This window comes from Bubalus bubalis, chromosome 9 (assembly GCF_019923935.1).
Source record: "Bubalus bubalis isolate 160015118507 breed Murrah chromosome 9, NDDB_SH_1, whole genome shotgun sequence".
NCBI classification, from domain to species: Eukaryota; Metazoa; Chordata; class Mammalia; order Artiodactyla; family Bovidae; genus Bubalus; species Bubalus bubalis.
This window is the reverse complement of record NC_059165.1, coordinates 58,073,325-58,142,875: the sequence shown is the minus strand read 5'-3', so window position 1 is coordinate 58,142,875 and position 69,551 is coordinate 58,073,325. Positions and strand designations below refer to the sequence as shown.

Genomic DNA, 69,551 nt, shown 5'->3' with positions numbered 1-69,551 from the left:
CTGGTGGATACGTCCTTGCCTCAATCCCGTTCATGTCAAAGTGACTGATCCTTGCCCTGTACAGCTCTTCCTCGTCTGCTGGGACCTGGCCTTCGTGGGGTGACCCCCAAGTCCTCGAGCCCAGATGGGCCCCAGGCTACCTCTTCCAACCTGCTGGTTCCTGTGCCCAGTTTTGACAGGTGAGATACTGCCATTCTGTCACCCATGTGCTCCCTGGCCTCCCTCTACCCTCACTTAGGCCAGAACTTGATAGCCTCTGTTACATCTAGGTCCAGCCACCACTGCCCTGGCCCAGGCACAAGCAGGGGCCCAAAGTCCCATGGATGGAAGGATGCCTTCCAGTGGATATCTGCTCGTGGCTCCCGGAACACATTGTGGGATGCCATATCATGGGTAAGGCTTCCCCAGTCCTTTCCTTGACCTTCATCGTGGATGAGAATGATCCTGTATGGAAGTGTAGCCTAGAAACAAGAGCTAGGGCATCAATGTGCCCACACTCAAAATTTGAGTAACCCATGGTGTTGGAGCATATTTGGGGAGCTATTGCTGATCCTGTTCCCCCTGCTCCCCTTGTCTGTAATCCTCCATTTATTCAGTAAAGATTTATTGAACACCTTCATTGAGCCAGGCATTTTTTGCTATGCCTTAGGGACATATCAGAGAACAAGGTAGATATGATTCTTCCCTTCATGATGCTTACAACTAAATATTACTAAATAGCTAACTTTTTATTTATTAATAGATTCTCTGTATATTATTTAATCCTTACAAAGCTTTACAGAGGAAATATAATATTCATTTTATAGATGGGGAAACTCAGGCTCTTAAAGTTTAGGTAACACTCTTAAGAGCACACAGCTATTAAGTAGAAGAACCAGATTTTACTCTGGAGCTCATGCTGTTAGCTACTATGGTCTGTACCTTGGTTGCTGTGTCTAGTATAGCTTGTGAAAGCACTCAGTACACATCCTGGCCTGTAACAGTTACTTAGTAAATATTTGTTGACTCTGATCTATAAAGACAGAGGTTTAGTAACATGAGCTGACAGGAGGTCTATCAGGGCAGAATCTTTGCCTCTCAGGTTCTGTTTTTAAGATACTCTAAATGAAGTTGGCACTCACATCATTCTCATGTCCATCATTTCTCATCCCTCTCACTTTCATGCTGTGTACTTTGGGCAGGAGGTTTGACCTCTCTGAGCCTCAGGTTTCTAATCTTTAATTTGGTGTCATCAGCAGAGCTGAGCTTGGAATGTCTTCACACCAAGGGCACTTCTCGCTGGGGAGCTGTGGCCTGGGGCATAACACATCCTGGAGAGGGGGTGTTTTCCCATTGTGTCAATGATATGAACCCTAGGGTGATCCTGTAGTGAGTCCTTCTATAAACTGGGTCTGGATCTCAGGGGTCCTGATGTCACCCCTGAGCTCTGTCACTACTGCCCATGTGAAAAAGCCTGACCTTGTTTATTCAGTCACTCACTCATGCATCTATTCAACATTTATTTATTAGTGCTGTATCTATTAGGTGCCTGTATCTACTAGATTATATAGATAGATAGATAGATAAGTCTATATCTACTAGACTATATCTATGGTCTATTAGGAATACATAGGTGAGCAAAACAGACATGGTTCCTGCCCTTGTAGTGCTTAGAGATTAACAGGAGAAACAGACCTTGATTGATAATTGCAGAGATGACTGTTTAAGTACCAGTGTGATCTGGGCTCCACAGGGGAAGTTTGGGTGCTTGTGAGAGTGTGTAGTGGGCAAGCGGTCACAGCCAGAAATCAGGAAAGGCTTCTCAAGGGAGTAACATTGGACTGCAGGAGTTGATCGATGGAGAGCTGTGTCCATTATATGCTGTCTTCCCCAGGGCACTCTGGCCGTGTTGGCCCTGCAGCTGGCGAGGCAGATCCACTTCCAGACATCCCTGCCAGCAGGACCTTGGCGAGTGGAGCGCTGCTCTTGGTGCAGTCCGTTGGACCGCTTCCTCTCATCTCCCTTGAGGCACCCTTGTTCCTGTGAGTTCTTGGTCCCAGGGACAGAATGGCTGGGCTGGGAGTTTCTCTGGGCCAGGAAGCATCTCTGGACACACCTCAGGAAAAGAGCCATCAGAGGCTCCTTGCCTTTCCTATCTGCAGTCAGAGGAAGGGGAATGGGAGGAAGTTCTATCCACCCAGGGTGTGGGCCACACCTGTCTCCAGGGTCCTCCCATGTCCTCCCCTCACCTTCCATGGAGGCAGCCGTGCAGGGGTCCAGGAGATTTTAGATTCTAGGTGTGGCTCCCTGCCCAGTTCTCAGCCAGTTAGGTTATTCTCTGGTTAGTCATTCATTAAAAAGTGAATCTTTGTGGTGGTGGCTTAGTTGCTAAGTTGTTTCCAACTTTTGCGACCCCGTGGACTATAGCCCGCCAGGCTTATCTGTCCATGGGATTTTCCAGGCAAGAATACTGGAATGGGTTGCCATTACCTTCTCTAGGGGATCTTCCTGACTCAGGGATCGAGCTCTGGTCTCCTGTATTGCAAGCAGTACCCACCAGCAGTTGCTGGTGGATTCTTTACCAACTGAGCCACCTTATTGAATGGCTATCATGCGCCATGGAACAGAGGCAGTGCAGTGTCATGGTTACAGGTCTAGAGTCGCGCTGTCAGGATTCCAGCCCAGAACTGCTGAAACTAGTTTTGTGTCCCTGAACAAATTACTTAAAAAACAAAATTACTTATTTCTGGCCGTGTTTGGTATTAGTTGCAGTACTCAGTGCCCTAGAGCACGTGGGTTCTTAGTTCCCAGACCAGGGATCAAACATGTGTTCCCTGCATTGGAAGGTGGATTCTTAATCACTGGACCACCAGGGCAATCCCTGGATGAGTCACTTAACTTCCTGTGCTTCCGTTTCTTCACCTGTAAAATGAGGAAATAATAAAACACACCCCATAGGTTTCTTGGAAGGACTAAATGAGTCAATACATGTGGAGGACTTAGAACAGTGCCTGGCATGTAGTAAGCACTCAGTAAGTATCCCTTTAAGTTCTTGCCTTTATTATTATGACTACAATCATTATCAATATTACCATCAAACCAAGTGCTAAGTGCCGGGCTAGAAGAGTGAATAAAGTAGATGCCTCCCTGCGGCTGAAAGAATTCAAGCCAAGGAGAGATTTATGCTTGAGGGATGTGGGTATCAGCAGAAATGTGGGCCTCTTTCCACCCCAGTGGAGGGAAGCCAGCCAAGGAAATGGAGGAGGAGGCATGTGATGGACATATCTCAGGAGTTTCCAGATTCTTCCTTTGGTCCCTAAAATCTCAGGGAGAGCTCAGTCAGCCCCAGTAGGGTGAACCGATCCCCTTCTTTTTTTTTTTTTTTAATTTTATTTATTTGGCTGTATCACATGTGGGCTCTTAGTTCCCCAACCGGGCAAACCGATGCCCCCTGCATTGGAAACACAGAGTCTTAACCCCTGGATGGCCAGGGAAGCCCTGAACTGATCCCCTTCTGATGTGACTGTTCTCACTGGCTCTTTCTAGCACTACGGAGGCACATTCTGCCCAGCCCTGATAGCCCAACTCCCAGGCACACTGGTCTCGGGGAATGCAGGCTGGGCCAGGATGAACCCTCCACTCAGCCTAAAAGCGTCTCTTCACCCAGCTCCTTGAGAGCAGCCAGGCATCAGGATCCCTCTGAGGAAGGTATGGCCCCAGCTACTAAAAGCAGAAGATCTGTGGTGGGGTGGGGTGGGGGTGGGGAATTGGGCAGATGGACTTTTGTTGCTGCATATGCCAGCTAAGGGAATTGTCATTCTTGTGAGTCCTCATGCTTTCTGGGGCAATTTGGAATTATTTTGGTTCTTGGCAGTGGTGCTGGCTGGAAGGCTGGGGGCACTGGGAGAGTGGGAGAAAAAAGAAATAACACCTTCCTCCTTTGCCCTTTCCCTTGCAGATCCCAGTGACATCAGCTGCCTGCATGCCAGCAGTAGCTTCAAGTCCAAGGCAAAGCCGGCCCAACCTCAGCCCACTGACGAAAAGCAGGTATTGTCCAGATGTGGCCACCTGGATCCCCATAACATTTCCCTAGGCAGGCAGCACTCCCAGGGAACTGTCCCATGATGAGTCTATGTTTCTTCCCCAGGAACAAGAGAAATCAAAGAGTCTTTCCCTCGAGGAGGCCGTGACTTCCATTCAGCAGCTCTTCCAGCTCAGTGTTTCCATCGCTTTCAACTTCCTAGGTAACTGGGTGGACCCTGCCTCAAGGAAGGCAGATGGGAAAATGGGAAAGATATGGGGTAGGTCAAATAAGGTCAGGGCAGCAAATGGCCTAATAATAACATAAATAAACATGCTGCTAAGTCACTTCAGTCGTGTCCGACTCTGTGCGACCCCATAGACGGCAGCCCACCAGATTCTCCCCCGTCCCTCGGATTCTCCAGGCAAGAACACTGGAGCGGGTTGCCATTTCCTTCTCCAATGCATGAAAGTGAAAGTGAAATCACTCAGTCGAGTCCGACTCTTAGCAACCCCATGGACTGCAGCCTACCAGGCTCCTCTGTCCATGGGATTTTTCAGGCAAGAGTACTGGAGTGGGGTGCCATTGCCTTCTCCGAAATAAACATGAGAGAGTTTATTTTCTCCAAGGTATGTCGACCAAAGCTGGCATAATGGCTCAGTGGTGTCAGGGACCTATTCTTAGTCCAATAGTTCTGCCATTCTTAAAACAGGCTAAAGGTCCCATTTGCCACATATGCAAATACTATCCAGCTGGAAGGGGAAAGGTGAGAAAACTGAAGAACCACTCCTTCCCAACCTAGAAGTTGCACAGATTATTGTCCAGAATGAAGACTTGAAGTTATATCTAGTCTCAGAGGAGCCTGGGAAATGTAGTCATTAGCTGAACGACCATGTGCTTACCTGGAAATTCTGTTACTGTGTAAGAAGGAGAAAAATCTTGGAATGATACCTTGCATTTTCTGCCACACTTAGGCAAAGACAGTCTCCTGAGGTTTGGTGCAGGCCCTCAAGTGCCCTTACTTACCCACATCTGGAGACCCAGATACCTCTCAACATTTGTCCTATTCACCACTGTGACCTGGCTTGTTTCAGGCCTTCTCATGTGGAGACCCAGACCCCCAGCAGCATCTCTTGGAGTCTAATGAGCCTGTGGGTAAAAGGCTGGGATTCATTCAGTACAGATGTATTAAACAGTCACCTTTGCTAAGCCCTGTTTTAGTTGTTGGAGACACAGTGATTCACAAGACAAAGTCCTTACTCTCATGGAGCTGCTGTGTGAGCTGAGGAAGAGAAAAACAAAAATTGACAAACAAAAAAGAGAATTTCAGTTGATGATAAATCTTATGGAGAAAATTACACAGGAGGATGCATTAGTGACTTGGGCAAGGAGCAGCTCCAATTTGGAAGGCCTTGATCTGACTGAATCACAGATGGAAAGATCCTTGACCTGGCTGACAAAAATAAGCCAGTCTTGTTTCTGTTTGGAGAAAGCTTTCAAGCTGTGGGAATAGCAAGTGCAAAGGTCCTGAGGCAGGATTGAGTTTTGTTTGTTTAAAGGGAAAAAAGGGTGAATGTGGCTGGAGCTCAGGGATCACCAGGAGAGTAGAAAGAGATGAAATTAGAGAAACAGGCAGGGGCCAGATCAGATCAGACCTCTGAGCCACAGTGGGTGAGACAGAAAGCCACTGGAGGGCTTTTGTACTGCAGCAGGAAGCGGGGGCAGTGATGTGATCTGATCTACTTTTTCAAAGATCTCTCTGCCTGTGGGACTTCCCTGGTGGTCTAGTGAGGTAAAGACTCTGCGCTCCCAATTCAGGGAGCCTTCTTTCGATCCCTGGTCAGGGAACTAGATCCTGCATGATGTAAGTACAGCCAAATTAAAAAAAAAAAAAAAAGAAAAAATTTCTGCCTGCTGTGTAGACAGATGTGGATCATAGGAATGCCAGAAGGGAAACAGGAAACTAGCTTGGAGCTGATGGTTAAACAAAATGTGATAGTGACTTGGTCTAGGTTAGAGGCAGAGGAGCCAGTGTGGGGAATGGAGACAGGGTAGGATCCTTCGCCCTCTGGAGTCTCCTCCTCAAGGACAGAGGGCTCTGTGAACCCTTGACAGTGAGTTTTCAGGCAGCCAGGAGGTGACTCATTCACTGCTAGCTGAATGGAACCCAGCTTCCACCTCATTAGCTTTTTGTGATTTTTGATGGGCAGACAGTCTTCTGAGAATTTTCTTGCCCATTCCTTCCTTCATATACATATTCATTTATTCAGCAAGTGCTCAGCACTGTGGCAGAGCACAAAGGGAGTGTAAGCCATAATCATATTTTGCATTTGTATGGAGCTTTCACCCTATGCAGAGTTATTTCTTCTACATTCTTTTTCTGCTTCTGCCTCCGGGATTTTACAGTCTAATTGAAGAGACAGGGCTTGTACTCTCAAAACAGTTTAGTTCCTAGAAAAAGGCTTATATATGAAGTAAGTGCCAGAAGAGTGTTTAAAGCTTGAGTGTGGTCTGAAGATTCTAGAGCAGAAGCAGGTTGGGATGGCCTGATGATGGAGGCAGAAAAAGGCATCCCAGGCAGGAAAAACAGGCTTAGAGTTGAGAGTAGGCCGTGCCCAGCCTCTTCCCTGTTTTCCTTTTTGTTCGGATGATAAAAAGAACATGGGCTTTGGAGCTGGGCTCTCTTATATTATCTCTCACAGTTTTCTCGTAAAGTAGGATTAACAGTATCAGCTCTATCAGTTACCTTACATTGGTGACAAGCAGCCTAAACCCACTTTGGCTAACCTAAGCACAAAAGGAATCTATTGGGATCTATAGCTTCCTGCCAAGGAATCAGAAAGGACAGGAATCAGAGAGGCTCCAGAAATCTAGAGGGCAGTAACTGAGCATCAATGTCTGCAGAGTGCTGCCATCAGAATAACCTGCAGGGGCTGTTCTCCTGTTGCAACAGGAGAGATCAGATTCAAGATTCAGATTCAGATTCCTTAGAGAGGGTCTCATTGGTTGGGAAGAGCAGATGCACTGATTGACAGCACTGCGGGGAGGGCTGTTCCCAAAGGGAAATTAGGATGCTGTTCCCAAGAGAAGGATGGAGTACAGGATGGAAATACTCAGAGGATGGAAATACATACATGCAAAGTGTCTAGCACAAAAAAGAAAGGAAGGAGCCTCTGGGTATCTGACTGAGGATGTGGGGAAGTTCACAGAGGAAGCTGTGTTTACACCCTGTGCTTTCTTACAGGGACAGAGAACATGAAGAATGGGGACTACATGGCAGCCTTTTCTTACTTCCAGAAAGCAGCAGACCGTGGCTACAGCAAAGCACAGTACAATGTGGGCTTGTGTCACGAGCATGGCAGGGGCACCCCCAGGGACCCCAGCAAGGTACCGCACCTCCTCCTGCCCCCAGGCCCATTGCTGTGCTGCATTGCCCATAGTGACCTGCAGAAATGAGCAGAGGGCAGGGCTTGGGAAAGTCCAGCTTCTCTCTCCAAGCCTGGAGGGAAAAATAAATAAGTCTCCAGCTTCTCAGAATTTAAACTCCAAACACAGGAAGGCCAGGGGCCTTGTCTTTCTCCTTTGCAGCTATATCCTCATGACCTAGAATGTTACCTTGATGAATGGATTAATTAATTCTAAAAAGTAGGGTAGGCAAAGATGTTGTACATAAGAATGTTATTTCTTAGAATTGTATATGATGGCCCCAAAAAAAGGAAGCAATTTGAAGTTCCTTCAATAGAGAATTGGTTAGTAACATCTATGTTGGCCTTAAAAATGATGTACTATATCTATATTTATAGGGGAAGGTATTCATGGTGTATTACTTTTTTTAAACTAGCAGCTTTTTAAACAGTTTTATTTATTTTATTTCTTTATTTTTGTCTGTGTTGGGTCTTCATTGTTGCATGGGCTTGCCTCTAGTTGCAGAGACCGGGGGCTGCTCTTTGTTGCAGTACAACAAAGCCATCGTGGTGGCTTCTCTTGTTGCAGAACATGGGCTCTAGGGTGCATGGGCTTCAGTAATTGCAGCTCCAGGACTCTATAGAGTGCAGGCTCAATAGTTGTGGCGCATAGGCTTGGTTGATCTGCTGCATGTAGGATCTTCTCCGACCAGGGATCGAACCTATATTTCTTGCATTGGCAGGTGGATTCTTTATCACTGAACCACCAGGGTGTAGTGTTAAGTGAAAAAAGAATAGGTTACAAAATAGTGTAGTTCTCTCTATCCCTACATACACACACACACACACACACACACACTTAGATATGTGTGTGTGAATACATATATAATGTGTGTATATATGTTAATGTTATAGCATATGGGGGAAGGCTGTACACTAAAATATTAACTGAGAATAATCTTCAGAAGGTAGGATTTCTTGGAATTTTGTTTCTATTTTTGACTTATTTGTATTTTCTGACTAATCTATTGATACAATGATTATATACTATTTAATTAAAATAATTTTTTAAACTTCATTCCAAAAAAAGGCAGCCTACAGAGTTCTCAGTTGACTGGCTATTTTTCCCTTCACCCCAGGCAGCCTTTTATTACCAGTTGGCTGCCAGCCAGGGCCACAACCTGGCTCAGTACCGCTATGCAAGGTGCCTGCTACAAGACCCAGGCTCCTCGTGGGACCCTGAGCGGCAGAGGGCAGTGTCCATGCTGAAGCGGGCTGCAGACTCAGGCTTACGAGAGGTGAGTGCCATTGGTAGGGTCTTTCCTGGGTACTTGGGGGCATGTGGAACTAGGCAGTAACCAGGATACCTTTTTCCTTCCTCCTTGACCACAGGCCCAAGCTTTCCTCGGGGTGCTTTTCACCAAGGAGCCCTACGTGGACGAGCGGAGAGCTGTGAAATATCTTTGGCTTGCAGCCAACAATGGGGTATGAGGTCTCCATATCCAGGCATGATGGGGATCAAATCGGATAGAGGAAGGGATTTGGGAATGGGTACCATGCTTAGAAGAAGGTTGATAGGAGCATTGGGCCGGCTTCAAGCCTTAACTCTCGCTAACTTACTGTGTGCCCCTTGGGCAGTGGTGTGCTGATGTCAGCTCACACCAGCGTACAAGAATTGTCATTAGCTTGAAATCAGCTGTGGGAGGAGCATTAGCACCACAGAATTGCCAAATTCTACATAGCAGGGCTTTTCCCCTTAGAGAGCTAGTTGTTAGACATTTACTAGCATACTACTGAGCTGGTCACTTGTTTTCCTCATCTCTAAGATTGGAGTAATAATGCCTGCCTGACCTGCCTACTGCTTCACAGGGTTGTCGTGAGGATCAGAATCTAACTGAGATAATAAGTGTGAAAGCACTTTGTAGAGCGCACACATAAAAGGTGTACCATCACAAGGAACTTAGTCCAGGGAAGTCAGAAGACACGTGAGGTGAAGACATTGAGCAGTTTGGGGGGTAGAGGATGTCTGGTTGTCTATGAAGTAGGGATTGGCATCCAGGTAGCATGACCCAGAGTCTGTTCCAGAGAGCATTAGCGTAAATAATAAAAGGAAAAAATGTTCAGATAGGTTCAGGAAATAATGAGTTAAACAGATATTTTTAATGCAGGAAATTTCAGAGCTTTATGTCACTGTGAATCACTGAAAAGACATCTGTGGGTCTGCTGTATCCTCAAGTGTCTCTGACCAGTGTATATATTTTTTGAGTTGTATCTTGAAGGACCAGGAGCCCTGAACTGAAGCCAGCAGTGGCCATGTACTAGAATTTCCCTGCATAAGGGCTGCTGCTCTTCTTTGCTTTCTGGCCAACATGGTGATGGCTTCAGTGAACTCTTGGGCATCAGAATACTTCTCCTTTTTCACTCTGTTCACTCTGTGTTGTCCAAAGTATCTGCGGTGGTGGCATGCATGCTCAGTCATGTCTGACTCTTTGTGACCTCATGGACTTGCCTGCCAGGTTCCTCTGTCCATGAGATTTTCCAGGCAAGAATACTGGAGTGGGTTGCCATTTCCTACTCCAGGGGATCTTCCCAACACAGGGATTGAACTCACCTCTCCTGCATTGGTAGACGAATTCTTTACCACTGAGCTACATGGGAAGCCCAAAGTATTTGTAGTAGCCGTCAAAAGGGGACCAATGTCATCAAACAGTACTAGCCTCTGTGCCTGCCTTTCCATGAAATAGCTGCAGAGCCTTCCTAGAGCTGGCGGGCCTCGGGACTGTATGAGGGACAATCCTGGGGACGCCCTGGCCTGTGTTAGTCACCCAGCAGGCCAGGTGGAAAAGTACACAAAGGGATGTTGTATAACATGTACATGCATAACAGCATGGGTGTTTTGACCTGACTGTGTTCTAACCTGGCCTGTAGCCATGAGTCTACCATATTTATTACATAGACTCTGGTCTACATGTTACAGAAACTTTCCAGAAATTTGACTTTAGAAGGCAGAAGAGAAATGGAACCATGATTGGGAGGCTGAATATAATGAAAATATTTATTACAGAGAGGGAGAGATTAACGATGTGGGCAATGACAAGTGTGATAACAATAACACTAATCTAGACACTTTCCATGTAAAGACACATTTAATCTTAACCACAGGGTTAATAAGGTTGGTGCTGTTATTAGTCCCACTTTACAGATGAGGAGACAGGCACAGAGACATAGACTGTCATGTCTGAGGTTACACAGCTGGGAAGTGGTGAAGCCAAGACTGGAATTCAGACATCTGGCTGTACAGACTGGGTTCCTAATCCCTACCTGATACTGCTAGTTCTCAGCAAGAGAGAGAGAGGACCCAGAGCCAAAGGGAAAGGGATAAAAGCATTTTAATCTTTCAAAGGAGGAGGAACACGTTCTCAGTAACATAGGCTTTGTAACCATTTGGGCAGAGATCAGGAAGGCATATAGGGCTTGCAGAAGCCCAGCCTCTACCCTCTACCAGGAGAAACAGCTCCTGGCTCTTTCAGGCAAACCTAGGGGCCTGACTCCTTGTGCTCCCATAGCAGGACTGAGTGCCTCTCGCAGACTTCGCTTCTGGACACTCTCAGTACCATCCTCAGCAAGTTTCCACACTGCTCTGGCTGGAATCGCTCTGGATGGAGGGATCCCTGTTTCCTCTGTTCTGGGCCTCTGGCTCTTCAGAGTTGAGACCCCTCGGTCCAGTGAGGGAGTCGGGGCTGGGCCTGACCCTGCGGGGGTGAAGCGCCAGCCTGCTGACTGCTGTGCCTTCCTCCTGCATTCCTCCCAGCATTTCAGTTCTCAGTCCTTCGTGTGTGTGCATCTGTGTGTCTGTCCATTTCTTCCTTTAGGACTCACAGAGCAGATACCACTTGGGAATTTGCTATGAGAAGGGCCTTGGGGTACAGAAGAGTCTGGGAGAGGCCATGAGATGCTACCAGCAGTCAGCAGCTCTGGGGAACACGGCTGCCCAGGAGAGGCTGCGGGCCCTCTTCTCCATGGAGGCAGCAGGTACAGACGAGAATCACAGTCATCAGGTCCCTCCCTGAGCTCAGTACCCTGCAACAGAGGAGCAGGTGACGATGGCCTTCTGTCTCTCTTACTTCCTGCTCCCGTGGTGGGTATGAGCCCAGCCTTTTGAGTTTGACAGATCAAACCTGACTTTTAACTCCTGCTCTGTCCCTGAACTTGGACTGCATGTTCTTGCACCTCTGTTTCTTCACCTCTGAAAACTCATTAGGTTGTTTGTGCCCTTTAAGAGTGGAGTCTCTGTTTCCCTCAGTCCTGTCGAAGTCCTGTAATCAAATCCCGCCAGCCTTCAAAGTCAGATTTCCTGGGGATCCCCAGTCCCTTTGCCAGTTTGCTGGGCTGGGAAGCCTGATGTAGGGCTCAGAACCTTCACAACAGTGGGAGAACTTCTGTGATAAAGTTATTTTCCAGTTTGTAGGCCACCCACCTGGAGGGTACGGGATTTAATTTTATTGTGATTGTGTCCCCTTCTGCCATCTCATTGCGACTTCTCCTTTGTCTTTGGATGTGGGATATCTTTTCTTGGTGGGTTCCCGCATCCTCCTGTTGATGATTGTTCAACAGCTAGTTATTGGTACTCTCACAGGAGGAGATGAGGGCACCTTCTTCTACTCTGCCATCTTGGAATCAATCTCTGGAGAGTCATTGAGGATTAGATGAGATCACAGCCAAGGGCTTAGCATAGCCTGGCGCATAGTAGGTGTTGAATACGTGGTGGCCTCTCAGATGACTCGTCAGGAGGGACGCTATCCTGAGGCTGCCTCCAGGCCCCGACTTACGGTCTAGGGCTCTGGGAGCCCTGCTCACCCCTGACTCAATTTGGCTGACCTGGTGAACAATGCCAGGGGGGGCAAGTCCTTTAAGAAACCCTTGCTCCAAAGTAGAAATCCAAGAACACAGGGTAAGAGTTGCTCTCCCCTCTCCTCGCAGCCCCAGGGCCCAGCGACCTAGCAGTGAGAGGACTGAAGTCGTTTTCCAGCCCCTCTCTCTGCAGCCTGAACAGGAGCCTGCTGGCAGGAGCCTCTTGCCTGCCACATGCCTCAAGCACAGGGAACCTTGGCCTCCTCTGTAGAAGCGGGCATCTTCGAACCAGCCCTGGAGCCCCCAGCAGGGCCATCCCCCAACACCCCTACCCCTTGGAAAGGAGTCTCGTCAGACTGGGTTTTGGCTAAGGTGAGATAAGATGCGGTCACCAGGACCTCTCACTGGTGCTGGAGGGAGGGGCGGGCAGGAAGGAGGTGAGATGGCAACAAAAATAGGGTGTCAGTATCCCTTTCTGGGGTAGAAATTCCATGGGAGCTTAGGTTTTTGAGCCATTTCAAGTACATGGCTAATAGATGACTCTGATCACTTCTCATAGGCCCACAAATGAGCTGTGGATGCATTCACAGTCATTTCATCTATGCATAAAAGATTCCTTCATTGACCTGGGGAAAACTTTATACTGAAGGGGCCAGAGACCCTGGTCCTTGCCTTGGCCTTTGTCTTTGAGAAATCACTTCCCTTCCCCCTTGCCTGGCCTCAGTTTCCTCAGGCTCAGACTACATAATTTTTTGCCAGCTTCTGATGTGTGTGCCTCTGGTGGTTCACAAGAGGATTTTAGGTAGCATTCAAGCTAATATTTTTTTTATTTTAGTATTTGTATTTTTTATATCATAAAATGTGATTAGCATATTATAGTTTCACAGATATTAAAAAATAGTGAATCAAGTTCGAGAAAAACCTTGTGACATTGCATAAAGGGAGCACAGATCCAAAGGGGTGGTTCCATGAACGCCTACAGCTCAGGAAACGCTGAATCATGTCGCTTTTGTTCATTTCCACTAGATCCATGATTGTCTCCATTTCACCTTTGATTTGGAAGGAAGGAGCTTAGTGTCCAAAGGCCTGATGCAACTGTTTGACTTTTTCAGGCCTTCACACTTCACTCAGCCCTAAAGATGGAGCCTTCGAGTTCTCAGAGAGATACCACAACTTGAATCCCAAAGAAGAGGCCAGTTATCCACCTGCCTCCCCAAAGAACCTTAAGTACCTGACCAGCACAGTCAAGAAGAGGGAAGTGTATAAAGACCCAGGTTCTGGCCACATCCCCTCGAAGCAGTGGCCTGACTCGCTGTGTTGTTTCCTCAACTGTAGACCAAGGGCAGCGGTGTCTGCCCTCCTACCCGCCAGGGCTGAGGTGGGACATTTCACTGCGAAAGGACCTTGGTGCGCACTCAGGCCCCAGGAGGCAGAGTGATGCCCTGTTTCCATGGGTTTGTGAGTCATTAGGCCAGGACTAGAATCCTGCCTCTTGACCCCTGGCCCAGGGCTCTTTTGCACAGTTCTCACTGCAGTTTTATGTGAAAGCCTTATTATTGTCCTGCCGACAGGAGGGAGATTGAGTCCCAGGAGTCTTGGTACCAGAGAGTGTAGATTTCGAGATCCTCGTTTGTGAAAGGTTTGTGCCAGAAATGGATGGGAGTTTAATAAAAGAGATACTGGAGATTATCTCATCACTCTTGCCCTTGAGTATGTTGGGGAAAGCCAGGGAGATGGACAGGGGAAGCTGAAAGCCGAGGCTCCATCCTCATATCTAAACTCTCCATTAACCAATTTAAAGGGTCTTAAAAGCTTCTCCAAGAGAGAGACATAGAAAAAAATGATTTCTGAGTCAACGCTAATGACTCCAATTACTGAATTTGTGCATAGCTGTTCCCCGGCTTCTGGATGTTAGCCCAAGTTCAATAGCAGAGATGTGGTTGAGGGTGCAGGGTGGGAAGGACTGAGGACCAAGCCCCTAGGAACTGTTCAAATGGGAAAGACCACCCAGCATGGCTAGCTCCAAGTGGGGAGGATCTGAGGAGGGGAGTTCTCCACATTTCTCTCTCTGCCTGCCGCACCCCCCCCACCTCTAGTGGTCTCGCCACTGGAGCCCTAAGCTTCCTCCAGCTCCCGCACCTCCCCTGCCCTCTACTCCCTTTCCAGGGCTGCCCTGAATATGGGCCTCACCCCCCTGGTCCCCTCCTGTGGCTTCCTCCCACAGATAGCTCCTTGGAACCAGGGACTTTTTCTTTGGTTTCCAGTATCCTCAGCACTTAGCATGAGGCCCCGTTGTTCAGGTAAGGGCTCAAGACACACACTGGTTAAAGCTCAGGGTTTTAAGCTGTGCAGCGCACTCATCTCTGCCAAAAAAAAAAAAAAGGTCTGTGGTCAGATAAGTTTGGGAAATGCTGCACTAGACATCCCCTTTTTATAGATTCACAATATACATCAGCATATTCAAGGTTCCAAGAAGTCCTGCAGTAAAGAACTTGGTTAACCGAGTGCTCCCCTCATAGAGCTGGGCACAGAGCCCAGCTCCCCTCAGATAGCTGGTAAACCTTCCTGGGGCACCCCCTGTGTAAAGTGTTACTTCCTGCCTTCCCGTGGAGCCACGCTCCCCAGCCTCTTCCCCTCCTTTTGTCACTGGGGGTTCTCTGATTATCAGCTTCTCTGGTCATGCCTGGGGCCAAGGGGCAGTTCAGACAGTCTGGGGACCTTGGGCCTCCTGTAGTGATGGCCAGGTAGGGCTCTCCCTCCCCCTCGGTTGTGACAAATTAAGTGCTAATCCAATCTGGCATGCCAGATACAGAGGGGGGATATTTTTAAGCTCCCGTTGTGGAGAAGGAAGGATGGAGAGTCGTGAGAGGAATGTTGTCAAGGGACCAAAAATCCTCAGCTGTTCAGTCCCTGCGGTCTCTGTACAGCCCCAGGGGATGGGCTTCCTCGCAGCCCCTGGAACTGCTGTGCTTTTGCCATTAAAATTCCGCTATTAATGACTCACTGTCAGTGCCCTGAAAGGAAATGTGAGGGGAGGCTAGGGAGGTGGCCCGGTTAGCAGGGCCAACCTGGGTCCAGATGACCCAGCGTTGGAGCCCTGGTGCCCTCAGCAGTGAGCCCTTTGCCAAGGCTCTGCTGCCTCGGTTTCCTTATCTGGAGATGCTGTTTTCAGAGGGCCCTGCCACTGTGGCTTCCCTGGTGGCTCAGTCAGTAAAGAATTCGCCCACAGGGCAGGAGACCAGGGTTCGATCTCTGGGTTGGGAAGATCCCCTGGATAAGGGAATGGCTACCCACTCCAGTATTCTTGCCTAGAGAATTCCATGGACAGAGGAGCCTGGTGGGCTATATAGTCACGGGGTCACAAAGAGTCAGACCCGACTAACACTTTAACTTTCCACTGACACTGCGGACGCTGTGTGGTTCATTATATTTTCAGTGCAGGGCATTTAGCAAATGTTCAGTAAATTTCATTCAGTGAATGAGTGATTCTATGCATTATCTTCTCTCCACCTGACATCAGCCAGTGCCAAGACTACCCAACACACAGGAATTGCTTTAAAATATTTAAATGAGTCTGTGTACCCCTCCCCCACTGCCGTTCCTAGTGCTACTTCTGACCCTTAGTAATTACTCATAAATACAAAATGTTTGTTGAATGAATGTTTCTGATCATGCCGCCCACCCCTGACCCACTATATTGTACCCACTCGCTCAGCAGGGACTGGAAGATACTGACCTATTTTCTGGGCGCACACTGTGTGCCAGGCTGAGCCTGTGCTGAAACTCTTCCTCTCCCCTTCCTGTCTTGCTGTGTTGGGGATTCGGTTCTCTCCAGAGTCCCAAGGGTGGTAGTTGCCATATCCCTCTCATTTCAGTCAGAGGAGAGGTAGGGTCAGTGAGCTGCCAAGCTGAAGTTGGGTGACAGACAGGGAGGCCGCCCGTCAATCTCGAAACTGCCCCCGGGCTCCAAGTGAGCACTGCGTTGTGGCGCTCCTAGTGCTGGAGAATGGCTGACTATTGATAAAAAAAAACGTCCCCCTGCGCTTTCCAAATTAAGACGACATTTAACAGTGCTCGCTGGCTCACCTGCTCCTTCAGTCTCCCGGGGGACAGAGCCCATCTTGGTGGAAGGTGTTTGAGCATGTCCAAAGCTTCAGCTCTGACATCTCAGCTGATGTCAAGAAGTTTCTGTAACCTTTCCGTTCAGCACACTCAGTTCTGTCAGCATACGCACTGTCTCACTCTCAACTGTTTCTTGGGGGAAAGGGCTGGCATCAGCCCTTGGAGGGGGTGCCAGGTTTGGGCAAGAGCACCAAGGCTCACCAATATACACCCCAGCCCTGATCAAAGGTCGGTTGCCTCAGAAACAGCTCTACCTACGAGTTCTCCAGATTCTGTGGGGAATCAAGGATCACAGTGGTCCTTAATCTTATTTAGGTCACAGACCCCTTTGAGAATCAGATGAAAGCACTGTCTCCTTCTCATGGAAAAGTACGCATCCTCCCAATTTTGCATGCTATTCAGCAGGTCCTTAGATCCCAAAGCTCGACCAGGAGCCCCAGGTTAAGGACCCTTGATATATCAGAAAGAACATCATCCGAATTTCAGATGTAGATGCTAGCTCTGCCACAAGCCTGCTGTGTGGCTCTGGGCCAGTCAGTCCTTCCTGTCTTGCCATTTTTTTGGCAATAAAGCGTTCAGACTCCTTGTGATTAAAACTGCCTGTCTGTGGAGGTTTAGTGACTTGAGCAGCGCTGCTTACCTTTTTTATAGGTCACATGTTCCTTTGAAAATCTGATAACTCTGTATCTTCTGCCTAGAAAAAAAGCCTGTATACAAAATATTGCCAAGTATGCAGGGGTTCCTAGAACTACAGATTTAGGTCTTTTGAACTAGAGGGAGGCAGTGATCCAATCGTGAGCGATGGTTCCAGTTTCCTTAGGTCATCTCCTCTTCTCTTCTCTCCATCGCCCAACATCAGCTCTGCACTGAAAATCCGCTAGTGATTGGGGGTCAACACTGTCTACTCCAGTGCTATGGTTTTCAGTCTGTTTTCACGTAATGGAACCTTTTTTTTTCTCTTTTCTAATGAAGTCTTATACCTGGAGCTCCAGTATAGAGAAAAGGGAATCCTGTAGCATTTCTGTACCCACTTTCATTTTTTTCTTCCATTCAGCAAGTATTCATCAAGTGTTGCCTTGGACCAGGTGCCTTGCTGGTCAGATTGGAGACCCTACCTGCTTGGTGTCCCCCAGCCTCTTTCATTGGCTCGGGGAACCAAACAACTTGCAAATCACAGATCTTGTAAAGACGTTATTCTGCCCTGGAGTGAGATATCAGAGACCAAGAGACCCTGCTCCCGGAGCTCCAGAAGCACTTTGGGGGCCCCATTTTGTTCACCTGTAAAATGGGATAATGGAATAATGATGCCTCACTACATTCACTATATCACTATAGTGAATTCGCTATATATAGTGATTCACTATATCACTACATAGTGAAACCATCACTATATGGATGGTTTTCATTATTCCTGGATGGGAGTATGATTGGCACCTTTCAGTGAACAGTGAACATGTGTTCTGAGCTCCGGAAAAGGATGAAAGGAGAGGCACAGAAATTTTTTCTTTAGTATCAGGGAGAGCCTCCACATTGTTGAGAAGCTGAATAGACTGCTTGGAAACTTCCAGGAAAATTATAAGGCTGAACCTTGGGAAAATATTTGCTGTTTTTTTTCCATCCCCTCCTCCCCTGGAAGGTTTGCTGCTGTCAGTGTCGATTTCATAGACCCAGTTCACACACTGTCCTCTAGGGCCTGAATTCACTGCTGTGACAGAGGAAGATTTACCCGCGATCAGTGGGTCTGGAAAGATGACTTCTGCACCTGAAGGGCTGCTTGCTAGGGAAGGACAGGAGTCTGCAGAGGCCCAGCCTGCATCAGGTCCGTGACAGTCCCCCTCACTCTGCGCTCGGAAGAGCAGAGATGTGCAGCCTGAGAGGCTTTGGAAATATTCTTTTCAATATTTTTCCTGAGGGGATTTCAGGCAAGCCCACTTCTGGCAAAAGCCCACCTGTGGTAGCTCTTCCTTTCTTTTCCTTGGCTGGCAGTCTAGGGCCAAAGTCGAGAGCATGGGTATTGGTGTTAGACAAGCCTAGTTCTAATTTCTGGCTCTGCCTCCTTTCTCTGCTTGATCTTGGGCAAGACACTCAGCCTCTCCCAAGTCTCATGGCCTTGTATGTGAAATGGGGATAATAACACCTCCCTTCCTCGGGTTGTGAGGAAATGAAATTAAATCCTATTGTAAAGACCCCTGTTAATACTCTATAAATACTCTTGCTTTTCTTAGCTTTAATTTTCACCTGGGAAGCGGATTATTTGATACTGTAGCAATAGGGGAGCAAGGGTCTAGTGTACCTATGTCCATCACCACTGACCTAACACTGTGCACCCTCCCATCCAGGCCCACAATGACACTCCAGCCAGCGACTGGATGACAAAGAACCCTCACCCTACTCTTCCCTCCTCCCCGTCCCTCCTGACAGGTGCAAACAGGGTAACTACCCACTGCATTTCCTTTATTAGTAGGTCAGAGGGCTTTGCCTGGTGCCCCAGGATCCAGTCCCCAACCCTCCAGGGTGCAACCAGGCCCTCCTTCCTGCTTGGGATGCTCCTTGGCATCTCTTTTGCAAAGAGGATGAACCCTCTGTGCTCTTCTTCCATGTGTTTTGCCAGCAAACACTTAGCCACAAACTGCCTCCCTCCTCCAAAAACTCCACAGGTAGAGCCAGCACTTAACATGGGGTTGCTTTGGTCAGCCAGCTCTTTGTCCTGGGGCTCCTGCCTCCTCTGTGGGGCAGCATCCGTCACCCTAAAGTTCTCAGCCCATCTCTGGTCAGTGAGTTCAAAGATTAGAGACACCAGTTCCTGTCCAAGAATCCTCAGGGCCTGGGCTTCCTAACATCTCCCAGGGTCCCCGGTTCCTGGATCCACTGGCCCCTGCCGCTGCTGCTGCCGCTGCTGGTCCTGCTCTCGGCCCCCTTGTTTCCAGCTAGGCCCGTGAGGCCTTCGGAGCCCGCGGCCCCGCTGGTGGCCAGGTCTAAACTGAGGGTCCTCCCGCAGACAGAGAGCCGCCGCAGCACCTCGGAGGCGGCCTCCACCGGCACGGCGGGGCGCTGCTCCAGCAGCATCTCCAGCAGCGAGCTCATCTCCGACAAGAAGGTGCTGGCCAGCCGCGTGCCTGTCGGGCTCAGCTCGGGCGCCTTGCCGAACGTCTGGAAGGTCCTGGGCTCCTCCGAGGTCGCAGCGTCCGGGGAGAACACGTTGTCACGGTAGTTGGTGGAGAGGGGCAAAGAAAGTCTTGCCATCCAGGCCGGGTCGGGGACGCTCAGCCGATCCAGGGCCAGGCCTGCAGGGGGCGAAGGGGACGCGGTGAGGGCGGAGCCCCGGGCAGGCGGGCGGGGCGCCAGACAAAGGAGGGAAGGGAAATGGGGGGGCGGCGGGGGGGGGGAGGGGGACAGATGGGCCGGCCGGAGAGGGGCGGGAAGGAAGAGGCCCTGACGAGGAAGCGCGCCGGGCAGGAAGGCAGCGACTAAGGTTCGGTCGTGAGCTGGAGTGAGGACGCGGCCGCGGGAGGAGGAAGGCCTAGAATTAGAAATTGGTCTCTTTCTAAAGCATCTCCCAGTCTCCGGGGGTGTTTCGGGTTTAGGTGGCCTCCATCCATCCCTGTACAGCCAGGATTTTCACTCCCTCAGGACAGACACCACTAGTTGAGGATGGGGCCGCTGGAGGGATTCCCCTTTTTAGCCAATGCTGTAGTTCCTGGCTTGCTGCTGCCTTCCTTTCCTATTCATAATATTAATAATAGTGACCGCTTATTAAGTATTTCTGTGCCAAGCAATTTACATAATTATCTCATTTAACCTCCACACACACCTTTGAAGTCAAGAGTATTTTATGGATGAGGAAACGAGTTCCGGGAAGTTCCGACATTCATCTACTAGGCACCCAAGCCCAGATTTGACCCCCGGGTCTGATGTTTGGAAGCCCCCTGTGATTGTACCACTGAGACCCACTGTCTGGAGAACTTGCCCTTCCTCTCTCCCTGGATGCTAGGTGCTCACCTGTGCTTCTGGCTTCCCTGGCCTGCTAAGGTCTGTACTGTCACCTGCTCTCAGCACCTCACGCTCTCCACACCGCGACCTTCGCCTCTCAAGCTGCGGGAAACGCTGTGAAGGGGCTGGCTGCTTAAGAGCTGTCCCAGGAAAGGGCCGGGGCAGTGACAAAGAGTCCCCCTGACCCCGAATCCCACCATCACACTTCTCCTTTTGCCATCTCTTCAACAGAAAATCCTGTCTTAGGAAACCAGTCCCAGGCCCAGTGATAGAGGCCAGGGCAGAGGAGACAAAGCATAGGCCTTGTGGTTAAGAATCTGTATCTTTAAAGAAAAAAAAAAAGTACAACATCTACTTTAACATGTATTTAATACTTGCTTAAGGTGAGCCGGTTTAAAATCTGTGCATAGAGTGAAAGACTGGAAAGGGATAAGTCAAAGTGTTTGCTGAAATTGCCCCGGGCAGAAATGATTTATTCCCTTTTTGTTTATCTACATTTGTCTCTATTAACCAAATATTACTTTTGTGATTTTGAAAAGTTATTCCAAAATACAGCTAAATGCTGTTTCTATTGATAAAGGAGTCTTGGTCTTGCCTTGTCAGTGTGGGGCTATGCAGGCTGTGAGGCAGGGTCAGCCCCTTTCCGACTAGTCCAGGCCACGCCCAGGGCTCAGTGAACGTTTATTGAATGACTGAATGAACATAAATATTAACCCTGGACATTTGGGAAATGTAAACCTTAGTTCCCTGAGACTCTGGGGTAATAAGGTTGGAACTCTTGGTGTTACCGAATCAGGCTTTTCCTTGTACAAGGATCAGAGGGCTTCAGAAGGAATGAAGCTTGGAATGAGAAAATCAGTGGAGTGTAGGAGAATGGCTGAAACATGATGGTGAATTCACTCCGAGGCAGGTGGGCACTGGGCAGACCGGGGTTTGATTTCCTAGCTTTGCATCTTATGAGCAGTGTGAACTTGGAAAACTTGCTTAATCTCTCTGAGGCTCTTTTTTTCTCTTATAAAGTGGTGAGATAGTAGCACTTATCTTGTAGGTGGCTATGAGGATGCAATGAGCTCATGCAGCCAGTAAAATATGATCATCATCACATCCTCCGGTGGGGCTTTTACCTGATGCAACTGAGACCCCAGTGTCAGGCCCATTCACCAGTAGCCCCATCACGGTCCAGCCCTATGGGCAGCTCAGGTTCTGCTACCGTTGCTGTGCTATTCGTTCTCCAACTTGTTACCATCCTCCTGTGTTCCTTGCCCTCTGTGCTATGAGGAATCAGGACCACATGGGAACTAAGCCCACAGGTTCCAGCACAAAGCTGGAGCATAGAGATATAACACCAGCACTGAGGTCATCTGAAATTTTCTAATGGCCAGATTTAAAAAGTAAAAAGAAAAGGTGAGATTAATTTATGTAAGTTTTTTGTATTTAATATCATTTTATCATGTAATCAATATTTTTAAAATTATTAATATGTTTTACATTCTTTTTTCATACTAAGTCTTCAGACTCTGGAGTGTGTTTTATACTTCTATCACATCTCAGCTGGTCCAGCCATTTTCACACATGGCTATTGGTTATTGGAATGGACCTCATAGCTCTACATTCTAGACAATGCAGTCCTATAAAGTTCTCTGTATTTGTGCTGTCCAAAGCAATATTCATTAGCCACATGTAGCACTGGAAATATGGCTGGTATGACTGAGGAACTGAATTTTTCATTTTACTTAATTTTAATTAGATTTCATTTTACTTAATTTTAATTTAGAGCCACACTGCCTGGGTTAATAACCATAGGCTACACAACCTTAGGAAAATTATTAAAACTCTGGTCCCTCAGTTTTTTTTTTTTTTCCTTTTTGAAATGGGGATAATGAATAGTCCCAATCTCAGAAGATTTTCTCATGAGGCACTTAGAAGAGGGACTAGCACACAGAAAGCACTCAATAAATGTTAGCTATATTTTTTTAACCAAGGAAAGGGAAATCCCTGCCATGCTTTCAGCACACAGAATATGACCAGATGAGAAATAGATTATTAACTATGCAACAGAAAACCACAGCATAGGTCAGACTTAGTGTGTGTTACTTGAAGGAGGCTGACTGATGTGTGTTGGGGGGAGGTGGGGGGTGGCCAGCAGATTCTTGAGTTCTCCTGGTAAAGGGGTCTTCAAACACATTAAGAAATGCAGATGAGTGGTTTAGGAGGTAAAGAGAGGTCCCCTAATGGTAGGTGGGCCCAGGTTGACTTCCCTTCCATCACTGATGAGCTAGGTGATTCTGGGCAGGCTGTGCTACCTTTCTGAGCCTCAGTTTGCTGATTTCTAAGTTAGAACTCCTAATATCTACCTCAGAAGACTGTGTGGAAGCTTAACTTGAGATAATGCCTTCCAAGATGCTTCCTTAGTACCTGGCACACACCAAGAGCTCAGTAATTGTTCACTATTCTTTGATGACTTTTTAAATACATAATCAAAGACGAATCTGGTCTTTAAACAAATGAAGACCTGAAGCTCCGGGGGAAGTAAAAAGTGTTGCTGATAGTCTTCTCCAGAAATAGACTAGCTGTGTTTCCCTGCAGTGGATTGGAGCAGCCCTCTGAAGCCTGGGCACAGGAAGGGACTGTAGGGGCAGAAGTGGGGTCAGGGTGACCCTGGAAAGTCCCTACCTGTGTGGGGGTCCAGGAGGTTTGACAGCTCTTCTTCTAGCAGCTGCTTCACAGAGAGGTCCTCTTCAGGGTCCAGGGGTCCTTCCTCCTGGTCTGGTTCTGCCTGGCCACCAGCCCTGGCTCCTGGGCCATCTGTGTCTGGGATTGTACTCCTGCAGAGGAAGCCAACCCATTCCACCAGTGAGGAAATTCACACACAGATTCATTCATTCCTGCTTATGAATATTCTGCTATTCATGCCAGCATTCATTCATCTGCAAAGTGAACTAGGTTCCCAGCCCAGGCTTCAGAGTCAGACCAACCTGGGTTTCTTGATCCCAGCCCCCTTGCCTACTCTGAGTCTGTTTCTTCATCTGTAAAATTAGAGCAATAAATAACAACCACTTCACGGGGCATTGTGGGGGTAAAATGAGGTGTCGCAGGTAAAGGCCTTAGCACAGTGTTCTAAGCACTCAGCAAACAAAAGTGAGTGCACAGATATTATTCACCATTGTCCCTCCATTCCTTCTTGTTACCTGGTACTGAGTAGGAGTTTAGTAAACCTTGGTTGATCCAGAGCAGTCACCCTTCCATCTCTCTATCCCTCTAGCCAAGTATGAGTTCCAGTGGTGGCAGGGGTTTTTTTCTTAGTATTTATTTTTATTTACTTATTTGGCTATTCCAGGTCTTAATTGCAGCATGTGGTATCTAGTTTCCTGACTAGGGATCTAACCTGAGACCCCTGCGTTGGAAATATGGAGTCTGAGCCACTGGACCATCAGGGAGGTCTCCAAGGGCAAGGATTTTTGTCTGTGTCATTCCCTGCTCTCTCACCAGTGCTCTGAACAGAGGTTGGCACATAGTAGGTGCTTAATAAATACCTGGTGGACTGAATGACTGAATGTTCCCTCCTCCTTGTTTGAGGCTAAATCCCAGACCAGAAGAGCAGGTCAATAGAGGATGCAGCTGAGGTAAGGCATCCCAAAACTACTAAGAGTCTACTATGGGGTCTCTTGCTGTCTCCCTGGCCTCTCCCTCCCATGGCCCCTCTCTATCACTGAGGAGGCCAGTTCCTGGGACTACCTCAGCACAGTGGGTAGGCCTGGCTTCTCATCCCAGCATCTGGGAAGGCTCCCCAACAGCCTTTAAGGCCTGGGGTCCTTGCTGCTTTTTCTCTATGGCCATTTCAGCAGGAAGGTGGCAAGTTTGCAAGTAATGACAACAACTAATGTTTATTGAGCAATTACTCTGAGTCAGACATATGCTTTGCAAGGTATATTCCCCTTCTCGTCAAACCTTTCACTTCTGTAAGGGCTTCTCTTGTTATCATCCTCATTTTACAAATGAGAGAACCAAGACTTGTAAAGATTATGCATCTTGCCCAAGGTTCCCACAGGTTAAATGATGAAGTCAGATTTCAAAGGTAGGCTGAGGTGACTTTGGAGTATATGTGCTCACCCCTACTCTACAGTGTTTCTAGCTATTTTCGCCAAAAACCAACCAAACAAAATGACTATAAGTTGTCATAGCAAGAGCACTGAACTGGAAGTCAGTGTCCTGAGAGCCAGTCCCAGCTTTGCCACTCACTGGTTATTTGACCTTGAGCAAAGTCACTTTAAGGGAAAGGACTTAGCATTGTCTGTATACCTTCTTTGTTCCAGGCACTGGGCCACAGGCTTAGAACACTTGTGGTCACTAAATTCTTACCCCATCACTACAAGGAAGTGGCGACCTCCATCTCACAGATGAGAAACTGCAGGCCTGAGGCTTGATCTGACTTACTCAAGTTTACGTAGCTGGGTAGGATCAAACTACTTAGAGCCTCAGTTTCTCCATCTGTAACAAGAGGGAGTTAAATTAGTTGTCCTCTTGAGGTCTCTTTAATTCTAGGACAGCCCAAAGAAACACACCCACATACCCATATCCTTAGCCAGGAACCTTCATATTATATTTAAGGGTCAAGAGCAAGAAGGCTGAACGTTACAGATTTAAAGTCCATAGTCTAGTCCCTCTGAAGTCAGAGGACAGATAGAGCCTCAGGGATGAAGTCATTTCCTTATTGACTCTGGGTCCTGTAAATACTATTAATACAGTAGCTCCAGGACCAAGCTGTCCGGGTGGGGGGATGGATGCTGTTCACTGCAGTCTCCCAGGGGAGCAGCATCTGGAATGTGCTCACCCTTCCTTGCAGCACAGAGGCTGCAAGGGTGAGGGCAGGCTGGTGGGGAGGGGGCTTGAGAAACCAGAGTTGGGGCTACGTGCTGCTTACCTGCTGCTGCCGGGCTTGGCCAAGTACTTATTTCCCCGGTGGTTTGGTTTGGGCTGGAATTGGCCCTGATGCAGCAGGGACAGCAGCTGGGAGATTTGCTACAAGACAGGAAAAATCTGTTGACTCCACACAATTCCGACCCAGCACACTTCCTTACCGGATGTTTCCCTCAATGCCGGCGCTTTCTTTTTATAGTCTTTCCTCCAGCTTCAGATGTTTGTGGATCAGATGGGGGATGGTGAAGATGGTGACGGAGGCAGGGACGTGTGCAGGCAGGTTCCCTGCTTGGCTTTGTGTCAACTACAGATTCCCGGGACCTGGGTGTCTGAGAGAAAGAATAAGGGCCCTCTGGGGGCCCCCATGAGACCTCCTCCCGGTGGACACTGTGAGATGAGGGTGGAAAAGGCATTTCCTGACTATAAATGTATTATTACTTCAATAAGGATCATCTTAAAGTGTTATATCCCCCTCTTCAGCAGTATTCAAACACTCAGCCAGTGTTGGTGGGTCAGATTTATAAGAAGACAGAGGGTGTTTTGAATCATTTATTCATCCTTTCATTCACTCGACAAGTATTTAATGAGGGCCTGCTTGTGCCAGGGCCTGTGCTTGCTATGGGAGTAAGAATGAGATCACGGCCCAGTCGCTGCCCTCAGGGAACTCTCAGTCTGCCTGGGAGGACAGTCAGGGGAGACAGGGCATGTGGGCTACTATGGGGGGTTACATCAGAGTTGGGAAAGGATAGAGGTCAAGTGGAGCAGATGAAAGCCCCTCACCCAACTTAGAGCAAGGAAGGAGTTGTGTGTGTGTGGGGTGTGGCTACAGGGGGAAGTCATTCACTTATTTAAACAAATGTTTTCTGAGTTCATACTGCATCACAGGCCCCTCTACTGAGACCTGGAGTTTCCACAGAGGGTTAGCAAGTGGAGAGAGGGTGAGAGTCTGGGTGAGGGGTGAAAGGAGTTTCAGTCAGAAGGTACTCAAGCTGAAAGGCCAGAGGAGACAGTGGAGTTTCAGAAAGGCTGGTGAATGGGACAGGGGTGGGTGAGATGTTCAGGGCTAGGCCCCACAGGCTCTTATGAGGGAGGCAATAGGCCAAGGCAGAGTCATTTCTAGTTTGTTGTGTGATGACAGGCAGGTTCTTAGATGTACTCAGATCTCAGTTTCCTCATCTCTAAAGTGAATCTAAAAATACTACCCAGCCTTCTTCTCAGGCTTGTCAGGATTAATTAGGTGGTTTTAAAGTTTAAAATGCTCCGCAGAGTCGAGGGGTTTGGGCTGTTACTCCTAGAAATGCTGTGTCTGCCTCTGGGGCCCAGCTCACCTCCCCCCTGAGGAGATCCCTCTGCCCTTTGGGCAGCTGTGACAGAAAGGGCCGACCTCAGAGGAGGTCTGGAAGGGGAGGTGGCTGGGACTGGGGTTTCACTGTGACTTGGGAGTGTCAGGGCCCCACTGCCCGCCTTGGGGCCGTTCCCACCTCCTGGCCCAGGCCCAGAAGCCCTACTAAGGCACCTGCCACCCTTTTCTTGAGTGACAACCGATACTTCAGGGACACTCCCTGAGTGCCAGCCCCTAGGTGATGTGCGGTCATTCAGGGTCATTTCACAGCTAGAGTCAGACTCGAGTCAGACTCAGGTTCAAATCCTAAATCTTCCCCTGCTCCATCTCCCATCTGTGTGACCTTAAGGAATCCTGAGGCTCAGTTTCCTCAGCAGTAAAACAGGGGATAATAACAAGACCCAGGTCATGTGTTGGTTGTGGATATGAGGATTAAATGAGTGAAAGTCTATAAATCACTTAGTAATAGATCTCAGGATAACCACTTACTAACTGTCCAGTGGTATCTAATCTCATGTCATTCTTCAGTAACCCAAGGAAAAGGATGCTATTATACCCATTTTTCAGATGTGGCACCTGATGCACACAGGGGCTACCTAGCAATTAGAGGCAGGGCCGGATGGAATTTGAACCCAGATCTGACTCCACAGCAGCTCTATGCTATTGGAAAGACACCAAGCATTAGGCAAGCTGCCTCTTACCTTTAAGTCAAACTCACCTGGGTGCCCTTCTCTCTTTCAATAGGGTCACCCGCAGGGCCTGCTCTCTGCTGTCTCTGGCAACCACCAGCACCATATTTGACACAAAGAGCTTATTCAATAAACATTTGATGAATGAATAGGTGAATGAATGAATGGCTCTGGACAACACTTCTGGGGCTGCACAGAGCCAGGGCAGGACTCCTGAAAGAGCAGCTGGGCCGCCTCCAGGTGGCTTCCTGGGGAAGAGGTGGGGGAAGGAAGCCGTGTCCTTGCTCTGCAGGAAACATGAGCTGATGGCCTGGCTCACGACAGAAGTGTGCCTTGGGCACAGGGAAATGATCTGGGGTTCAGAGGAGTCGATATGGATGTGAGATCAGGCCCCATCCCAGAAAAAGCTTTCCCATTTGTGTCCAGTAAACCCTAGGTCACTGGACACAGCCATTCATCATCCCATTTAATCTTCAACCCCCTGGGAGGTAGACACAGGTAAGTTTGGTATCACAACTCCCATCTTATAGATGAAGAAAATAAGATAATGTTGCCCAGCTCCTAAAGTGACTGTGCTAAAATTGGAACCTAGATCTGCCTAACTCCCAAGTCCCAAGATTGTTTCCACTGCCCTACCCAGCAGGCCTAGCCGGCAAGCTCTGGGGTCTCAGGCAGCCCCTGAGACCCGGGGGCAGTAATGCCCATGCCATCTTGCTTCACAGGGAAAATTGCCCAAATGAGAGGAAGGCAGGTACTGTTGCTCACTGCCTTTGCTGTGTGTCTGCTTGTGTCAGGTGCTCTGAGTAAGTGCTCAATAGGAATTAAGTGACAATTCTGTGAGGCAGATGCTCTTACTGCCATCCCTGCTTTATAGATAAGGAAACTAAAGCTCAGAGACAGCAAGTCATTTGTCCAGGACCACACAGCTAAATTCTTCTGACTCCAGAGCTGAACCACTGCACCCAATGCATCCTAAGGTGCTTGGTGAGCCTAAGGAATGAATGTGAGGGTAATGGGGTCTGATGCTGTTCATGGTGGTCCAGGGGTGACCAGAGAGAGAGGTACCTGAACAGGAGGCGAATCCACGGTGAGCTCCTCTACAGGGTTCCGCTCCGCAAAGGCGGCCACAGACAGCCGGACCAGGCTCCGCAGGATCTGACGGGGGCCTGACTCTTTCTCAGGGGCTACTTTACCATTGAGATTCCGCTGCCGCCTCAGGGTTGCAGAGGAGGCTGGTGGGCTCTGCGGGGCCTCCTCGCTGCCCTGGTCTCCAGGCACTCTTCCTGTGGGGCTGCCCGCAGCCTTCAGGAGCCTTGAGCGGGGCTGGCCTACAGCAGGCTGGGGCTCGGCAAGGTGCAGGTTCTCTCGGGAGGCGTTCCTCTGCCTGGGATGGTTGAAAAGGAGGTTGACAGTGTCCTGAAGCACCTCTCGGCTCTCGGCCAGTGTTCCCTGGTTGCCTTGGTTACGCAGAGTCCTGTACAGAGTCGGTGTGAGATGAAAGGGGGCCTGCAGGCAGGAGTCCCAACCTGCTTCCATCATTGCTTCCTCGCCCACATGCTTGGGGGGCTGCCCGACTTCACCAGGCTCATCCACCTGGCCCCTGAGCACAGGCACAAGTTGGATGTCTGCCTTCTGAATCTGTTTCTGGGGCCTCTTGGGCTGGTGACGGTAGGTGGACTCAGCCTCCCTACAGTTGTAGGCCCTGTTGTCCTTTTTCTCCGTCCGGCAGATAGACGTGATCAGAGCCAAGATTGACCCAAAGACAGCAAGCAGTACAACCAGGCAAATCACCGTGAGTACCGATGTGCTCAGGGCCCCTGGCTCACGGGCTGAATCCCTCAAGTGGTCCACACTGGTGACAAACAAGATCTGCAGCAGGGCTCGGGTCTGCAAGGAGGGGCTGCCTCGGTCTTCCACCACAATCTCCAGCTCCCACTCACTCCCAGTGAGGCTGCTGGCATTGGTGACGTTGATGAACAGCTGCCCCAGGTTGGGGCTTAGGACGAAGACACCGGCTTCATTCCCGCTCCGAATGGTGTAGAGAAGCTCTCCATTTGCCCCTGAGTCTGCATCTCTTGCTATGATAGTCACCAAAAGGAATGGCCGAGAGCTGGAGGTGGCCTGTAGTGGTATGTCAGTGCCTGCTGGGCCCAGGCCATTGGGATTCTCAATGGGCACTAGCAAATGACCTGTGGAGGCATTTACAAGCACCGAGAGGCTGGCTCTCCCATTGCTCAGTATGGGGTGAATCACCTCTGGGGCATTATCATTGGCATCTAGGAGGCTGACCCAAACAGAGACACTGGATGAGAGCTGGGGCTGCCCGCTGTCCTCTGCAATCACCAGGAACTCAAAGCTGGCCATCTGTTCATAGTCCAGTGACCTTTGAGCAGTGACCTCACCTGTGTCTGAGTCAATAGCTACCAAGTGAGAAACCGGGGAGTCCTGGATGCGGTATGAGATTTTCCCATTAACACCCAGGTCTGCATCATGGGCCTTGATGGTGATGAGGTGAAGAGAGGGTAGGTTGTTTTCCCGAGTGGAGACCTGGTACCTGCTTTTCTCAAACACAGGTGCATTGTCATTGGCATCACTGATCTGAATGCTGAGCTGTTTCTTGTCTGATAAGGGCTGGGGTCCTTGGTCTTGGGCCAACAGAGTGACGGTATATTGGGGCCACTGCTCTCTGTCCAGTGTGGCATTGGTTAGCAGCATGTATGTGTTACCGTTGGTCCTTTTCAGCCTGAAGTGGCCCAGCTCTTGGCTCAGCCAACAGTGGACCAGACCATTGTTTCCTGAGTCCAGGTCATTGGCCATGATGAGCGCAATGAAACTGTCCTTGGGAAGAGCTTCGGACACCAGCAATGGTTGGGAGGCCCACGTGATGTGGATGCTTGGGGCGTTGTCATTGACATCCAGAACCTTGATGAGAATCTTGCAGTGGGCTGGGATGGGATTGGGACCCAGATCCCTTGCCTGGACATCCACTTCATAGGCCGGATTCTTCTCATAGTCTAGGTGCTGGAGCAGAGTCACCTGGCCTGTCTTGGCATCAATACTGAAGGTGTTCAGCACCTCCAGAGGCACGTGCTTACTGAGAAAGTATTCCACCTCCCCATTGGGGCCTTGGTCAGGGTCTGTGGCGGTCAGGTTTATGAGGAGAGTACCAGGGGCAGCGTCTTCTTGGATTTCTAGGGCCAGTGAGCTCTCAGCAAACACAGGGCTATTGTCATTGGAGTCCAGGACGCTGACCTTGACCAAGCTGGTGCCTGACTTGGGGGGATTCCCACTGTCATAGGCAGTTAACACCAGATCAAAATATGAGTGGATTTCCCGGTCCAGCTCCTTCACCACCACCAGTTCTGCGTGTTTTGTCTGATCGGGCCCCACAATGACATCCAGGGCGAAGTGCTCGCTGGGAGACAGGGTGTAGGAGTGCAGGGTGTTGGGGCCAGTGTCTGGATCCAGAGCTCTGTCCAGGGGGATCCGGGTGTGCAGAGAGGCGCTCTCGGAGATTTCCAGCTCCTGCTCACCTTTGGGAAACTGCGGATGGTGGTCATTGATGTCCAGCACCTGGATCTCCACATGAATGAGCGCCCGCTCCCCTGTGGCCAGCACATCAAAGGACACCAGGCAGGGATCCTGCTGCCGGCAAAGCTGCTCCCGGTCCAACCGCCTCCCTGTGCTGAGCACGCCGTCCTCAGAGTCCACCTGGATGGGGAGTCCCTGGGGCAGCTGTAGGACCTGGAAGGCAGCCCCCGCTTGGCCAGGCTCCTCCTCCCGGCCCCGTTCCTGAGGCAGCTTCCCTATCACGGTGCCAGACGGTACCTCCTCTGCCACCTGATATCTCACAGTGAGAGTGGCCACCTCCTGACAATCCCCTGATAGGAACAAGTAGCCACCTGGCCCCAAAAGTCCCAGAAGTGACAGAAGTTGCATCATGCTTACCGCCAGAGTGCGCTAGATCCAGAAACCGCTAGAGTTCTTCAGGGGCTGGGCGAGTCCTCCAGTGTTTCCTGAGGGACTTGATTAGCCCCGTTCTCCTGCCCCCAGACCTGTTGGCACAGCCTCGTCCCATCGTTAGATAATGGAACTAACAGAAAGAAAGGCCATTTTCATCAGAAGAGATTTGAGAGGTGCAAGGACCGATGAGGTAAAATTGCCAGGGGAGCCCTGGTACAGGGGCACTGTGGGTCCCCGTCAGCCAGTGATGGACAAAAGTCGGTCCAAGAGGAACTTGACCCAGTGAAGCAGGATGTGGGGATCTGACTTCCAAACAGTTGCTGGGCCAGGGAAACAGAGAAGCAGCTTTTTCCTATGGAAACCCCACCTACAGGAAAAGGGAGGGCTGTGAGTTTCTATGCCAGTTAGAGAAAGAGAGTTTCCGTGAAGCTGAGTGGACTGCCGCTGAGGAGGATGCGGCCGGGGACAGGCCGGATGGGAAGGTGCTGTCCATGTGGCAAGGCAGCCGCTGAGGGGAGGGGAGCCCCTGCTGTGGCCAAGTAAGCAGAGAGCCCGAGCCCCTCCTGGAAGAGTCACGCCTCGGCCTCTCTTCCTTCCTTGTCTCTCCTTGTTTTCTTCATCTCCCGTTATTCCTCTCCCATTCCTCTTTTCCCACCCTTGTCTACCTCTCAGTCTTGACTCTGCCCCCATCACCCATTTTTGTCTCAAGGGAAGCAGAGCTGATTAAGAGAGTGGCCATCAGAGCTGAACTGCCTGGGTTCAAATTCTGACCCTGCAGGCTCCCAGCTGGGTCATGTGGGACAAGTCACTCAACCTCTCTGGGCCTCATCTTGAGAGTGCAGATGGGAATAAGAACAGTAGACCTCTCAGGCGGAAATCTTAGAGATGAAATGGAATGTGCGTGGAAAGCCTGGCCCAGAGTCATGAGCAATGACATTGTTATTGGAGGTGGGGGTTGTGATCTGCATGGTTTGGCCTGCGTTGGGACTGCCTCTGGCTCCTGCACTGGCCGTGGTAGTCCCTTGCCCACACAGACCAGACCGTAAAGGTGCCCGTGGCCTTGGCTCCTGAAGCACAATGACCTCTCTGACCCAACGGTGCGGCCTCCCTCCCCCTTCCCTTCTGGCTCCCCAGCCTCCCGGCCCATTGTTCTCCACATCTGGTCCAGCTTGAGCTCCTATCCTGGGGAATCCCCCAGCCTCCCACTCCTTGGTCTTGGAGGTTTTTATACCTTTCCCTCTCCCACACATTCCTCTCCCTTTCCCTCCCTTTCTCCAATTCTTCACTCCCCACTGCAGTTCTTGTCCAAGAGTCCTGTCACAGAGATGAGACCCAGGAGGGGGCCAAGGGGGCAACTGGCTTGGGTGGCCTTGAGGGGGCGTGCTCCTTCGCATTTCCTCCTGCCGCTGCTGCCCCACCATTGTCCAGTCTTGCTCTTTACCTTGAGGTTGAGTCCAGAGGTTTGTAAAGCATTTGATGTGATGGGAGTTAAGGGCCAACTTTGCCTAGGTAGGTCCTTAGGGCTGGAGGTGCCTGTTGGGACAAAAGTGACTCCAGTCGGGCCACTGGCCTGGAGGCTTGTGGCCATTTGGATGGTGTGATGAGGACCTCCTTGGCCTAAGCATCACCTGTGCTCCCCTCTGTACTTTCTTTTCCACACCCTACCCCCTCATATTCTACTCCCTGGAGATTCCCAACAGCACAGGGTCTGAATTCAATGGGGGTATTCCCTGGCTCTGGAGACAGACAGAGCACTCACTAGCTTTGAGACGGCACAAGTCACATAACCTCTTTGGGCCTCAGTTTCCTTCTCTAGTAAAGCATGGCTATCCTGCATCCCCTGAGTTTCTGGTAAGGATTCAATGAGATGATACAAGTGAAGGCTCAGCGCAGCGCCTGGTACAGAGAAAGCACTCATTGCATGGGTCTAGTTTACCTGGTATTATTTGCCAGGCTTTATACCCTGAGTGCAAATGGTAAAGATGGTCTTGCATTTGTCCCTTCACTTTTTTCTCTGTCTTCTCCGCCAGAAGTCTCACTTCCCAGGGTGTCCTCAGCTTGAGCGCAGGCCAGGGCTACCTGTCCTGCAAAGAGAACCAGTGTGGGCCCCAGGTCCTCTGGTGGTAGCCTGTACAGTGGCCCCACTGCCTGACCCTCACTCATCCTGCTGTGTGCAAGGCAGCGAGCAGGACAGAGTGACCCCTAAGGGACTTGTAGTTTCAGGTCAGGGTGGGGAAATGAAAGAAGTGGGTCCAGTGGAGTGGCTCTGGAATCAGGTCCTCCCGGAAGCCCCTTAGATGCACCCGGAAGGATGTGGAGGAGTGAGACAAAGGAGGTGGGTGGGCAGCAGGGAGGCAAGGCAGGGGGAGGGAGCAGGATGGAAGAAGCCTGAGGTTGGTGAGCTGGCTCCTTATGGTCCTACAGGAGGGTCTGTGGACAGAGGAAGAGGAAGTTGGGCTGAGGATATCAGCGGGGGGCCTCCGGATGGTGGCGGGCCTGGGGCCCTATGCTAAGGACTTGGACCTTGTCCTGTAGGCTCTAGAGAGCTTTGGAAGGGCTCTGAGCTGCATGATGAAAACAGGAGCTACCTGCCAAGCCTTGTGCTGAGTGCTTTACATACATCATCCCACGCCACCCTCATAACAGGCCATGGGTGAAGAAGCTAAGCATTGAGGTTGGGTAACTTGCCCAGGGAAATTTGTATGCAGGTCAGGAAGCAACAGTTAGAACTGGACATGGAACAACAGACTGGTTCCAAATAGGAAAAGGAGTTCGTCAAGGCTGTATATTGTCACCCTGATTATTTAACTTATATGCAGAGTACATCATGAGAAACACTGGACTGGAAGAAACACAAGCTGGAATCAAGATTGCCGGGAGAAATATCAATAACCTCAGATATGCAGATGACACCACCCTTATGGCAGAAAGTGAAGAGGAACTCAAAAGCCTCTTGATGAAAGTGAAAGTGGAGAGTGAAAAAGTTGGCTTAAAGCTCAACATTCAGAAAACGAAGATCATGGCATCCGGTCCCATCACTTCATGGGAAATAGATGGGGAAACAGTGGAAACAGTGTCAGACTTTATTTTTCTGGACTCCAAAATCACTGCAGATGGTGACTGCAGCCATGAAATTAAAAGACGCTTACTCCTTGGAAGGAAAGTTATGACCAACCTAGATAGCATATTGAAAAGCAGAGACACTACTTTGCCAACAAAGGTCCGTCTAGTCAAGGCTATGGTTTTTCCTGTGGTCATGTAGGGATGTGAGAGTCGGACTGTGAAGAAGGCTGAGCGCCGAAGAATTGATGCTTTTGAACTGTGTTGTTGGAGAAGACTCTTGAGAGTCCCTTGGACTGCAAGGAGATCCAACCAGTCCATTCTGAAGGAGATCAGCCCTGGGATTTCTTTGGAAGGAATGATGCTAAAAGCTGAAACTCCAGTACTTTGGCCACCTCATGTGAAGAGTTGACTCATTGGAAAAGACTCTGATGCTGGAAGGGATTGGGGGCAGGAGGAGAAGGGGATGACAGAGGATGAGATGGCTGGATGGCATCACTGACTCGATGGACATAAGTCTGGGTGAACTCTGGGAGTTGGTGATGAACAGGGAGGCCTGGTGTGCTGTGATTCATGGGGTCGCAAAGAGTCGGACACGACTGAGTGACTGATCTGATCTGATCTGAACTTGCCCAGAATCATGTACATTTGCCTTCCAGAAAGCCCCACAGGCTGCACTCTGGGAAATGGATCAAAGAACAGAGAAGAGGGAGGAAAGAGCTAGAAGTAATGCAGGGGAGCGTTGGTGCAGGAAGCTCTGGTGTGGAGAATGTTTCCAGAACGCCATCTGGTGGCCAAAGGCAGAGAGGCAGGGAGGTGGGTGGCTGGAGTTCACAAATGTCCACAGCTCCAGGGAGAAGGCAATGGCACCCCACTCCAGGACTCTTACCTGGAAAATCCCACGGATGCAGGAGCCTGGTAGGCTGCAGTCCATGGGGTCGCTAAGAGTTGGACACGACTGAGCGACTTCACTTTCACTTTTCACTTTCATGCATTGGAGAAGGAAATGGCAACCCACTCCAGTATTCCTCCCTGGAGAATCCCAAGGACAGAGGAGCCTGGTGGGTTGCTGTCTATGGGGTCGCACAGAGGCGGACATGACTGAAGCGACTTAGCAGCAGCAGCAGCAGCAGCACAGCTCCAGACCCCTGTTCCTGTGCTGTGTGCAGCACAGCGGAAGGACCTATACCCAGGTGATAATCATTTCTCCTAGTGGGAAGCCAACTGTGGCCGAACACCCACAGAGGGGGATGATAGAATTCAAGATTTTACCTGAGGTTTCTTTTGGTGGGGGAATGCTGCTTAGTTCCTCATCCAGGGAGCGAACCTGTGCCCTCTGCATTGAAAGTACAGAGTCTTAACCACTGAACCACCAGGGAAGTCCCTTATTTGAGTATTCTTCAAAGGGCATGTTTGTGTGTGTGTGTGGCCTTGACTGGGACCCATGGATGCAAAAAATGGACTCAGGTCATGAAAACCTTTGGATTTCATAGGTGGTTTATTATTGTTCTGTTTGTTTTACTCATGTTGGGGGCAGGAAGCTAAGACAACACTTTAAGAATCCAAAGGCAGCAAAGGAAGCACCAGACCTTTTAAAGGCTATTGTCTCTAGGAATGAGGTCCCCGTTTAGTAATATTTCCTCCTCTTTTTTGGCTGCAGGGTCAGTTGATCTTCAGCAGCCACATGTCAAGGGGTAAAACTGGAATTTGTTTGGAAAGCCTACATCATCCTTAGTCTTAAAAATAGATTCAAAGAAGCAGAAGTTGTTTCAAATAGTTGTTTCAAATCCCTAAGTCTGAAATATTTTTAAAAAGAGAGCAGGCTTGGGCTTGGTGCTTGGAGGCCTTGTTCACCACCACCCTTTGGGTTGCTCACACTTGGGTCCATCGCTATAGGGAGAGGTTGGAGACTGAAGTGGGAAGGGTCAGGGATCAGAGGATCTCTTTAAATACCTGATGTCCTGAAGAATCTTGAGGGCTCAGACCAGCAGGGTGAGACTCTGACACTTAAGGGACTTGCAGACCAGTTGGATGAAGGCTAAGATCATTTCCCCACATTAGGAATGTCCTGCTGGGCTGGCTGCCCACCCCCAGGGCTCCCTGTGGATCTGCCTAGCCGCTGCTGTAACCACCACCAAATCAATGCACCACCAAAGCAGCATTGATGAAGCTGGGAGGCTTCATTCTCAAGACCTTTCTGGTTGGGGAGGTGACTGGACCACCTAAGAGTTGCCTCTTTTTTTTTTTTTTTTTTTTCCAGCAAAATCTTATTGAAGTTGGAGGCATTCTAGCCTGGGCCATTGACTGGGAGACTCAAGGACTTGTTCTGGCTCACCTGTTCCTGCCCCACAGTTTGTGGTCTCTGTTGGGGGCAGATCACAGATGTCCAATCCCACCCATCTGGGTGGATTTCTGGGCCCACTGTAGAGAGAAGAATACTTGGCAGGGAGAAATTTGCTAAGAGAGGACTTTTCAGGAAGTGGAAAGGTTTTGTGTCTTGATCAAGAGTGGTATCTCTGAAAAGGGTCCACGTATCATAGTCACTTGAAAAGCTTTTCAAAATACCAGGAACAGGGCAACTCATACTTTCCTTTTTTCCGGACTGCCAAAGAGAATTTTATAATTGCCAGCTCTATTTCTCTCTCTTTGAAAATGCTTCATCTTTCAGATCATTTGGGACCAAGTTGGGGAAGTCGATTAGACCTTTTTGCTGGGAAGAGAGGCCTAATTGATCTGTGTAATAAAAGGGAAAATAGATGAGGGGGAGGGAAATTGGTGAAGGTTGAGGATATTGTGGAGGGGGTACTTTAGAGAACAGCCGAGGCTGTGAAGGAAGTAGGTTGATGATAAAGACTTTCTGATGGATAGTTGTAAACTGTGACTCTCCTTCATGGTTTTCAAGAAAAGTGCAAGAAAGGATTTATAATTTATTTTGTGCTTTAGTTACCACAACACAGCCCCCAAAACTAGACCACATAAATTCTGAGTTAATAAGGGTTACACTTATGTCTCTCTCCCTAATCTTCAGAGAAGAAGAGGGCTACCTCTAGCATGTAGGCTTCAATTCTGATATACTATAGGTCATCCTGGAATGTGAAGTCAAGTGGGCCTTAGAAAGCATCACTACGAACAAAGTTAGTGGAAGTGATGGAATTCCAGTTGAGCTCTTTCAAATCCTGAAAGATGATGCTGTGAAAGTGCTGCACTCAATATGCCAGCAAATTTGGAAAACTCAGCAGTGGCCACAGGACTGGAAAAGGTCAGTTTTCATTCCAATCCCAAAGAAAGGCAATGTCAAAGAATGCTCAAACTACCGCACAATTGCACTCACCTCACATGCTAGTAAAGTAATGCTCAAAATTCTCCAAGCCAGGCTTCAGCAATACGTGAACCATGAACTTCCAGATGTTCAAGCTGGTTTTAGAAAAGGCAGAGGAACCAGAGATCAAATTGCCAACATCCACTGGATCATGGAAAAAGCAAGAGAGTTCCAGAAAAACATCTATTTCTGCTTTATTGACTATACCAAAGCCTTTGACTGTGTGGATCACAATAAACTGTGGAAAATTCTGAAAGAGATGGGAATACCAGACCACCTGACCTGCCTCTTGAGAAATCTGTATGCAGGTCAGGAAGCAACAGTTAGAACTGGACATGGAACAACAAGACTGGTTCCAAATAGGAAAAGGAGTTCGTCAAGGCTGTATATTGTCACCCTGATTATTTAACTTATATGCAGAGTACATCATGAGAAACACTGGACTGGAAGAAACACAAGCTGGAATCAAGATTGCCGGGAGAAATATCAATAACCTCAGATATGCAGATGACACCACCCTTATGGCAGAAAGTGAAGAGGAACTCAAAAGCCTCTTGATGAAAGTGAAAGTGGAGAGTGAAAAAGTTGGCTTAAAGCTCAACGTTCAGAAAACGAAGATCATGGCATCCGGTCCCATCACTTCATGGGAAATAGATGGGGAAACAGTGTCAGACTTTATTTTTCTGGGCTCCAGAATCACTGCAGATGGTGACTGCAGCCATGAAATTAAAAGACGCTTACTCCTTGGAAGGAAAGTTATGACCAACCTAGATACAAAAGCAGAGACATTACTTTGCCAACAAAGGTCTGTCTAGTTCAAGGCTATGGTTTTTCCTGTGGTCATGTCTGGATGTGAGAGTTGGACTGTGAAGAAGGGTGAGTGCCAAAGAATTGATGCTTTTGACCTGTGGTGTTGGAGAAGACTCTTGAGAGTCCCTTGGACTGCAAGGAGATCCAACCAGTCCATTCTGAAGGAGATCAGCCCTGGGATTTCTTTGGAGGGAATGATGCTGAAGCTGCAACTCCAGTACTTTGGCCACCTCATATGAAGAGTTGACTCATTGGAAAAGACTCTGATGCTGGAAGGGATTGGGGGCAGGAGGAGAAGGGGACGACAGAGGATGAGATGGCTGGATGGCATCACTGACTCGATGGATGTGAGTCTGAGTGAACTCTGGGAGTTGGTGATGGACAGGGAAGCCTGGCGTGCTGCAATTCATGGGGTCGGAAAGAGTCGGACACGACTGAGTGACTGAACTGAACTGATAGGTCATTCTACCACACACCCCTTCTCCACCCCAACCTCATTGAGAACCACTGACATAGAGCTTCTTAAACTTGTTATTTATTTTTTTAAATTTTTGGCTGTGTTGGGTCTCTGTTGCCGTGTGCAGGCTACTCATTATGGTGGCTTCTGTTGCTGCAGAGCACAGGCTCTAGGATGTGCAACTACAACTTCAGTAGTTGTAGCTCACGGGCTCACAGAGGTTCTTAGAAGCACTAACAGCCTGGTAAGGGCGAACTCTATAGCCATCAGGCCTTTCTCACCAAGCGTTCTCCTGGTCCCCACCTCTCTCCTATGTCTGTATCAGTGCTCAGCAGAAGCTCTGTGCACACTGGTTCTTCCATATTTCTGCAGGCTCTTCTGCCTGCTTCTTGGATTCTCCCTTTGGTTTGCCTTCCTTCTGACTCCCAGGTGTGGGCATGTCCACCAAATATTCTCTTCAGCCCTCTCTTCTAATTAGGGTTCTTAGCCCAGAAGTAGGTTGCCAGGTTTAACAAATAAAAGTATAGGGTGGGGGCGTCCCTGGGGGCTCAGTGGTAAAGAATCTGCCTGCCAATGCAGGAGACATGGGTTCGATCCCTGATCTGAGAAGATTCCACATGTGGTGGAGCAACTAAGTCCCTGTGCCACAACTACTGAGCCTGTGCTTTAGAGCCTGGGAGCCACAGCTACTGAAGCCCGAGCACCCTAGAGGCTGTGCTCAGCAACAACGTGGCCACCGCAATGAGAATCCCAAGCATCACAACAAGAGAGTAGCCCCCACTTGACGCAACTGGAGAAAAGCCCGTGCAGCAACGTGCACCCAGAACAACCAATAAATAAATTTAAAAAAGATATAGAGTGACTGTTAAATTTGAATTTCAGATAGTGAAAAAACTTAGTGTATTTTTATCTGGCAATCCTATCCAGACGTTAAGTATGACCTCACCACAAGTTCTTCTCTGTTTTCCTTTTTCCTCTTCTTTTTATTTTTAGAATTTTGGTTTACACAGTGAATTTGAAAATCTATCAGTAAACACAAAAATCAAACATATTGACTGGGAGCATCATCTGTGCATGAATATTCAGTGGCTGACTCTGTTGATTGGCCTTGTTATGTATTCAGCATTTCTGGGTGATTGTAGGATGTAACTGTTCTCACACTAAAAGAACCACCCCTGAGGAGGCCTGGATCACATTCATTAATTTATTTGGTCATCTGGTCATTCATTTATTGGGTGGAATTCAGCATGTTCTTCTCCATTTACAAGGTCAGGCTTTTTTGGCAAGGGAAGTAGCTAAATAGCTAAAGTTGACCCATATTTTCCTTTCCTCTAAACCACTGGTTTGGTTTTCTTTCTTCACATAGAATCCAATCAGCTTAATTCTCACCTTGCTTCAGAAAGATTCTTGCAGGAAGGAAAAGGAGTCTTCCCATCGTTACATAAATTCTCATGGGGCTCCCCTTTATAAGTTTGTGACAGCCAAGAGTTGAGCCCGGAGCTCCGAGAGAAACAGCCATACGCTGATTTATGATGGCAGCTGGTGCTAAATCTCACGCCTCTTTCCTTCTTACAGTGCCATGTGACCTTGGGGTTACAAAACTCTTTTCACTGTTATTCAGGGGAATAATAATAAAGTGCCAGGTTGCAAGTATAAACATGATCATTCTGTGCCTATTATTGTAAATCAAATTTTGCCTTGGATCAGAAGCACAGAAAACATTTTTATACTGTCAGCCACTGCAAGCCTTTTTAGGAGTCTGTTTTTATATAACCCTGGGATGACCTGAGGTATTGTTTGAGCTGTACTGACCAGGGAAGCTGGCCACATTGGTTAGTCTGGCTATTTTTCCTTACAGACCTGAGCACTTTCCTTGGGCAAAGTGTTAACCTGATTTAAGCATAGCATTAGGGTTAATAACATGGCTCAGGACTCCAATTGCCTGGGTTCAAAGCCTGGCTTTGTAATTTCCTATCTGTGTGACCATGGCAAACCACTTAACTTGTCTGTGATCAGTCTCCCTGGCTTTAAAATAGGGATGATGATGGTAATATGTTGCAGGGTTACTGTCACGTTTAGCTTACTCCATGCAGAACATTTAGAGTAGCGCATGGGACATGAATAGCACTCTACTTGTTAATTATTCATAATTATGCTTTTAGCTCTCAATTTTTATTTTTGAGTACAAAGCCCCTGTTTTAAAGAAACACCAATTTTTCAGATTTCCAGGTGATAGTAGTACATTTTTTGAGATCCACAGAGTGAGGAAGTATTTAACGACAGGAGATCAGCTGTGAAACTTCTGTACTGGGATGAGGCCTGCCACTATCCAGTCCTGTCCCAGAGTTGGGGCAAGACTTCCCTTCCACACTGCTGCCCCTCTATATGTCAAGGCTTGTTTCAGGAATGCTTGAGAGGGATGGCCATTGAAAAGGAGTCTGGCTCCCCCAGGCAGGTGGGGTGAGCTCAGCAAAGGCTCTGGACACCATTGGATGCCAGTGATGGATGAACCAGTGCAGGTCCTGATGGAAGGCCTGCTGGTCCCTGCAAGACCAGACATATTTTGTGACTCACTTTTGCTTCTCTACCCAATGGCAGGTTGTTGATCTCTGGTCTAGGTCACACAACCCATTCTCTTCTAGCCCTGGACTCCATCATCATCTAGTGTTCATGAGGACAGGGTATGGAGTTAGATCTCTTTCTCTCTCTCTGTGTTTTCATTCTACCTATCATGACATCATAAACTGTAATCCTGACTTCCCTGGGGCCTTCTCTTTTAATTCCTAAAGCCAGAATGGCTTTATTCTGTCTGTATTTCTGTTTCAACAAACCCTAATTCTTTTACAAGCTATATGAGAGGGTCAGACTGATGAGGAATTGGTCCTAATACTATAGGTCACCACTGAATAACACTGGTAAAATCATTTCACCCCTTAGCACCTTAATTTCCTCATTTGTAAAATGGGGAGATACAATTACTTTGGTCATGGGGTCCTGGGTGTTAAAATGAAACAATGCATGTAAAATGCTTAGCACAGCAGAGGATTAGGGATGTAGGGAAAGCTCAATTTAAACTAAATGATGCAAAACCAGGCACATTAAAACCAAAGCTACAAAAATCTTAGAGTCTAAAAAGAAAATTAAGTAAAAAACTCTCTTTATCCAAACCTGACCTCCAAAGTGGACTCTGCTTAGTCCACTTTAAACTTTCATCCAAACTTTTAACGCTGCTTTGAAATTCTTCTATTCCCTCTGTCCTGTGACCTCTGACATGAAGCCATGACATGATGTCACAATCACCTTTTACTTTGACTTTGTGAGAATTTCCTGACCTGGTTCTTTGTCTCCCTCGCTTTTAGCAGCTGGGAGATCTCTGGCTGCATTCATGGTCTCATCTCTGAGCACTCTACAGTAGGGTTTCACTCTTGGTTTTATTTCCTTTGGCTGAATATGAACAATATTAGTGGATGACTTCAAAGATTCTTCTTCCTTCCTTTGTCTTTTTAAGGAGTACATTTCTGGTTTTGATGTCCATTACAGAGATAGTTAGGTTTGTGCTCTGTAACAGTCAAGATTTATAGTGCAGAGGATTAAGACTGATTATTTGCATTTCAAAAATTTCCCTTCTGTGGCAGTCAGGAAGCCCCTCCAGTACCCAATTTTTTCCCACTTGACTTTTCCTTTCTCCTGCATGCAGGACCAGCAATGTAATTTGTGAAGCTCAGTGCAAAATGAAAATGCAGACCTCTTTTTTTCCAGAGTGGCTACTCCATTTTACATCCTCAGAATCAACTCCATTTTACATCCTCAGAATCAATATATGAGGATTCCAATTTCTTTGCCACTTCACCAACACTTGTTATAATCTGTCTTCTTTTTAAAAATTCTTTATTGAGATGTAATTGGCATACAACATTATATTAGTTTCAGGTGTATAACATAATGATCCAATATATGTATGTATTGAGAAATGATTTCTACAGTGAGTGTAGTTAATATCCAACACCATACATACAGATTTTTTTCTTGTAATGAAAACATTTAAGATTTATTCTCAGCAACTTTCATATATAGAGTATTATGTACTATATTCACCATGGTTTCCATAACATCCCAATGACCTATTTATTTTATAATTAGAAGTTTGTGTCTTCACCCACTTGCCACCTCTTGCCTCTGACAACCATCAAACAGTTCTCTGTATCATGAGATTAAAAAAAATTTTTTTTCTTTTTATTACAGTGGTTCTAGTGAGTGTGACGTCTATAGGGTCGCACAGAGTCGGACACGACTGAAGTGACTTAGCAGCAGCAGCAGTGAGTGTGAAGTGGCTTCTAATTGTGGTTTTGATTTGTATTTCCCTGATGACTAGGCAATGCCAAAAAATGCTCAAACTACCACACAATTGCACTCATCTCACATGCTAGTAAAGTAATGTTCAAAATTCTCCAAGCCAGGCTTCAGCAATACGTGAACCATGAACTTCCTGATGTTCAAGCTGGTTTTAGAAAAGGCAGAGGAACCAGAGATCAAATTGCCAACATCCACTGGATCATGGAAAAAGCAAGAGAGTTCCAGAAAAGCATCTATTTCTGCTTTATTGACTAGGCCAAAGCCTTTGACTGTGTGGATCACAATAAACTGTGGAAAATTCTGAAAGAGATGGGAATACCAGACCACCTGACCTGCCTCTTGAGAAATCTGTATGCAGGTCAGGAAGCAACAGTTAGAACTGGACATGGAACAACAGACTGGTTCCAAATAGGAAAAGGAGTACGTCAAGGCTGTATATTGTCACCCTGTTTATTTAACTTATATGCAGAGTACATCATGAGAAACGCTGGACTGGAAGAAACACAAGCTGGAATCAAGATTGCCAGGAGAAATATCAATAACCTCAGATATGCAGATGACACCACCCTTATGGCAGAAAGTGAAGAGGAACTCAAAAGCCTCTTGATGAAAGTGAAAGTGGAGAGTGAAAAAGTTGGCTTAAAGCTCAATATTCAGAAAACGAAGATCATGGCATCTGGTCCCATCACTTCATGGGAAATAGATGGGGAAACATTGGAAACTGCCGAGGTCCAGCCCCGGCTGATCCAGGGAGTTTGAAGGGGAGATGGCGTTGGCAAATACACTGGCTTTAATTAGATATTAATTAGAGATATAAAGAGTAATAGAATGAGGATAGCTCAGCAGGAAAATTCAGTGGAGAAAAGAGGCTGACTAGCTTGGTTTACGCGGGAAACCAATAAAACTTCAAGACAAGAAGCTTGCACCACTTACGTAGGCCGCAGGCGTCCTTCCGTTCTCCCGAAGGAGAGGAGACACTGAGGCCTCCCCGGTCGGATCTTAGAAGCCCAGGCATAATTAGTAAGCATGGCGGGCTCCGCGCTCCAGATGGAAACTCAGCCAGAGTTTGAGAGAGAGAGAACGACATGAGGAGACCAGTATTTCGAGGAACTGATCCCACTTCTTTATTTTCCAGAGTCTGTTTTTATACACTGAGATGTTATACAAAAGTCACGCGGGGTCAGCAGTCCTGACTTTTATTAAAGTCAGGTGCTTCATACAAATGTATACAGAGGTCGTAGGGGTGTTACATCATCTTCTGGCCAGGGAGGCCTGCTGACAATTTATGACCCTCTCCTTGTGACAGCGGTCAGTCAACACTTATTTCTCCAGGGGTGATTATTCTTAAAATAGACACCACCCAAATAAAGTTACATTCCTATAGGGTGAGGGTGTAGTGGGTTTTAGTTAAGGAAAGAATTTACTTAGCCTAAGGTCTAACGTGATTTATAGCAAAGGTTAATATTTATTCTATATATTCATTAATGTGTATAAGGGCAGGGGATGTGGAGACTTAGCAGTAAGCATTGGCTCAACAAATGAAAAACCCTTCACCAATACAACTTCTAATCAGCCCACTATACTTATACTAATAGTTTTCTAACTTCTCTAAAGAACCTGTTTTTAGAAGGTTTAAAGCATCTCGTGCCTCTCACGGTTGGGAGGCTGTGAACAATCACATGTGGCCGGACAAGCCTGTCAGGCAGGCTAGAGAAGCTTCAGAGGAGTTTGTAAGTTTGGAACACTCCTGTCACGCCCAGGAATTATTATTAACTGGAGCTCTAACTTAACTCCTCCGAAAGAGGTGGTGGGGGACAGCCCCCCGTAAAGTCAGAGGTGTAGGTGAGAGCACAAAGTAGTAAAGTAGGCAGGCTCTGGTTATGGGGGTAGATGCTCGAGGATTTCCAGGCAGACTCCTGAGGCTCGATCCCACCTTTGCGTATGTCGAGCCTCCTTCCTCATGACCTTTGCCATGGGCGGAGTGCCTCACTCTGGCCCCCAACAGGAAACAGTGTCAGACTTTATTTTTCTGGGCTCCAAAATCACTGCAGATGGTGACTGCAGCCATGAAATTAAAAGACGCTTACTCCTTGGAAGGAAAGTTATGACCAACCTAGATAGCATAATTCAAAAGCAGAGACATTACTTTGCCAACAAAGGTTTGTCTAGTCAAGGCTATGGTTTTTCCTGTGGTCATGTATGGATGTGAGAGTTGGACTGTGAAGAAGGGTGAGCGCCAAAGAATTGATGCTTTTGACCTGTGGTGTTGGAGAAGACTCTTGAGAGTCCCTTGGACTGCAAGGAGATCCAACCAGTCCATTCTGAAGGAGATCAGCCCTGGGATTTCTTTGGAAGGAATGATGCTAAAGCTGACACTCCAGTACTTTGGCCACCTCATGTGAAGAGTTGACTCATTGGAAAAGACTCTGATGCTGGAAGGGATTGGGGGCAGGAGGAGAAGGGGACGACAGAGGATGAGATGGCTGGATGGCATCACTGACTCGATGGATGTGAGTCTGAGTGAACTCCGGGAGTTGGTGATGGACAGGGAGGCCTGGCGTGCTGCCATTCATGGGGCTGCAAAAAGTCGGACACAACTGAGGGACTGAATTGAATTGATGACTAATTTAGACGAGTCTTTTTTCACATGCTTACTAAACATTTGTATATCCTCTTTGGAGAAATGTCTATTCACATCCTTTGCCCATTTTTAAATTGAGTTATTGGTCTTTCTGTTGTTGCGTTGTAGGAGTTCTTTATATATTCTGGCTTTTAAACCTTTGTCAGACATATGATTTTCAAATTTGTTCCCCTATTCTGTGGGTTGTCTTTTCTTGATAATGTCCTTTGAAACACAGAAGTTTTTAATTTTGATGAATCTATTTTTCTTTTATTTCTTGTGCTTTTGTTCCTAAGAACCTATTGCATAATCCAAGTTCATGATTTACTCCAACATTTTCTTCTAAGAGATTTTTTAGTTTTATTGCTTATATTTAGGTCTTTGATACATTTTGAGTTAATTTTTGCATATGGCACGAGGTAGGGGACATGTAATTTTAATTCCCACTCAGCTTATATGCTTTGGTAAATTCTTGAACCTTTCTCAATTTCCTCACTTTTAAAGCAGGAATAACAAATAGTATCTAAATTTTAAGGTTATAATGAAGTGAAAATTTACATAAAACCATGAGTACAGGACTTGAAGCATCCCTATGCTTAATAAACACTTAATAATCAGTAGTTATTACTGTTACAATATGACCAATGAGCGAATGCCTTCATAGTGGAGGTGCCAGAAAGATAGGTAGCATTTCTGAGACCGGAGTCCCGGGAGGAAGAAGAGGCTTGCCTTCTCTACTTGGGGGAGCAGGTCTATCCCAGGTAGTTTTCTGCCTCGTGATTTACCTCTAGTGATTGGTAAAAATTCTAATTCCGAGGCACATTCCCAGCAGGGGCCCCAGAATCTGCATTTGTGTCAACGTCTCCACAGGCATACTTAAGTGTGGTGGGCAGCGGTACGGTGACGGTGGTCGCGGCTGCAGCGCCTGTTTGACCTGCGGGGGGCGGCCGAGAGGCCGCGGCGGTCACGGCGTCTGCGCAGAACCCTTCTCTCGCCGAGGCCTCCCAGCCAGATCCGCCCGGCTCAGCTGACAGCTCCGAAGACGGAAGAGGCGGTCCGCCGGTTGAGCCGGGCGTCTCCAGGCGGGGCCAGCGAGTGGAGGTGAGGGGACCCGGAGCTAGGTTGGAGGACGGAACTTTCGAGCCCGGCGCGGTGAGGCAGTCGGAAGGTACGGTGGGAACTGCGCTTCAGGCGCGCGAGGCAGAGAAGGGCGGCCGGGCCGGGACTGCTTGCTTAGCGGGCTTTAACTCCCCGGACCCGGGACCCGGCCCGGTAAGGTCCCCGGGGTGCCCAGAGGAGAAAGGCCCTGCCCTTTCGGGACCCCTGGGCGGGCTCACACGCGCGCAGCGTCCTCCGTTTCCAAGCGCTGGGGCAGGTAGCAGGGCTCGGGGCAGGTAGCAGGGCTCGGGCCTGCCACCCAGCTGTAGGTGAGTCGCACAAACGACGACTCCATACGCCCCGCAGTGAGCCGTGGAGACACGGCAGCGGCGTGCTGACGCCCTCGCCTCCCGGCCATGGGTGAAACCTTCATGGTGTGGCCTGGGAGAATGAGTAGGATTTTCCCAGGCCCGAGGGAAACCCGGCGGAGGAGGGGCTTCCCTCACTTTTGTAGCGGTTTCCGGTTTGCCTAAAAGTCGTATTAAACTTGAATTCTCTCGTCTCCTGACACCGGGGTTTATTCTTGTTCCTGTGTTAACAGCTGAAGAAACAAGGTGATCTGAACCCCGTTTTATTTTTATATTAGCTCTGTGACCTTGAGCCAGCGTGGACTTAAAATGTCATTTTTCTGTGTATAGTGGAAATAGGAGTAGGACTTTCTTCATGGGGTTGTGGGAATCGAACGGGTTAGTGCATTTAAAGGGCTTACCACAATGCCTGACACATGGTAAGAGTTCACTCTTTTTGCTGTTATTGTGACGACCAACCCAACGTGCTCCTGGTGGGATGTGGCAGTGCAGTCCCTGAACCTTGATTTCTAGTCCCCCACTGCAGCAACCACATCTCACCCAAGTTCAGTTCTCACTTTTTCCAGTGTCTCACCTAAAGCACTGCTAGATTCTGAGAGCAATATACAGAGAGGCAAGACACTTGATCGTCGCCCTTAAGGAACTAATTTAGTCTTGTAGGAGAAGAAGCGCAAGTTCAGGGGAAAAACTGTAATGCAAGGTGGGGTGTGACAATGTCATAGGAAAGTTACAATAAAAAAATGGTTTTCTGAATTTTTAAAGAAAGACATGCTAATTGGAAGTTTTACATGGAATAGGGGTTTTGGAGGTGGGTCTTAAAGACTGAATGAATAGAAAAATTCATATCAGCAATTTTAATTAAGGGACTGGGACCTATAGCAGCTTCAGAAGCTGGGGTCTGGTGAGTTGGGTCATGAGGAGCTGCCAATGGGAAACAGCTTGGAGTCAAGTTTCTTAATCCTGGCTGCACATTAGAATAACATGGTGAACTTGGATGACCCATGTCTGAATTGCTCTGGGGTGCAGCCTGGGTATAAATTCTTTTCACCTCATTTATAATGTTTGAACAGGAAGAAACAAAAAGCTTAATTACATTATCACCATGTATTACAGCATTTACAGTTATGTAAGGTGATGTGAAAAGACTTAATATATAGTACATAATACATAGTAGTACTACTCGATAAATGTAAATTGATCCTAAATTTCATTGTTAGCTTATTTGGGAGTCACACATCTGAAAATATGGTGTTGTTTTTTTTTTTTTTTAACAGTTTTAAGTAGTTCCTTTTATTTCATGGGGATATAGTCTACACCAATAAAGTTACAACTTCAGTTATTTCCAGCTATTATCACAAAGAAACGAATGAGGTAGGTTAAAATGTAGTTAATTTTCCTCATTTGAAGAGATTCTTAGAATTTTCTTAAATCTGCTCCAAGAAACAGTTTTAGAAAAAGAAAATCATCATTAATAAAGGTTTACTTGAATATTCATTCACCCAACTAGTATACAATGATCTAATTTCACATTAAACCAACAAGAACCTACTTACTTCTAAAAACTGCTGTTCATCTTCTAAAATTAATATAAAGTGTTAGCATAAGTTTGTATATATATTTAATTAAAATAGTAATATGCACTGTTACTCTAGAAGAAATAAACTTTATTTGGTGCAATTCATTGATTATTATATAGCCATGTCGCTCAGTCGTGTCGGACTTTTTGCGACCCCATGGACTGTTGCCTACCAGGCTTCTCTGTCCATGGGATTTTCCAGGCAATAGTACTGGAGTGGATTGCCATTTCCTTCTCCATGAAAATATGGTTTTAAAATTATTGTTTTATATTATATTTTTTGCATATTTTAAGGTATTCATAGCATTCTCCAGAACCCATCTATGGACCAATCTCCCTTTCTCCTTTATTCCCTGTTGAAGAAGCCTGGTAAAGCATTTAGAATAGGACTTAAATGTTTGTGTATGAGCACTTTTATTATTTTGTTTTTAAATACCCTGCTACCTTCCTTAAATTAACCTAACGTTGAGTGTCCCTGGCAGGATTAATTCGTTAGTGGGCAAAAGGACAAACTGGAGGGGTAGGAAATGAAGGAATAGAAGAAGTGGAAGAGGAAAAGAAAAACAAAAACAAGAAAACCCGCAGGAAGTGGTTTGTTATGGGGGCATGTTGTGCTGTCATCTCACATGACCTTGGTGTTCTCAGCTCCTCCCAGGGCTGAAGGCAGTCAGATAAGAAGGGCACTCTGATTATTGGGAACATGCAAATATCCTTTGAACCACATGGCTTAGTTAGGCTGACCTAGGTGATTAGTATGCAGCTGTAGATTAGAATTGACTGTGTGTTAGGATGTGCTTGATTTTAAGTGGTCGTTACGGAAATTCAGAATTTAAATTTGGAGAGGGTGCTAACACCATCTTTTGTATTTTTTTTCTGCAGATGGCAGGGTTTCTCTAGTATATCTAGTATGAGTTCTACATCTTGGCCTTTTATCCACCTTCAGCAGTCTCATCTCCATCATCTTAAGAATAAATGAGATTTGCATGAGTTCCAAACTTGGGGCTGAAATACAAACTCCAGTGCTGATATCCTTTTCTTCTAGTTGTTATTAACAGGTACTAACTGACCTTAAATAGAATATATCACTGTGTCTTAGGTAGGGACACAGCTTAAGCAGAACCATTATCATCTGCTAGAAAATGTACTTTTTGAAAATGGAATTATTTTAAATGAATTTGAGTTTTGCAGTGTCACTTTTTAATAACATGAAAAAGCATGTCCTAACTTTTCTTTGTGCATTCCAATTTAGAAAATATTTCAGCCAAGAGGGAGCATATTTGCACAGTTATAGTCTAGTATTTTAATCGATAGAATGGTAATTTTTGGTGGTTTTACTAATTTTCACAGATTCTCACTATATATTTTTTGCATGTTTGAATTATCTGACAGTGTGGTGTATCTTTCAGTTGCTGTAATTAAAAAGCATTTGTACAGTTTAATTATAGCATATTTTCACTGTTGGTGTTACCTAAAATAATGATAAATCTTAAAATTGATTTGGTATTATTTCAAAATTTTTATGTTATTTTGCTGCTTCCTCAGTTATCTGTCTTATATGTTATCATCCTTGTAACAGTCTCTAGAGTGGGGTGTCCTCAAGTAGGAGCAATTTTCTTCCCCCTCCCCAGTGGCAGGGGTGGTGGTGGATATTTGGTTATGTCTGGAGATGTTTGTGATTGTCACAACTCGTAAGGAAAAGGGATGCTGCTGGCATCTAGTAAGTTGAAGCCAGACATGCAGATTCATGTCCTCTAATGCACAGGACAGCCTCCCACGACAGTTGTCTGTTCCAAAATGTCAGTAGCACTGAGGCTGAGAAAACCTGCCATAGAGATTCCTGTGGATTTAAAAAATTCATTTATTTTTAAGAAGTATATCAAATATACTTTGACTGCTTTTGTGAGCAAGGCACTTTTCTAAGTTTAGAGAGCAAGTCAAAGTAGTTTGTGAATTGTCCTTGAAAAAATTTTTTATTGTGCTTTCTTTTCTCAGTTCAGTTCAGTTCAGTCGCTCAGTTGTGTCCGACTCTTTGTGACCCCATGAATCGCAGCACACCAGGCCTCCCTGTCCATCACCAACTCCCGGAGTTCACTCAAACTCATGTCCATCGAGTCGGTGATGCCATCCAGCCATCTCATCCTCTGTCGTTCCCTTCTCCTTCTGCCCCCAATCCCTCAACCCCAACCCCAACCCCAAAGCATGAGGGTCTTTTCCAATGAGTCAACTCTTTGCATGAGGTGGCCAAAGTATTGGAGTTTCAGCTTTAGCAGCAGTCCTTCCAATGAACACCCAGGACTAATCTCCTTTAGAATGGACTGGTTGGATCTCCTCGCAGTCCAAGGGACTCTCAAGAGTCTTCTCCAGCACCACAGTTCAAAAGCATCAATTCTTCAGCGCTCAGCTTTCTTCACAGTCCAACTCTCACATCCATACATGACCACTGGAAAAACCATAGCCTTGACTAGACGGACCTTTGTTGGCAAAGTCTCTGCTTTTTAATATGCTGTCTAGGTTGGTCATAACTTTCCTTCCAAGGAGTAAGTGTCTTAATTTCATGGCTGCAGTCACCATCTGCAGTGATTTTGGAGCCCAAAAAATAAAGTCTGACACTGTTTCCACTGTTTCCCCATCTATTTCCCATGAAGTGATGGGACCGGATGCCATGATCTTCGTTTTCTGAATGTTGAGCTTTAAGCCAACTTTTTCACTCTCCTCTTTAACTTTCATCAAGAGGCCTTTTAGTTCATCTTTACTTTCTGCCATAAGGGTGGTGTCATCTGCATATCTGAGGTTATTGATATTTCTCCTGGCAATCTTGATTCCAGCTTGTGCTTCTTCCAGCCCAGCGTTTCTCATGATGTACTCTGCATATAAGTTAAATAATCAGGGTGACAATATACAGCCTTGACAATATACAGCCTTTTCCTATTTGGAACCAGTCTGTTGTTCCATGTCCAGTTCTAACTGTTGCTTCCTGACCTGCATATAGGTTTCTCAAGAGGCAGGTCAGGTGATCTGGTATTCCCATCTCTTTCAGAATTTTCCACAGTTTATTGTGATCCACACATATCATACCTAACTGAAAAAGTCAGCAATTATAAGAACCACAGCTGTCCTTTTTGAAAAAGGCTGTTACTGTGCTGTTCTACTGGAATATTAGACATGCCTGTCACTTTTAGTTAGATAGAAAAGTGAGAATATTGATTAATTCTTTGCAGTTGTTTTTGAGGAAATTTCTTTTGGGGGGAATGGGGTTGTTGCGGGGAGGGCTATTAGACTTTTCAAGACTCTGTGCCTTTTCTGTTCTTAACTGACTTGAATGATTATCTTCAGCTCCTCAGAAAATTAAATGTCGTCAGAAGACCGAGAAGCTCAGGAGGATGAATTGCTGGCCCTGGCAAGTATTTATGATGGAGATGAATTTAGAAAAGCAGAGTCTGTCCAAGGTGGAGAAACCAGGATCCATTTGGACTTACCACAAAATTTCAAGATATTTGTGAGCGGTTAGTTAATATTCTCTTAAACAGATTTTTTCTAGATAAAGGTTATTCTCAATTTCTTTGTGTACCCTAAGTTATTTATCATCTTGTGTTTATAGGCATTAGTGATAGATGGTAGTATTACAGATTTAATGCCTGTTTCTGTTTTAATTGAAAATAAAGGGTGAACAATTTTCAATTTAATTCTGCCTTTTTGATCACAAATATTATCCTGCGTATTTCATGCTTCCTAATCATCTAACTAGCAGTTCATCAGCCATGAGTCATTGGCTGTTAAATAGAGGTAATAAAATAGAAAATGAAATAATATATGTGAAAACACTTAGAAAGGTTTGGTTGTTGTTAATACTATTTGGTTTCTAGAATCTTTTCAACCACCATAAACACATGACACTACTACTCTGTGATCTTTTGCTTCAGAAAAAACTTAAAAACTAGTACTTTTGATACTGTATTCACAGGAGACATTATGAATACTTTCTCAATATGTTTCTAGTGTAACAGCTTTAAGTAAAGAAAGTAAGTGTGATAACTGAAAATGAAACTTTGATTGTGAGGGTGTTATGTGTTGTAGCTTGCCCTCAGCCTGAGATCATTGCATTGGCATAAATTCTCCCAACTCTGATTCATTGGAGTTGGCACATGCTTATCTAAGTAGGTCATGGCTTTTTGATAGAAATAATGTCTTTTTCTCTAGATTGTGTCTTTAATTATCTACTGTAAAAAACAACAAAAGAAAACATTGTGTATTACTTGCTCACTAGTGTTAGGAATTATACTCAGAAGTGTAGCAAGAATAAGTTGTGTATCTTCATTTTAAATTTCATGATGCTTAGTAGGTTTTTTTAAGGGCTTATAAGATTTTTTTAAGGTGGTGGCTCCAAAGTAAAATTAAGAACAGAAACTGCTTTGGGGGAGGATTTTTATCCCCTCAACCAAAGCATTACGTTTTTCTTGAGCACTGCTCAGCAGTAATGGACACTCAAGTGTTGACCAGCTGATCCTTTCTAATCTTTGTTTTTGGTTCAGGCAATTCAAATGAGTGTCTCCAGAATAGTGGCTTTGAATACACCATTTGCTTTCTGCCTCCACTTGTGCTGAACTTTGAACTGCCACCAGATTATCCATCCTCCTCCCCACCTTCATTCACACTTAGTGGCAAATGGCTGTCACCAACTCAGGTTAGACCCGAAACTTAATTTCTATCCATTTTTAGAAACTTAAAAAATCATCTTTAATTGAAGACTACCTTGATGATCTTGAATTCAGTGCATGAAGAACAAATGGGTTTGATGTTGTAATTTTTTCCCCTTCATGAATTGTAATGCTAATAAGTTGAAAATGTTTGGTGTTTTAGAAAGGAATGGCAATAATTAGAATGATTAATCATTTTGAATTGCAGTAGGAGTAATTTTTAATCAAGTATATTGTTTCTCTCCTTTTCTTGCTATTTTCCCATTTAATCTGTATTATGATGGAGACTATAGGTCCTCCTCATTTTCCTCAGATGTTGGTATTGCTTTTTATTGTTTTTATACATTCCTTAAATGAAAGATTTAATTGTAATTAGGACTAAAATTGAGCTAATGTAGTTATAATAAACATTCCTTAAGAACACATAAGAGCGCCTTTGTAAAAGTCTGTGTATTAGCAACAGTTGTTGACTGAGCTCACATAATGTGAATGCACACAAATAGAAATGCATATGATTCCTGTAGATATCTCATTAAGGCTTGAGATCTTATATTACGAGCTTTCATTTCCTCTGGGTCGTATATCCTTTTCTAGTAACAATGTCAGCTCTTGATTGAGACATAAATATGGCTTGAAGCTAAGATAATGTATTCTGGAATAGATAATGGATCAATAGCAGTTACTTTTCTAGAAGTCATGATGAAGATTGATAAGCTGATGTATTAAGACAAAAGCTGTCAGAGTTACTTGACCTCAAGGAACAGCTTGTCAGTTTTTCTTTTTTGGCTATGTAATTCTCATTCCCACCACTGTTCATTCATCACCAGGCTGATCCTTAGATGAGAGTGCATTTGTAAAATTGAACTTAGAGTTTAAAGACAAAGTTAAAATTTTTAAAAAAGAATAATACATGTAGAATAAAAAGGAGTTTCACCTTGCATTTAATATTTTTGTCAGAGGTAACACATGCAAGACAGTGGATTATTTACATTTAGATCACTGAGAGTTGATTAAATTATCTAGACATTTATAGTCCATTTCTCCAGAGAACTCTTGATACTTTATGTTGATGCATGTGTACACATGTACAGTTGCAGATTCCAACCAAATAGCATCTACTTAATGCTGGCTTTTAGGGTATAGAGAGAAGAGAGTTGCTCATTATTTTATGTTACATAGCTAAAATTACAGTAGGACTCTCTGTCAAATAAATTTTTGTCCATATAATTGGCATTTTAATCTATCTCTTAGGCTCCTTCTTCCTTCAATTCTTGTTTGTTACTGTGCCCTGATTCCTTGGCTTTATGAATTGCTCCTGTTGACAATGAAGTTGACTCATGGACCTGTTGCTCACTGAATTTGATTGATAGATAGAAGTGGGTTTAGTTTTCTAGTATTTTCCCTATTTCTCTTCCAATATATACAGACACACAGTGTCTTTCATGCTCTTCTCTTTCTGCTTCCCTCGTTCCTCACATGTATGTACATCTCAGATACCTCTTTAGAGAAGGGACTATAGAAGAAAAGAGGATGGAGGAGGATGACTTCTTCCTTGGATTTGGTGACTCAAACATTCAGAGCTTCCCTTTTAGTATTTATTACATTTTAAAGATTTCATCCAGTTTCTTACTGATCATGAAAGCACATGTATGCAAATGTGTAAAAGCATTTGTTGTCCAGTCTTGAACAGTCAGTGTTTAATTTTGTGCCCATATAGAGTTTAGTGAATAGCACTACGCAGTGTAAGGAGGAGAATGTGGTTCTTTTTTACTTCAAATGTCAAATTTACAAAATTTATTTGCATCTGGAAGGCTTATTCTTTGATGTTTACCTAAAAAGAAAAGCTGCTTATGAACCTGAGCTCTACTTAAAAATCTTCTTATATTTGCCTTTCAAATTGAACAGACCAGTTTTAAGGAGGAAAAGTCAAAATAGTTTAAATTTTGGTTGCTTAACTTAGGAAATGTGAGCTTTGCCTATGGCAGTCAAATCATGTTAAGGGCTTGTAATCATGTCCAGGTTCAGTATCAGTCTGCTTTCCTCTATTAACCAGGATCTGGTGTAAGCTCAGATTGCTTAGTTAAAATCAGCTTATAAATTGGAATAACAAGGACTCTGAGATTAGATTCTGTTAGTGATTTTTTGCACATAAGTTGGCTTCTTGATACAGTTGAAAGAATTAATTTTAAAGCTTGGATGGTATTTTTAAATTGTTTTTTGCTAATCTTTATTGTAGGGTACCAACAGGGCTAGTACTCCAAAGAAATAGAAATAGTTCTTTTTAAAACTAGATCTCTTCTCCTACGCGAGATAGATAGCAATACTAAAGTAAAGAAAAATAAAGAACAGAAAAGGTCCTCCATTTCAGTAGCCCATATGTAAACCTTGTTCTCTATCTGGTAGACTCTTAACTGTTTCTCTTGTTTTATGGGACTTCTTTTAGCTTCTGACCTTGTGTCTGTGGCACATGTTGCTGAATAGTTTAAGAAGTACTTAGATAAGAACGCTGATGCTATTGTGCAGCACAGTTTATCACAGAAGTGAAAAGAATACTTTCTACTTCCTAACAGGAAATATAAAGGTCTAAATTAAAAAGATTTCAAGGGAAATTAGGAGTTGACAGCATCATCTTCCCAAACTCACCAGCATCCTCATGTGTTTTTCCCCTAGCTATCTGCTCTCTGCAAGCACTTAGACAACCTGTGGGAAGAACACCGTGGCAGCGTGGTCCTCTTTGCCTGGATGCAGTTTCTTAAGGAAGAGACCTTAGCGTACCTGAATATTGTCTCTCCTTTTGAACTCACGATGGGTTCTCAGAAAAAGGTTCAGAGAAGGATGGCTCAAGCTTCTTCCAACACAGAGCTAGATTTTGGAGGAGCCACTGGATCTGACATAGACCAAGAGGAAGTTGTGGACGAGAGAGCCGTGCAGGATGTGGAATCATTGTCGAGTCTGATCCAGGAAATCTTGGACTTTGATCAAGCTCAGCAGATAAAATGCTTTAATAGTAAATTGTTCCTGTGCAATATCTGTTTCTGTGAGAAACTGGGTAGTGAGTGCATGTACTTCTTGGAGTGCAGGCATGTGTACTGCAAAGCCTGTCTCAAGGACTACTTTGAAATCCAGATCAGAGATGGCCAAGTTCAATGCCTCAACTGCCCAGAACCCAAGTGCCCTTCAGTGGCCACTCCTGGTCAGGTAACTCTTCACTCCGCCGACAGCTGCTCCCTGATTCTCTCACAACTCTCCAAAGGGAGGCATTCTCTCAGGAACTTCTTGATAGGGCTCATCAGGACAGTCTGAGACTTTGGAACCAGCCCACCAGTTTTATTGTGTCCATGATCTTTATTTAAACAAATGTAAATGCTCCCTTTGCTGGCTTTGGAATGGGTGGTCCTTGGCAAGGATGAGCATTAAAAAAATAATTCTGGTGATTTACTCTGTATTATCTGCTAGGAGGGGGAACTACTACCCAGTCTGTGTGAGGTTGGGATCTGGAGGGCTTATCCCTTGGGATGATTAACCAAATGTTTACAGACTTTAAAGATAGCCTGCTTGGTTGTTTCTTCTTCTTCTTCTTTTTTTTTTTTTAAATCAGTTCCTTTGAGGAATACATGTACTCATTTAAAGTGTACATTTTGCTTAGTTTTGACAAATGGGTAGACCCAGGTAACCACCCTCTCAGTCAAGATACAGACTTCCCATACTAGCTTAGTTGGTAAAGAATCTGCCTGCAAAGCAGGAGACCCTGGTTTGATTCCTGGGTCATGAAGATCTTCTGGAAAAGGGATAGGCTACCCACTCCAGTATTCTTGGGCTTCCCTTGTGGCTCAGCTGGTAAAGAATTCACCTGCAGTGTGAGAGACCTGGGTTTGATCCCTGGGTTGGGAAGATCCCCTGGAGAAGGGAAAGGCTGCCCACTCCAGTGTTCTGGCCTGGAGAATTCCATGGATTGTACAGTCCATGGGGTCGCAAAGAGTCAGACATGACTGAGCCACTTTCACTCACTCACTCACTCATGCTTGGTTTGATTTTGAAGTGAGATAGAGGGTTTTATTTTGTGTGGTTTTTTTTTTTTTTATATATAACTTTATTTATTTTAATTGGAGGCTAGTTACTTTACAATATTGTATTGGTTGTGCCATACATGACATGAATCCACCACGGGTGTACATGTGTTCCCTATCCTGAACCCCCCACCCACTTCCCTCCCCATCCCATCACTCTGGGTCATCCCAGTGCACCAGCCCTGAGCACTCTGTATCATGCGTTGAACCTGGACTGGCTATTTGTTTCACATATGATAATATACATGTTTCAGTGCCATTCTCCCAAATCATCCCACCCTCATCCTCTTCCACAGAGTCCAAAAGACTGTTCTATACATCTGTGTCTCTTTTGCTGTCTCGCATACAGGGTTATCATTATTTTCTATTCATCTGGTTTTTATGCTTGCTTCCTAAAGATCTCCTTTAGGATCAGAACTGGTTGGGAAATCATCAAACTTAACGATGTTTTATATTTCCCTCCAGGTCAAAGAGCTAGTGGAAGCAGAGTTGTTTGCCCGTTATGACCGCCTTCTCCTCCAGTCCACCTTGGACCTGATGGCCGATGTGGTGTACTGCCCCCGCCCATCCTGCCAGCTGCCTGTAATGCAGGAGCCTGGCTGTACCATGGGCATCTGCTCCAGCTGCAATTTTGCCTTCTGTACCCTGTGCAGACTGACCTACCACGGGGTCTCTCCATGTAAGGTGACAGCAGGTAGGTTGTAACCGTGTGAACTCAGTCTCCCAGCCCTCCCCCACTGCCTAGAAAAGAGACTTATCACTTCAATTCTTAATTTGGAAGAATTGTATTCTTCTTTGTTGGTTCAACAGATATTTTTATGTCAGTTACTGCCTACATTCTGGGAATATAGCAGTGACCTAATGCCCTCATGGAACTTACATTCTAATGGGGGAGATAGGCAAACCAAATAAATAAGAATATTAGATAGTGGTAAATGCTGAAGAGGGAAAAAAAAAAAAAAAAAGTAAAGCAGAGACAAGCTATGAAGTGTTCTAAAGGGGAAGACGTTTGGGACTTTATTTAGAAAAACCCAGTGGAGGCAAAGTGGTTTGAGTAGACTTGAAGGAAGTAAGGAAACAAACCATGTAGATACCGAGGGGGAGCATTCCATGGAAGGAATGACAGAGTAATTTCTATCTATGAATATGGAATAATGTAGATCCTGGCAAATGCAGAGCATCTGAGCTATCACTGTTGTTTCCATGGTGCACACGTTTGATCAAGTGCTTTCTCAGTGAGCCCAGGAGGTCTCAGAATCTTCCTCAACACAGTACTTTAGAAAGCCACCCTCTATTGAGGTAGGCTCAGGAAGTGAAACCTGTTAGCCATTTCTGATTTAGATAAGGATTGAGAAATCAGGCTCTTGACATCAATTTTACTAGACTTTGGTGACTTAGTGTTTCTCAAATTAACAGGGCTGATGATAATAGCTACCTCATAAGGTTATCTTAAGTTTGAAATGACCTATTGTAGTGCTGCTCAGAGTTGTTATCGTTGTTATACTGGTCAGTGACAGGGTAAATACAGAAATTGAGAGTCAGGGTTTAAAACTTTTATAGCAATTTCATTATTGCTGGCCACTGACTAAATTTTATGTCAGTCAAATACAATAAAAATTTAGGCTTATTTTTTTGTCTTTGTATGCATTTTTATAATAATTAATTTGATTATATTTTGCAAAAGTATTGGTCCTTGACAGAGTGGGAGGAAAAAACTGGTTCTCCACTGAAGTTTGAGAATGGGCATTTTGCATGTGAAATGCAAAATGGTAACTTTTTAAAAAATTTGTATATTATTTATTATTAAAGTATAATTGATGTATAATTTGTGCTAATTTTTTCTGTACAGCAGTGTGATTCAGTTATACATATATGTACATTCTTTTTTATATTTATATTTTTTTCCATTATGATTTATCACAGGATGTTGAACATAGTTCCCTGTGCTATACAGTAGGACCTTGTTTATCCATTCATATATAACAGTTTGTGTAACCCCAGCCTCCCCAATCCATTCCACTCCTGGTTTTCTTGGCAACTACCAGTCTGTTCTCTATGTCTTCAAGTCTGTTCTTATTTTGTAGATAGGTTCCTTTGTGTCATATTTTGGATTCCACATATAAGTGGTATCATACGGTATTTGTCGTCTTCTTTATGACTTTACTAGTAGGATAATCTCTGGCTGCATCGATGTTACTGCAGATGGCTTTATTGCACTATTTGTTATGGCTGTGTAGTATTCCTTTGTATATATGTACCACATCTTCCTTACTCATTCATCTGTTGATGGACATTTAGGTAGTTTCCATGTCTTGGGTATTATGAATAGTGCTGCTGTGAATATAGGAGTGCAGGTATGTTTTTGAATTATAGTTTTATATGTATATATACCCAGGAGTAGGATTGCTGGATCATTTGGTAATTCTATTTTTTTGTTTTCTAAGGAACATCCAAAGTGACTTCCATAGTGGCTGCACCTTTTACAGTCCCATCAACAGTGTAGGAGGATTCCCTTTTTTCCACACCCTCTCCAGCATTTGTTATTTGTAGATTTTTTAATGATGGCCATTTTCACCAATGTGAGGTGGAACCTCATTGTACTTTTGATTTGTAGTTCTCTAATAATTAGTGGTATTGAACATTTTTTCTGTACCTGTTGGGCCATCTGTTTGTCTTCTTTGAAGAAAGTCTATTTATTAATAGTTATTTTGCCCATTTTTCCATTGAGTTGTTTGTTTTTGTTGTTGAACTGTTTTGTTGTATGAACTGTTGATATATTTTGGAAATTAAGTCCATGTCAGTTACATCATTTGCAAATACTTTCTCCCAAACCATCTCTTTTTAGTGATGGTTTCCTCTGCTGAACAAAAGCTTATAAGTTTGATTAGGTCCCATTTATTTATTTTTGCTTTTATTTCTATTACCTTGGTCAGAAAATGTTTTGCCTCTGTTCTCTTCTGAAAGTTTTATGGTGTTATGCGTTAGATTTAAGTCTTCAAACCACAAAATGTTAACTATTAATGCCAGTATTGCTATAGTTACTGATTGTTAGCAGAGTGTCATCTCCAAGAAAGGACCCTGACAGGAGAATGAGTAAATGGAGTATTTCCAGTCACCTATTGCAGAGTCTTGTAGAGGTTATGGGCAGATGTGATGGAGAACTCACCAGAGTATAATATAAGCCTTTACTTGAGACTTTGGTATCCTTATCATTGAGAGGCTGAAATACCTTCCACATGTTTCACAATGTTTGGGGAATAAATCAAAGACAGACTTGGGGATTTCAGCAAAATTGGGAATCTCTTTCTTAGTCTCTATATGTTAGATACTACCATACAAAATATATGATACACTAATAATTTTATTATTTTGAGAACATTAGAGCAGGAACCTCTGTCCTTAAGATGTCTCGGAATATAAAAACACTTTAAACTAGTAGAGGAAATTCAAATGACAGGATTTAAAAAGACATGTCTGCTGCATCTCAGTAGAAGTGTTAAAGTCATGGGAATGAACAACACAGAGAAAGAATTCATAGGTGAAGGAAAAGTCCAGTTATAATTCTGCTCCAGAAGTTGTCTACTTCTAAATAATATGAGGAAGGTAAAATAATAAAAGAGCCAGAACATTGTTGAGAGAGGTCTTTAATTAATTGTGTTGAAAAGTTAAGGTAATAGAATTGTGAGCAAAAGCCTTTGTTGACAAATAAAGCCTTTGGAAATAGCTGCGCATTCCATTTGAGTTAAGTGATAAAGCAGTAGAAACCAGATTGATGAGTATTAAGCAGAGAAGTTGGTAGAAAGGACTTTTCCTTTATCTGTTGGTGGTAAATTTTATTCACTGGCTTTTTTCTTATATATGCAGAATTGAACCATTGGTCTTTGCCCTTAAATCAAAGGTGCTTTTGTTTAGTTTGGCAGGTCTTGTTATTAAATGGTGAATGATGCTGACTTAGTAGAAAATCAGCATCTGTTTCAACCTTTGCGTCATTTGATAAGTCAGCCTTTAAACTGTACTACTAGTTGTACTAGTTGCACAAAAATATCAACATTAATAAGTTAAAATCAAAGGAAAAAGGTAAGCTATTATTCTGTCACATTTAAGAAGTCCAGCTTTTCTACTTGGAGAATTCCTGTCTGTTCTTTGTCTTTCATGCATGTGTAATTTTTACCTAGTTACAGCCTAAATACATTTCTTGCTGGCTTCTGTAATGAGTATTTTAATTGAGTTGTAGCCATCCTAATTATAAGTTTTAATAACTAAATATTACGTCATTAAGTGGTTCCACACATAATTATTCCCTTGGACATTTAATTTGTTTGCCATTGTTATATGCATCTCTTTGCGTATAATTTTACTTTGGATTAATTCCTTATGATAAAATCCCAGGAATAACATTATTGAATGGTCAAAGGTTATGATCATTTTTAATGGTTTTTTAATGAGCTTAACAAGTTGTATAAAAGTTAATTTTTCATTTCACCTTCTAGAGAAATTAATGGACTTACGAAATGAGTACCTGCAAGCAGATGAGGCCAATAAAAGATTTTTGGAACAGAGGTATGGTAAGAGGGTGATTCAGAAGGCACTGGAAGAGATGGAAAGTAAGGAGTGGCTAGAAAAGAACTCAAAGAGCTGCCCATGTTGTGGAACTCCCATTGAGGTAAAAGTTTGGGGACAGACTTGGAGGCCTCCCTACTTGCAAGCATGTTATGATTTCCTCAAGAAGCCTTTTAATTTTGAACTAATTAAGAAAACATATTTTGGTATTTATTAAACCTTCTTGGAAGATTCAAATTTACTACTAATTATTGTTATTGGTATTAAATATATGTAGACTTCCCTTTTCATACAGTGCTTCCATACAGTGATGGTTTTTCTCAGCTTGTATCTACCTCAAAATTGAATGAGTTATGAGGAGGCCATGTTAGAACTACAGTCAACTCAACTCATCTATATTATTTTTTTTTTTAAAAAGGCTGACCTCTCAAAACTATTTATCCTGGAATTTAACACATCTTTTTAACAAGTTCCTGCTTATGAAATACAGATATAAGTCAAAATAGATAAATCTATTGCTTCTTGACAAAACCTCAATATGTTTTGAAATCAAAATACATGTCTTTGCATTTGATTCTGTTGTTCCAGTCCATTATATCTGAGCTAACCTGGATGATGATGCCCCAATTACTCCATTAAGGAAACTGGCCTTCTATTTAACCACTTTGACATGCCTCAGCTCTGATAGAATGGGAGACTTGGGTACCAAATGTTTACTAAGATTTATGTAAAAAGTTTAAATCCCACATATTAAAGCCAAACATCTTCATAATCAATCTAACTACATAATTCACATATACATGTTTGGTTTGTATTTACTGTTTATCAGAAGAGATTTTGCTTAGTATCTAAGTATTTCCTGTATTTCACTTGTAATGCCGAAGAGTTTAGGCATTAATATTTATCAGTGTGTGTTAACCTGTGTTTCTCAACCCTGCATTAGAAAAGGGAGACGATAAGGAGAGTGTTGCACCAAATCATTTTGTCAAGTGCATTTCTCTTTTGCTTTTACAGCCTTGATATTTTTCTCTCTTTCCCACCAGAAATTAGATGGATGTAACAAGATGACATGTACTGGCTGTATGCAATATTTCTGCTGGATTTGCATGGGTTCTCTTTCCAGAGCAAACCCTTATAAACATTTCACTGATCCTGCTTCCCCATGTTTTAACCGGTACGTATACACAGAACTCCTACTCTCAGCAGTTTTTTGGTACTTGATTTGCAGACCACAAGCCCAGTAAATTTTAGCTCTGTTTATTTAGAAAATTTTCTTATATTTTTTATATTTTCTTTCATATATTTTTCATATTTTTCTTTCATATATTTTTTCATATATGTTCCTCATATATGCATTTTCTTAAAAATGAGTTTTATGATGAAAATATACTATCTGAAGATTTTTCTTTAATTTATTATCATCCTCAACTTTTTTAGTGAAAAATTTCAAACATACAGAAGAGTTGAAAGGATAGGACTATGATATCTTTCACCAAAATGAACAATTGATAATATTTACCATATTTGTTTTCTAAATTTATTGCTTAACTACTTGACCATAAGTTGGAGATATGATGAGTCATCTCTATATACTTCCACACATCTTTCCTAAGATAAGAAAAGTTTTCTACATAACAGTAATACCTCAAAAAATTTAACAGTGGCATACTGTCATCTAATAAAATATTTAAGACTTATCAACTATTCCCCAAAATATCTTTTAAAGCTGTTTTATTATACCAGGATCTAATCAAGTTTAATTATTTTATTTGATTCTGTTTCATAATAGAGCAAAGTATTACCCACTTTTTGTTTGTCTGTATTGAGTGGAATGTCGACCTTCTGAAGAGTCCAGGCTGTTGTTTTATGTAACCTTACCTCCTGGAGTTTTGTTTCTCCATGGTGCCTTTTAATTTGTTTCTCTTTGCTCTCTATTTTCTGTAAAGTGGAAGTTAGCTGTAGAATGGAGTTTGGCTAGATTTAGAGTAACATTTTTGACAGGAATACTTAACAAGAGGTGGTGTACTTCATGTTGTATCACGTCAGATCCATAACGTCAGGCTCTCTCACTATTAGCATGATCAGTTCTATCATTTGTTCCATTGTAAGGTAAGGTTTTTATTTTGTTGTTAGTGAGTGATCTGTGGGATGATTCCTTGGCACAGTGTGAATATCCTATTCTCCACCAGCTTCAGTTTCAACATCAGTTGATAATCCTTGTTAATAGACATCTGTGGGGTACCTACAATCAGTTCTTGACGTTATGAAACTATGAGTTGAAGAAACCAGCTGTGCCTATGAACCACTGGAAATAAAAGTGTTGAAAATACAGATTTTAAGTAACATAAGAAGAGGAAAAGAAATTGGCAACTGTAAAACATTCTACTAGAGAGTAGAATTCTGGAGAGTATTCTGCTGGAGAGTACAAGCACGGTGAAGATGGAAAGGATGGGGTGATTAGTATGGAGTAAAGTTACAGTGTTTTGAAGGAGTGCAGCTTCTTGACTGTATGAATTTTTCAGTCTTGACTTATTCCCAATATTATATACACATTGAGTGTCAGTTTTTGTGATACCTGTCTCCCACTCTTGTTTCTCCTTGGCCCTTGAGAGTTGTCTGGATCCTTAAGAAAGGGTTGTTCCTATAAACTTTAAGGCAGCTTGTTTAGAGGGATTCACATTTCAGCCCTTCCCAGTAGAATAATTAAAGGAAAGGAAAAGATATTATCAGAATAGTGCAGAAAATATATTTGAAAAAAGGAAAGAAATTATATTCAGTTTCTATCAGGTATATTAAAATGTACTTTGTTTTATGCGTCCAGGTTGTTCCATGCTGTGGATGTTAATGGAGATATTTGGGAAGATGAGATTGAAGACTAGTTAACTTCTACTGCTCAAGATATGGAAGTGGAATGGTTTGCCCTAATCTTTTGTCAAGTATACAGAATAACTTTGCAGGATATTTAGGGTGCCGTTGATTCAGTCTTCCTATGTAGAAGATATGGAAGAACAAGGTTTTATTTTCACATGTTACTACTGATTAAGGCACATGTATACATTTTTTCATTGCAGCATAATTGAGGAAGTATTAAGCCAAAGGTTCAGAAAATGAAAACTAGAAAATATTAAATATTACAGTGTGCCCGAAGCTTTGAATAGTTAAAAGTTAAATATTTATTTTCTTCTCCAAGCTTTAGGGAAAGAGAGAGGGGTCAAGAGTTAAAGACCTTTTTATCTCTGAGAAGCATCCCTCTAAGACATTCTGTGGGAGCTCTGTCAGTAGTACTCCTAAAACCTGGGGTGGGTAGAAGCCTTACTAAAATTGTGCCGAGAGCCTGATCTTAGTTACTCCATATTACATTCTTTCCGACCTGAATTTCTGCTAATTTTGTTTGGAGGAAGCCCCTTACTCTCTAACCAATTGGATGGCCCAGTGTCATTTTGATCTGCTTTTCAGAATAGAAATTTACAGATAATTTAAAAAATATTTTTTAGTATGTAAACACTGTAGGTCACCTGATATATTTATCAGTGGTCTATAGTCCACTGGTTTTGAGCCAGGTCTAGAATTTATTGATAGTGGCTTAGAAGAATTTCAGACCTTTTAAACTTCCCTGTTTCTTCTAGGCAGTAGAGCCTAGATTCAGAACGACTTGTCTTTGCTACCTTTTGTTCTACATTCTCTCCGGTTGACCCTTGCCCTACCTTTCATTGGTAAGGACAATTTTAATTTTAGCTCCAACAGCTCATATTTTTATTTCCCCTGCTGGGATAGGAGAAAACCTAATATATTCCCAAGCTGAACTTTAATTATCTGCGTTTTGAGCACTGCACCACCATAGTTCCAGTGCTAAGTTTCTGAATTCTTTTTAAAAGGGCTTCTCTAATGCACTATGGAAATTTGTTTTCCTATCCTCTCTCTCTTTTTTTTTTTAGCATCAGCACTGTTTCAGGGGATGATTTTGGCTTGATACCTAGATCCCTGTTCTTGGGTTTGGTTGGCTTTTTGAAAAATTGCCTTCCTTTATGGTTTGGTGAGTGGGTTGGTAGCAAAATAAGATTTTGGGTAAAAAGGACAGAAGAATTCAGCTATAGCTGTGAACATGTTCTTTTTTCTACCTTGTCATTGAAAACTGGGGAATCACTTTTAACCATTTTATGTGTGTGTATCCAAAGAGCACGGACTGTTTCTGGATTGTCAATGAGGATGCTAAATCTTAAAAAAATAAAAATTATTTAAAAATTGTCTTATAATTAGAGCAGAGTTGCTGTCACCAAGGCAATTATCACATTTAAAAATGATATGGCATATAACACATATTCTTAAAGTGAGCAGAAGAAAGTCATGGAAAAGCGTCTCCTCTTTTACCTAAGCTTGTGACTGAACTTAGATTTTGGGGCCCATATTTTGTTTAATCTACATGGACTTCAGTTCAGCACATTTTATATAAGAACAAAAGGTAACTTAAAAAATAAGTTGAGGATAAGAAATGGAAATTAAAACAACTAATTATATATAGTACATACTTGAGAATAGTGGCTCTTCTCAATGACTGGGTAGGAGTTCATTTCATACCTTTCACTGGTAGCCTCTCAGAAGCTCTTAGGTTCATGGGCTAATTGATGTTGCTAGGGGTTATTTGGGGCTGTTGTACATTATGTTAATGATGTATTGAAAGTAGGAAAGACGTCTTAGTTTCGTGAAAGAAATGACAGCATTTTTCTCTATGATTTAAAAAAAAACACAACAGGTCCTTAGCCTCAAAGACTTGTTTGTTCAACTGAGTGTTTTTTCTTTAGGTACAAGATCTTCACCCTTTTATTTTCACAAAGACAGTAGGACTTATAAAGTCTTATTTTTATTTATTTATTTAATTTACTTATAATTTGCCAATCTGATAGGGCAAAATGGCACACAATTAAAAATTTTTTGCATACACATTGATAACTAATGAATATAATTTTTGGAAATTTTCATTCTATGAGTTGTTGTTAAGTTCCTTTGAATTTTTAAAAAATTTTTATTGGAATATAGTTGATTTACAATGTTGTATTAGTTTCAGGATGAAGGCCTTTTTTACAGTTGGGCTGAGATTTGCCATAAATTGACATGGACCTTATGAGTCCTTTTGATGGGAATGAGAGAGCAGAGGAGGATCCCTTTGAAGATTGCTAAAGCAAGTTTGAAGAGGGTGCATCCTTTGATTTTGTAGAAAAGGTTTGGATCTAGAACTGGTAAAACAACCTGCTAAATAACTTTTTAAGTCAATATAAAGCTTTTGTGACTTTTAAAGTTTGGGATTGAATCACCTTAAGAGCCTGCTTTTGTCACTTAAGGTAAATCTTTTCTTATTCATTTTTTCTAAAGTAAACGTTTTGTTTTACAATAGTTTTAGATTTCCACAAAAATTGCAAAGGTAGTACAGAGTTCCCGTCTACTCTACACCCATTTCCCTACTCTTTTTTTTTTTTTTTTTAATGTGGACCATTTTTAAAGTCTTTATTGAATTTGTTACAATATTCCTTCTGTTTTATGTTTTGGTTTTTTGGCCTCAGGGCATGTGGAATTTTAGCTTCCCAACCAGGGGTTGAGCTTGTAAACCCTGCACTGGAAGGTGAGACATTTCCTTATTCTTAACATCTTATATCACTATGATACATTTGTCACAGTTAATGAACAGTGTTAGTAACTAGTCTCTCTACTTCTAATTTCCTTCGTTGTTTTTTTTTTTTCCTAGAGACTTTTCTCTGTTCCAGGATCCCATTCAGGATACCACATATTACTTTTAGTCATCATGTCTCCTTAGACTCCTCTTGGCTATCACATTTTTATTAGTAATATTACATAAACATTGTATCTTGATGCACCTGTATTGGTCAGAAGCCAAAAATTTTTTCCCGAAGGCTAATTACCTGTTCCAGGTAGGCTCAGAAAATCAGTAAAATTCTTTTTTGATTGAGGTCTTTTTCTATTTTTTCTGAGGACACTGGCCATCTCTGGAGTTTTACTCTGTGTGCCTGTTATGGTCATTTTTCTGCTCAGCTTCATGAGGAAATCATTAAACATTGGACAAGTTGATCAGACATATGGGTCATCTGGACTCACAGAGGCTCTGCACTAGTGTGAGAAGATGAGCCCTGCCACCTCAGCTAAATACTGAATTCAATGAGTGAGCATCTAGTGGCTGCCCCCCTTCCTGTTGAGGAGATGGGTGAGAGAGAAAACAGTTGGCAGCCATATTCCCAGACCTATAGTATTGTCAGCAAGGTCATTTTTTAGTAGAAGAGGGTTCTCATTTTTTTTTAATTTTTATCTTTTATTTCTTTTTGGTTCTCATTTACATTAGATATTCATTAATATACCTACTTTTTATTTTTAAGAGAAAATTAATCAAATCTGATAATCATAAAGTCCTTCATGTGGTTGCCTGATTTAGAAGGGAATTTCAAAATTTGGACTGGAATTTTGGACAGCCTACCACATATTAATTTCTAAAGTAAGTCATAAGCATCACCAGCAGGTGGCAATAGTTCCCATGGTATAAATGCAATAACTGGTTATGACAGGGGTAGTATTTTGTTGTAGAAGCAGATGTATTTCTGGGATTTTAATTTTTCTCATTGTGTTTCATTACAGTTTGTTATACACCTTGTTAGGTAGATAACATCTGATGATACCAGCAAGGCAGGAACAGCAGTATTACCAAAGACTATAAGGCCATTTAAAACTGTACTTGAACCATAGTTGACCTCCAATTGTGATGTGACCTTACAGTGTCACCCCTGATAGTAGTGCTTGCCTGAAACCACTGAAGTGAAGAAATTAAATTATATATGAGTAAGTAAGACCAAGGAATTTTAAACTGTGGTGCCATCTCATATGGTGAGAGTAGCTAAGTAGTGTGTTCCCTGAACTTTGGCTCATTAAAAGTAAACATTGGCCTGCAGGCCAGGTTGAGAGGTTGTGGTCAGAAAGCTGTTTATAATATCAACTTTGAGCACCTATAGTCGAGTGTCTGCAAAATTACTCAACTAGCCTGAAGATTTACCACTCCAAATAGTACTGTATTTCTCTGAGCCAGAGGATGCTTTGAAGAGTATCATGTGCATTGAAAACTTAGTGAGATTCTGATGCCAAAGTTAAGTACAAAGCCAGCATAGTTATTTCTTTTCCTTGACTCTTTTTTATTTTCTTCATTGAATCAACAAACTAAACTAATATTAATATAACCTGCTGCTGCTGCTGCTGCTGCTAAGTCATTTCAGTCGTGTCCAACTCTTGTGCGGCCCCA

The 69,551-nt window shown here is 44.6% G+C and overlaps 3 protein-coding genes across 15 annotated transcripts in view; 2 read left to right on the top strand and 1 right to left on the bottom strand.

Annotated features, from left to right (window-relative positions):
• The window catches only part of DELE1 (DAP3 binding cell death enhancer 1), a 14,723-nt gene extending 779 nt beyond the window's left edge, over nucleotides 1-13,944 (top strand). The window contains exons 2-13 of one of the 3 annotated variants that reach the window (XM_006062654.4): nucleotides 65-179; nucleotides 270-393; nucleotides 1,874-2,021; nucleotides 3,526-3,687; nucleotides 3,938-4,026; nucleotides 4,127-4,223; nucleotides 7,245-7,387; nucleotides 8,544-8,702; nucleotides 8,797-8,889; nucleotides 11,277-11,436; nucleotides 12,385-12,627; nucleotides 13,368-13,435. In XM_006062654.4, coding sequence (XP_006062716.2) covers nucleotides 65-179; nucleotides 270-393; nucleotides 1,874-2,021; nucleotides 3,526-3,687; nucleotides 3,938-4,026; nucleotides 4,127-4,223; nucleotides 7,245-7,387; nucleotides 8,544-8,702; nucleotides 8,797-8,889; nucleotides 11,277-11,436; nucleotides 12,385-12,626 — 1,532 coding nt within the window. In that variant the 3' untranslated portion in view covers nucleotide 12,627; nucleotides 13,368-13,435. Of the gene's footprint in view, nucleotides 1-64; nucleotides 180-269; nucleotides 394-1,873; nucleotides 2,022-3,525; nucleotides 3,688-3,937; nucleotides 4,027-4,126; nucleotides 4,224-7,244; nucleotides 7,388-8,543; nucleotides 8,703-8,796; nucleotides 8,890-11,276; nucleotides 11,437-12,384; nucleotides 12,628-13,281 lie in introns of all 3 variants that reach the window. The other 2 variants (XM_006062655.4, XM_006062653.4) reach the window with 2 other exon arrangements.
• Nucleotides 13,945-18,810: 4,866 nt separating this feature from the next.
• PCDH12 (protocadherin 12) lies at nucleotides 18,811-31,583 on the bottom strand. Of its 2 annotated transcripts, XM_006062647.4 has the most exons (4): nucleotides 28,381-31,583; nucleotides 25,289-25,386; nucleotides 23,041-23,192; nucleotides 18,811-19,661 (listed from the first exon to the last, which is right to left on the bottom strand). In XM_006062647.4, exons 1-4 carry the CDS (start codon nucleotides 31,255-31,257, stop codon nucleotides 19,195-19,197), a joined length of 3,594 nt encoding a protein of 1,197 aa, XP_006062709.3. In that variant the 5' UTR covers nucleotides 31,258-31,583; the 3' UTR covers nucleotides 18,811-19,194. The 2 variants fall into 2 exon arrangements, with proteins under 2 accessions (XP_006062709.3, XP_006062710.2); XM_006062648.4 differs by lacking the exons at nucleotides 18,811-19,661; nucleotides 23,041-23,192 and adding an exon at nucleotides 24,727-24,855.
• A 15,266-nt stretch (nucleotides 31,584-46,849) lies between these two features.
• Nucleotides 46,850-68,429, top strand: RNF14 (ring finger protein 14). 10 transcript variants are annotated; one of them, XM_025292528.3, is made up of 10 exons: nucleotides 46,861-47,065; nucleotides 48,638-48,734; nucleotides 49,819-49,994; nucleotides 52,273-52,442; nucleotides 53,469-53,620; nucleotides 56,304-56,831; nucleotides 58,166-58,394; nucleotides 62,191-62,363; nucleotides 63,304-63,434; nucleotides 65,082-68,429. In XM_025292528.3, exons 4-10 carry the CDS (start codon nucleotides 52,289-52,291, stop codon nucleotides 65,137-65,139), a joined length of 1,425 nt encoding a protein of 474 aa, XP_025148313.1. In that variant the 5' UTR covers nucleotides 46,861-47,065; nucleotides 48,638-48,734; nucleotides 49,819-49,994; nucleotides 52,273-52,288; the 3' UTR covers nucleotides 65,140-68,429. The 10 variants fall into 10 exon arrangements, with proteins under 10 accessions (XP_025148316.1, XP_025148315.1, XP_006062707.1 ...); XM_006062640.4 differs by lacking the exon at nucleotides 48,638-48,734; XM_006062642.4 differs by lacking the exon at nucleotides 48,638-48,734 and having other exon boundaries at nucleotides 46,861-47,169.
• Nucleotides 68,430-69,551: the final 1,122 nt, after the last annotated feature.

What these genes read in the sequence shown, in the direction of transcription:
- RNF14 (XM_006062645.4), top strand. Translation starts at nt 52,289, where the DNA reads ATGTCGTCAGAAGACCGAGAAGCTCAGGAGGATGAATTGCTGGCCCTG. An exon ending in TTTCAAGATATTTGTGAGCG is followed by an intron (nt 52,443 to 53,468) that starts GTTAGTTAATAT and finishes TTTTTGGTTCAG; the next exon opens with GCAATTCAAATGAGTGTCTC. An exon ending in AATGGCTGTCACCAACTCAG is followed by an intron (nt 53,621 to 56,303) that starts GTTAGACCCGAA and finishes TTTTTCCCCTAG; the next exon opens with CTATCTGCTCTCTGCAAGCA.
- PCDH12 (XM_006062647.4), bottom strand. Translation starts at nt 31,257, where the DNA reads ATGATGCAACTTCTGTCACTTCTGGGACTTTTGGGGCCAGGTGGCTAC. An exon ending in TGGATTCGCCTCCTGTTCAG is followed by an intron (nt 25,387 to 28,380) that starts GTACCTCTCTCT and finishes CCTGTCTTGTAG; the next exon opens with CAAATCTCCCAGCTGCTGTC. An exon ending in CCTCCTGGACCCCCACACAG is followed by an intron (nt 19,662 to 23,040) that starts GTAGGGACTTTC and finishes CGCCCCCTGCAG; the next exon opens with GCCTGGCCCTGGATCGGCTG.